The following is a 72,089-nucleotide window of genomic DNA, read 5'->3' as shown; positions in this document are numbered from 1 at the left end:
TCAAAAAATAAAAGGAATTATTTTTATTAAAAGTCTGAAAGAGTAATTTCCAGTATCTAAATAGCGCCACCAATCTTGACATAAATAGATACATTTTATATCCGAAAAAGCTTTTAAAATGCTGTGAAAGTGAATAATGTTGTAAATATTGGGAAATTAAAGTTGAAAATGACTCAAAAGCATCTGTATACATTAGCATTGTACCGCTTTTATCTGTTTAAGCCTAAAAGTTGGGTTGCACATGATGTTTTGTTTGAAAAACTAATAAATGATCCCATCAAACAACCGTGATCCGCGCAATTCACTATGAAATGTGAAAAAATGATCTTTTGTTTGTCCAAGAGCTATAGGCATTCTTGTATTGTTTGTAATATTTGTACAATGTGTGAAATAAAATACGTTTTAAACAAATATTATGTGTGAATCTGTCTGATATTTTTACTCTTTCTGATGTTTTAATAAATTTATAATTAAAAGACACAACAAAATATTGTTAATTCCACCGTAAGTGATCGTTTTAAAATGGTATTCATTTACTTGCCCCTCTCCCCCTAAGAAAAATATCCTTCCGAAACGCCACCACTTTTCTGTTCTGATTTTCGCGACACTATATACACGTAGTAACCGCCCAAAACACGATACGATTCAATCGGATGATTTTAACGTCATGATAACATGCATATTCATGATCGATAAATGATATATTATTCATAGGTAGTGTTTATTTCCGCATTTTAAATAGAGAGGGGGTGTGCAACTCTAGTCTCCTCCGCAGCCAGTTTGGTTACGCTCCCTCCACACAAACAGTCTGCCAATTGCCACTTATAACGCCGTTTCTGATTGGCTACACGAAAGTAGCCGTAGAGCTGTACATACCAGTGGCGGATCCAGAGCAGTCAGAGGGGGGGGGGGCCCCAATTGTTGGGAAAAAAATGTAAGTAATGGCCGCCAAGCGGCCATCCGGAGCGCTTGCGCGACGCAGGGGGGGGTCTGAGGGGGGATGTGCCCCCCTCAGAAGTTAGAAACTTTTGGAAAATGTAGACCCATTTGAAGCCATTTTGTGGACCATTTTGTCACTATTATTGTGTAAAATTTTAGTTTGAAAAAGCCTAAAATTTGAGAAAAACAGCCCGTTTGTGGACAAGTTTTGACTTTTATTGTGTGAATTATTGCTTTATAATTATGTACCAATAAAGTTGCGCAGGTAGGGGGTGTCTGAGGGGGATGTTCCCCCTCAGAAGTGAGAAAATTTAGTAAAATGAAGGCCTAATTGAAGCCATTTGGTGGACTATTTTGCACTATTTATTGTGTAAAATTTTCTGTTTCAAAAGGCCGAAAATTTGCGATATGAAGGCCCAATTGAAGCCATTCGTGGACAAGTTTTAACCTTTATAAATAAATTACCCGATATTGCTTTAGATGTAAACATAAAGTTGCGCACACAGGGGGGTGTCTGAGGGGGGATATGCCCCCCTCAGAAGTGAGAAACTTTTGCAAAATGAAGACCTAATTGAAGCCATTTGGTGGACCATTTTTACTCTATCATTGCTTATTAAAAAAAAAAAAGGGCCCGAACTCGATTTGTAAAATTTTAAATGTAACACTGACACTTTATAGGCCTAAGACTTGAGATTCGCAATTAAAGCATGGTGTTGAATTGAAGTCGGCTCGGAGTCCGTCTTAATAGGCCTACTGACTTTGGTGACAAAATGTGACGGGCCCTACATATCGGTGGGCCCGCCGTAATTTTCACATGCTTTTAGGCAGAGGACCCGCCTTCAAGCAAAATAATCACATAGGCCTACCTATATAGACTGACCCGACTGCGATTTAGGCATGGGCCTACTATACGTGCAATTTAACCTTTCCCTTCTCCTTTTCTCCCTTTTTCTTCTTTTTTCTCCTCTTTCCTCTTTTTTTTCTCTTTCTCTTCTCTTCTCTCCTTTCCTCTTTTTTTTTTTTTTGGGAGGAGGGGGCCAGGCCCGCCGGGCCCCCCTGAATCCGCGCCTGGTACATACGGGAACTTGATTGACCTCACTCAGCTGGCGAGATGGCAGGTCAAAATTGCTCATGAATAATAAAGTACGGTAGCCGTCTAGCCGATCGACCAATTGAAAGCTTTGTTTGACGTCAAGCTGGATGACGTCGGCAGAAAACCGTTAGCGAATAAAGGACCAGTTCGTGATCATTGGCATACTGTTTGTGTGGAGGGAGCGGAACCAAACTGGCTGCTGTGGAGACTAGTGCAACTCTCGCCGATTGACCAATCAGAGACCCGCATTATCACCTTTCAATTCTGGCGACAATGTCACACGTACCGATGACCTCTCAATAATTTGTGTGATTTGCGTGACCTCGAAATTCGAACGCACTTTCACCCGCGATTTTACAATTTCTTGCCGGAAATGGGAGCAGGTGGGAGTTTCACTTTGTTTACAAGTGAGATGCGGTCGTGAACAACCGGAGATTCGGATGATGTTTTCTTAATTTTGTGAGTAATACTCATGTATATTCCAGATTAATTCACTGGGGGATTGATACATGAACATACAAATAATCAACTGAGTAAATTTCACTGAAATGAATAAAATCATGAAATTATTCAGAGACACTGACAAATGTCATACAATACATCACTCACTGCATCCCGATGTAAGCTTACAAATAAATAAGTGATAAATATAACATGATCATGGAAATGCCACCAGCCATGCGCGGCGAAATCGACGGCATTCACTATTCTACAAGTAGTCATGGTAGTGGCTGGCATCTATGCATCACAGATAGGCCTACTGACTGTACTACCATGCATAATGCATGGTATGCCAGGCGGCTTGGGCCCATTCATATAAGCTCATAGGACTATACTATGTGAACTCAGCCTGATCGAATGAGCGTATTTCGTATAGCGAATAGCGAGTATAGGTCAGTTTACCAATTTATGTTCGTCTAATCAAATGCTTGTAACTTTACTTCTTGAGGTCACATTGCATTCAATGAGGTGTCATAATATGCAGATTTAGATAGTGCATCTATTTAAACAAGATATTCCTGAAAAAAAAATGGTGTCAGTTCCAATTTACAATGTTATTATTATTTTAATGTAATGTTAATGTTTTGCACTGCAGCACTGACAAGAACATTTAGTGGTTAAAAAGGCCTAATTATACACTTACATAGTCCTACGTGTTTTGGCGCAACGTCAGCCTTCTATTCTTCAAATTTGTTCACAGGAGTATCAAAGTATCAGGCCCTTGCAACTCCTATACCAGCGCAATACAAAAAGATTTTTGTTTAATTAACACTGGATGTTTTTATTGTATGTGATGAAGAAGGGGGCTGGTGGTTTATTTGTGTAAAGGTCAAAATAGGATTCGGATTGGGTCAGGACTCTTGTTTCGTCATCTTCCTTCATCCAAGACCCACAGTCTTTGAACCTGCTCATTGTCTGGTGCTTTTTTTTTTTTTTTTTTTAATTTTGATTTTGAAATGGAGCCTTGATCTTTGGTTCGAGTTGTATTTTTTCCTGAATGTATTTTAATGCTTTCTCTCCCACACCAGCTCCATGTACAGATTAAATACAAAAAGCTGAAAAGGAAAAAAAAAAAAAAAAAAAAGATGTGGACACCGTCGGCTTCCCCCGTGTATTATCCGCCGGTGCCATTATCACGTGACTGTAGAAAAATGCTGCTGCCACCAGATATAGGCTAAGTAAAACAGCGTATTACTATCAAGACTTATGGTTGAAAGCTGTCCTCAGATCGATGCGTCAAGTTTCCAGTCCATCACATTTCGTGCTCTATATATTAGTCCATGCACAGTGTCAACACCCTGTATTATAAATATTTTTTCCCATACAGCTCAATACTCTGTTGAAATCAATATTCTATTATTGACACATAAAGACAGTTTACATATGCATTGTGTTATAGGACGTGCACCTGGAACTTAACTAAATGGGCTAAACGCGTTCCTTTATACCTATAAAGTATAATTGTCATTCTCAAAATTAAATATATCTCAATTTTTACATTGGATTTCAAATTTATATATTTATAATAGATATCCACAGCAAGCTGCAAGGCCCCGCTAATGAGTGTACTGCTTTTCGAGTGAGTATACTGGAAACAAAACCCTGGTTTTACCTGAAAACAATTTTTTTTTCTTGTAATAGAAACATCATATGGGGTACTAGAGCATGCACAAATCGTAATAATGTGTAGAATATAGAAACGCTGTGGTATCCCATATGATAGTCATGGTATGCTTAGCCTGAGTCGCTCGGCCTATCTCGAACAAAATAGCGATGCGTAACTGTTAAAAAACGAGAGGATTCGCTGTACTATCACGGCAATTTTTAACACGAAGATATAGGGCTGATGACGATGTGCCATGTTGATATTTTCAAGAAAGAGATTGCGTCTGACGTCATCTGTTAAAGTCGTTGATGATGACTTGCTAAACCCGGCGGTAAACCGGGCGCCTTAGTTTAAGCTTATTGTTAATTTTACACCTTCAAACATACAAACCATCTCAAAAGTTAGGTCTTTATAGTAGGAAACTTTCTTTAGCGAAGGCACCATGTCAACAATGCCTAGAAAAGTTGCTTTTTGCCTTGTAAAAGTACGTAATTTTTCGCCATTTCCTGGTATCAGCATGGAAGCAGGTCGATTCGGACCCAAACCAATTCGTCCACAGTTGACTTGGCCATATGCCAATTCATGCATTTGGCCCCAAGCTAAGTCAGCCACAAACCAATTCGATATTGACCAAAAGGGATAAACGATTTAATATGTTAATGAATATATGTTACCGGCCATCACGAAACAGCTGTAAAGTCGGCTCGCGGTCAATTTTGTTTTATTTCGTGTTTAGAAAATATAGCCAAAATGGCGGCAGTAGCGTGCAGGTACTCCCTGACACAAACTGAAAGAAAAAATCAACAGGGCAAAGGAAAAATTCAGCCCGATCATGGGCCAAAACAGTTTAAAATACAAAATGTTTGCCCGCTACGCGCGCACATTGTATAGATATATCCATCCTGATAATGGGCGAAAATAGTGTAAAATACCATTTTTTTGGCACATCGTCCCAAATAAAGCCTCATTTATTTAATTTAACAGCATCTGGTTATAAATCAACTATTATAACTAAGTATCAAGTCCATTCAATCAATATTTGACCACGTATTGATAAATTCAAATGAAATTGAAATATTGTCAGATATAACCAGTTTTCAAATTTATAGGAACCTGGTAAATCAAAATTCATTAAGGGTGTACTACACCACTGCCCAAATTTGTGTAGTACCCCCTTAAAGCAAAACCAACATCGACTAACCTATTCCCTTTAAAACAACATGTAAAACAATACTGTATACCTGTTACAATTTCTTAATGGTCGAGATCTAGTCCGGCGTTGTGCAGACGTTTTGCAGCATATGGAAAGGTTTCTATACAATATTCCACTGACGCTGTTTTACGTATGGGTACTTCCTTACAAATCTACTATTTTCAAGCACTAACCATCGACCGAAACAGATGACCGTTACCATGGAGCTATTAAAGATGGAGAGGCAATAGATTATGTAACGCATTGTTCACTTGTGCCGATTTGAAATCTGACAAGCTATTCATCGAAATGTACCTTTTGTTTAGACTAATTCCAATCAGCCGTCTACACTTCGCATGTACTGTGTATGCTCCAGACGGTTGACGACTGAGGGCAGCAGTCTACCTTTTGTTTGGGACAAAGGGCTTCCGCCATTAAATCGGTAAGCTGACCCGACAGTGTATTAACGCTTTACCTAGCAGGCCACTGTCAAAAAGTGATCAAACGAAAGTCGTGTGAAAGCGCTTACTGGAACGAAAAGTACCCTTTGTTGTCATACCACCCAAGGGTGTGATTGAGTAGCCGTAAGCACAAAAGGCACACATTAGCCGCTGATGCAGTTCGTTGTCACCCCACTGACTGTAGGTGCTTCATTTAAATAAATTGAATGCGCTTGCTGAATGATTACACATCAAGGCTGCCATGTCTGCATGTCTAGTACTGTATAATGGTAATAGCTACGTATACATGTAACATATAATAAGTATACCGGTATAGGCCTATATAAAAGTTGTTTCACAAATTGACATTTTATTTTATTTTAAGAAGGAGAATGTCATAAACAGTGGCGTACTGAAGGGGGCTCTTTTGTGAGAGGTCTTGGGAGGGGATGATGGAGGAAGAGGTGGAGGAGGGACATGAAGAATAAGAGGGGGCTGGAGGAAGAGAGAAAGAGGGACAAAAGTATGAGGGGATGGAGAAGGAAGGAGATAAGAAGAGGGAATGATACTTTAGCAAGTACAGAGAAAGGAAAAGAAAGGAATGACAAAAAAATGTAGGCCGTATAATAATTATTATAGAAACTAAACACAGCCCCCCCACGCACACCCATAGGCCTAACACTAACAGCACTATAGGCAGCCATTCGATGATGTCAATGCCTTTATGCGTTACGTATTTAAAACGCCCAGTCAGATGTATTTTACACCTGCCAAGCACAAGTCACCCAATTTCGAAAATTGGACGTTGAATGTACACTCTCATGAATATTGATTGGCAATATTTTCCAATATGTCAGCGCTCAAATCGGACACAATAGAACAATAGACCATTCAGTGCGCTGGCCGTTACTATTAGTAAGCTGTGTTCACACATGCACTTATTACCGGTAATATTATCTAGAATTATGTCCGATCGAATTAAATATTTCCGCTAATCCCTTAGAGCGTCCACATTAGTCGGCAGTAGCGCTATACCAGAGGCTATAGACCACTTGACATTACTGTTTATCAACAAAGGTGAGGGACTCGTTTATCGATATGCTTGAACGAGCCGCTACACTGTTCAATGGCTTTCTTGTATTATATGAAATGTGGCGGGCGATTTAAAATGCACGTGCCCTTAGCAAACTACGATGCGTACGCACACTGCCGGGCAAAGAACAATGGAAATTGCCATAATGCGCGCGCATACTGCCGGGCAATGACGTCGCATGCCAAGTGGTCTATACGCTGGCGAAGTTACGTAATGATCGGATTAACTACCATAGCAATAGGTGAATCATGCTGATTACTTGCACTTGTAAGATAAGTATCTTTGAAAAGACCAGTATTGTATTGTATTCAATCTATGATTGCAGACATGCACAGGTGATGAATGCAACCTGCTTGTAGTACAGGGCGATATGTTCAAAATTGTTTTCACCTATTGCTATGGTAATTAATCCGATAAATTGCGTAACTTCGCCAGCGTATGTCCGACGTGTTATGTCCGATAAGCCTATTACAGGTCATAAATACCTCCTTTCTACATGAGCATCATCAGAAAATTTAACCCGATTTTAAATTTTTTCACTGAAAATTCACTTTCAATAAACGCCCCTCAATACAGACAATGCGGTAGGATTGTAAGAAAAATGCAAATTCAAAAGTTCCAAAATTCAGACCAATTTTGTATTTATGTAGGTTCTATTATTATTATTATTATTATTATTATTATTATTATTTTTTTATTTTTTTAAATATTTTTTATTATTATTATTATTATTATTATTATTATTATTATTTTAGTTTGACAAAGTAGTCCCATTTTACAGTAGACTTAGCTCTATATCGCATTTTATATATACATGTAGGCCCTACATGGTGGACATCTTTGAAAAAATGACAAAAATAAAAAATAACAATGACTCCCATCATCAAGCTATTTTTTTTTTGGGGTCCCAAATTTACAAAAAGTCGGCTTCAATAAAATTGCGACCTCCCTATTTCGTCAGCAAAGATTTTATGACCCCCCACCGTTTGCACCCCCCAAACAAGCATCAGTCTTTTGAAATAAAATAAACACACTATCTGTAGTCATCTTGTGTTGTAACTCCCTACATTGTGGGCATCAAAAATATTTTATGACACCCCCTATTTTTCTTTCCGTACATTTGGGACCCCCCTAATCATCTTATAAAATCCAATTGCATGCCTTTCTGTTATCATGCTTATGGTGTAATAAATTTCATCTCCATCTACATCCAGGGCCATACTGCCCACCCTGAACCCTCTGGAGGGTTTACATTTACTACCCCCCTAAAAACTCGTGTAGGTCATCCCAATAAGGATGGTCAATAGCTCCTGCGCCTGAACTTTTCACCCGATCATGGAGGGTGCGATGGAGAGTTTCCAGTGCCTTTATCTTGGCATGTATCTGCTCCCCCGACCGTATGGGGACCCCCCCTTGTCATGTAATAGCTTGGCTATCTCCTCCCAAAGCTTTTTATATCCCAGCGCAAAAATTTGCACTTTTGGGGCAAAAAATGGGAAAATATGAGGTTAATTAGGTCAGAAACCCATTATTAATTTGTACTGGTTGCTACGGAAAATAGTGTCTAGTAACGGTAAAACCCTATTACAAGTACTCCAAATGCATGTTAACATGAAGATAGATATGTTAGGCATAACAATACAGGAGCACCCGCCATATAATGTGGCCTCTGAACGCCTTATATGCTGGTTTCTATGCAAAATATGTTGCCTAGCAACCGTTGCTAAGGAACACAGAATTCAAATTGGCACTACCCCTGAAAATGTTCGTAATGTTGTTACGAGTACTTGTGCCAAGTTTCATGCTTTTACCACATTCTGAGCAATTTTTACACCAATTACATATACTATTACATAACTTTCACAGATATACCACAGGTTGAATCATAAAGTGATTAGTGATATAGATGAACCAACATAAAAGACTAATTAACCCTTTGAGCATTTACTTTTGTGTAAAATCACTGAACTTCACCTTGTGAAAGGCCATGTATATACATCAATATTATTATAGTACAGTCTGCCGCCTGGACAACCAATTCTTTAGAAATGCTTAGTCGCGCTAAAAGTCGATCGATACATGTAAAAATCAGCACAATTCAGAGATACACCTTTTGCTATGAAATTAATTTTCTCGGTCAAATATAAAGCAATATTTTTTTTTCTTCAGTAATGTCAGTTAAAAACTTGGTGCTTGAATATACATTTTTTTTTTAATCCTGGTGTTAAAATTAAGCATCAAATTGTGTCCTTTAGTGTGATATTTTTGATTTTTATAGGCCTTGAATTCGCCTGCGAGCTTTTTACGGAATTCATGTTTTAGCGTCTCAAACTAACATAGTTTGCTAAAGAAAGATATTTCCCACCTCTGTAAAGCACATCGTGTGGGTCTATATGTTATAGTTTTGTCAGAATTTCCGTTTTTGTTTTACCCTTTTTCCATTTATGCTCCGAAAATGTCAAACTAAGTAAAAGTAGGCAATGGTGAGTACTTTTATCTCGAGAGCAACCAACAGAAATAGTCGATATTTCCTTTGTTGTTATCCAGGTCAATTTTTCATTGAAAGCAAATTGCCCGACCAGCGATTAAATCCCCAATTGGGTGTTCTGGTTAAACATGATCAGTAGGAGCGCTATAGGTCTGGGAATTTCTTTGCTATTAAACCCAGGGATATCGATCCAAAATGCTAGTACTAGCCTTTAGATTTCACGTGTTGATTTAGAAATTTTTCAGCCGACAGTGAAAGATGGTGAAATCAAAACGGAAATTCTGACAAAACTATGATATATAGCTCACGGTGATGTGCTTTAGAAAGTTGGGGAAAATCCTTCATTAGCGAACTATATTACTTTGAAAAGCTAAAAGGTTGATCAAGAAAAAGCTCGCGGGCCGAGCTGAAGCCTATAAAATCGAATATCTTACACTAAATGACTGAATTTCAGGCCTAAGTTTAACACCAGGATTAAAAAAAAAAATCAGTATCAAGCATTATAGTTTTTCCAGCCATTTACTGAAAAAATGAAAATTATTGCTTTTCATTTGGCTGAGAAAAAAAATTTTACACTGAAAAGGTGTAACTCAAAATTTTGCTCATTTCAACACCAATTTCGATCGTTTGTATTGCCTCATTAAATGACTGAGTGAGCCTTGCAGAACAAAAGAATCGGTTGTGCAGGTAGCTGACTGAGTAGGGATGACCATCACAAGAACCCACTCCTTTGGACACCTTTTATGTTTACCATGCAAGACTGAACACACACACACAATCTAAATGGACCTATGCACACAGAGCGTGTTTATAGTGAGCCAGATTATCCGTTATTTAGCGTATAAGTACATCTTATACGGTATTGGTCGCCACTATAAACAGACCAATAGCGCTATTTGCCGCACATATTATACGGAACTGATATCCTTCGATATCGATGGATATTGCAGTACATTCATTCCGTATACGGCCACTATAAACAGACAGGGATTAACGATACCGTTATTCAAAGCTATTCAAGGAAGTGGAGCAGGGTTATATAACTCTCCGAGCTCAAATTTGTCACTGTAATAACACATCACCTACAAAATGGTACGGTACTGTAGCAATTATGTTTAAAAAATAGGCCGGTATCGTTTCCACGGCAAACTATTTGAAACTGGCATCATATTTGTGTCTCCCACATTGCATTGCGGTGACCTCGAACACGCTGAGTTCAAGCACCTCGGATTCAGAATAGCGCTATTGAGCTCTATTGATTGCCACTATAAACAGCCTATAAACAGTCGAGATAACGGATAAGTCACATTCCATTCTAATCCCGTATGCGTATAAGAATACCGTATAAATACCGTACACCACTATAAACACGCTCACAGAGACTATATCCCTATACACTGACCAATGGATTTTACTTGAGTGCACACACAGTGCATCAGTAGTACGGTACCCCATATTAGCCGTTTGTAATTTTGACAAAAACATGTTTTGATTAAGTCCAAATATGCACCCCTAAATATCAATCAATAAATCTGTAAATTGGCCAATCACCTAACAGGATGTTGCCATTTACTGCAGCTAACTTTATAATTTGAGATACCCATAGTTTTCCCTCTACAGCAAACTAAAGTGAAAAATACAGGTTATTATAAAAGAGTGATTTTAATGTAAATTTTCTCCAAATTCCAAGATATTTTACGTGAGTAAAATTTTTGTATACTATACTATATATATATTTATCTAATTCCATGTGCAATTTCATAAAATTTCATTACTATTTAGGGGTGCATATTTGATGATGAAATCTAGATCCTCTTTAATCGGATTTAGAAGTATGCAGTACCGTAGGCCTACCTGCACAATGTACTCTGCAATGACCATGGTAATATCTTAAAATTGCGCATGAAATTGGTTCAATATTGTTATTATAATATACAAAACTTGACTCATGCAATGTAACTTGGAATTTGATGCAGATGGACTCCATGGGAAACTGAGCACATGGATGCGTCTCATGTGTAAAAAATGTCTCACCAAATTTTGACAACTTGTTATTTAAGTAAAAAAACATGTAATTAAGTTGATTTGTAATGACAAATTTTTATGCAAGGTTTCCGAATTTTACACTTTTTTGGACTTTGATAATTTTTGGGCCTTGGATGCAAAATTTGGAAACCTCGCACAAAAAATCGTCACTACAAATCAACTTTATTACACCTTTTGTGACTTAAGGGGGTACTACACACCTGCCCAATTTTGTGCCTATTTTTGCATTTTTCTCAAAAATTATAGCACACTGGGGAAAGTAAGATATGTATATTATAGGGGCAAGGACCACAACTACTGCACTGGAAGTTTTATTTCAGCACAGACAATAGTTGTGGAGTTACAGTCAAAAATGAGGGAAAACCAATATTTGATCAATAAATCAGTAACTACTTGCCTTGAGTTGCTGAATTTTCAGTACAGTAGTTATAGTCCTTGCCCCTATAATATACATATCTTACTTGTCACCAATGCTCATTAATTTTTGAGAAAAATGCAAAAATAGGCACAAAATTAGGCAGGGGTGTAGTACCCCCTTAAATAACAAGTTGTCAAAATTCGGTTTTTCATTTTTTTTGGTCAAATTTATTCATAATTTTTCTTCCATGACTGCCATCTTGGATTTGTACAAAGAAATATAGAACAAAAAGGCTATTTCACAAGACCAGATCTCCATATCCATTTATGAAAACCCGTATTTATAAATAATTTCTTCTTGTAAGTATTTGTATGAATCATATAATCCATTTTCAAGGTTTACTGAAAAGGAGTTTTTTGAAAATAATGAATTTGAAACTGGAAATTATTAAATTTTGTGTCATTTTTACTTGGTGTTCGTAATCTGTCCAAACTGCCTATTCAAAACACGCATATAAAATTGGCCATAACTTCAGAACCATTTATGCTATTGAGGTCATTTAAAGACCGAAATGCTCCATATAATGAGCTCTGTAATATAAGGTATGATTCTACAAAACAGGATAAACTTCACATTTTCATGGTCATCCCTAATTATAGGCCTACGTCTCTACAGGACGTCTCAATAAAGTATATGGATTTAGGGACATAACTTACAATATCAGCAGTATAATTGACTTTCAAGCCTTCCGAATTCGGCACAGTTGCACTACATGCAATCATAGGAAAATGGTCAACTTTGGGCTTGTCATTTTATATGAAGTCAACCTATACATTACTGGGACTTAGCAAAGTTGTAATTTAAGACTAGTAGTTGTATAAAAGTGATGTTTTAAAAATTTTGAATGTGGACCACATCGACTTTGGGCCCCCTAAAAATGTGGAATTTGCAATAAATTTCATCTTCGTGAGGGCGCTGTTCGAAATGTTAATGAGTTGTGACCTCAGTTTTTTGGATATGCATTGTATTTATCCTATATATAGCATCAGTGATAACAAATTTAGGGGGCTAAACTTGCCAGTTTACAAAACATTACATTTTTCTTGCATATTTAATGACCCCGTGACGCAACGCACAATTACAGATTTTTTGATTTTTTGACAAATTGGGCATGCAGTTAGTGTGTATACAAAGTTTCAGACCTCTCTCTCTCTCTCTTTTTATAAAGAAGGCACAGACTCCCAAAGATGAAATTTATTTAAAGGGCAACTTTTGGGTCCATATTTAGACCCCCCTACTCCAACTTTAAATGGCTGCCACAGAAAATCCGTAAGAGCTACAGACCTCAAATTTGAGGTACAACATATGACTAAAATATAAAGCAAATCTGAGGGGGTCAGGTGGGGCGCCTCCTTGATTTCATATGGAGTGACCCTATAGCACACCTATAGAAAATTATGCTAACCTAGTTTCATTTTCTGAGTTGTACAGCTCAACTTACCGTACTTTTCCTAACCAGACAGTCCATGCCAAAATTGTTACTACACCTTTACATTTCATCGAATCTCTTTTTGATGTCTGTCATTTTGAACATCACACTTGAAAGATGTATGCTATGTAGAAACTTTATTTTGCAATTTCATAATTTGCATATTATTAGCATATTTGCAAGAAAAAACATGAAAATCAATAAATACCTATATTTTTCACAATTTCAATATTTTATTAGAAATTAAGCATGTAGGCCGTTTGTTATGACTTGATGAATGAAGCTGTTAAAACAGATTTTGATATTTTTGCTTATTTTTCCTTTTTTGCCCCAAAATGTGTAAAATCAACATTTTTGGATGACCTATATTTTCTTTGAATATTTATCAAATATCTTAATTTAGGTATAATACAGTGCAGAAAAAGATGTCAAAACAATCTGTTAAAACAGATTTCCAATAAATTGTTCCATTTTCCATTTTGGGTTAAATACTCAATTTTCATGCGCGGTATATTTGAAACATAAAATGAAAACATGTCCATTGCACTTTTTTCCTCGAGATGTACTATAATATCAAGGTTACGGATATATTATAATCCCTTCTTATCTTCACTGATCCATCAGATACCTATTGTTATGAATGATCAATGAAAAGGTTCAGAACTGGGCTACTAATGGTCTGTCAAGTATCTATAGTTATTTTCTTGACTGTAGCTGTGTTCACACATGCACTTATTACTGGTAATATTTTATCTAGGCTTATGTCCGATCGAATTAAATATTTCCGCTAATCCCTTAGTGCGTCCACATTTGTCGGCAATAGCGCTATACGCTGGCGAAGTTACGTAATAATCGGATTAACTACCATAGCAATAGGTGAATCATGCTGATTAGTTGCACCTGTAAGATTAGTATCTTTGAAAAGACCGGTATTGTATTCAATATATGGTTGCAGACATACAGGTGATGAGTGCAACCTGCTTGTAGTACAGCGCGAAATGTTCAAAATTGTTTTCACCTATTGCTATGGTAATTAATCCGATAAATGACGTAACTTCGCCAGCGTATGCCCGACGTCTTATGTCCGTTAAAGCCTATTACCGGTCATAAATCTCTTCTTTCTACATGAGCATCATCAGAAAATTTTAACCCGATTTTAAATGTTTTCACTGAAAATTCACTTTCAATAAACGCCCTCTTTAGAACAAATTACAGACAATGCGGTAGGTATGTCATGTAAGAAAATGCAAATTCAAAAGTTCCAAAATTAAGACCAATTTTGTATTTATGTATGTTCTATTATTATTATTATTATTATTATTATTATTATTATTATTATTATTATTATTATTTTAGTTTGACAAAGTAGTCCCATTTTACAGTAGACTTAGCTCTATATCGCATTTTATACATGTAGGCCCTACTATGGTGGACATCTTTGAAAAAATGACAAAAATAAAAAAAATTACACTGACTCCCATCATCATGCTATTTTTTTCTTGGTGGGGGGGGTCCCAAATTTACAAAAGTCGGCTTCAATAAAATTGTGACCTCCCTATTTCGGCAGCAAATATTTTAGGACCCCACCCCCCCCCACCGTTTACACCTCCCCCCCCAAAAAAAAACCACCAGGCATCAGTCTTTTTGAATAAAATAAACACACTATCTGTAGTCATGCTGTGTTGTGACTCCCTACATTTTGGTCATCAAAAATATTTTATGACACCCCCTATTTTTCTTTCCGTATATATTTGGGACCCCCCTAATCATCTTATAAAATGCAATTGCATGCCTTTCTGTTATCATGCTTATGGCTTAATAAATTTCATCTCCATCTACATCCAGGGCCATACTGCCCCCCCCCACTGAACCCTCTCTGGGGTTAACATTTGCTACCCCCCAAACTCGTGTAGGTTATCCCAATAAGGATGGTCAATTGCTCCTGCGCCTGAATTTTTCACCCGATCATGGAGGGTGCGATGGAGAGTTTTCAGTGCCTTTATCACTACAGGTATCTGCTCCCCGACCGTATCAGGACCCCCCCCCCGCCCCCCTTGTCATGTAATAGCGTGGCTATCTCCTCCCAAAGCTTTTTTTTATCCCAGAAATACTTTCCGTGTCTCTCCAAATTTTGAGTATAGCCAATGTTTCCTTGTCATTCCAATTGACCCCTCTATGGAAACGGGAAATCACAAGCAGCAAATAAAAAAAGAAGCTAAAAGGGAAATGTAAGCAAGAACAGATTTTAATGTTCATTTTCAATGATTCTACCTGTTCAGTAATTCTTCCTGTTATAGTGAACGCTCCCATTTACTCATCTAACGGTGATGTCCGAAAAAATAATCGCATCCCCAGGCCTTGCCGTTTGAGGCGAGCGATCGCTCTCGCTCGCCGCCGCTCGCCCAAACTCGATTTTTAGTGAGCGATTTTCCACTCGCCGTAGACACTAAATATCACTCGCTGCGAATCTCCCAAAATCAGCCACTGAATCAGCCATTTCAGTATTTAATCGATGCTGTACTCCCTCCAAGCGTAGAAAGTGAAAAATGTTAGCGCGCTTAGCGCGCATTTCAACATAAATGTACATAAATACCGTGTCAAGACAGAAACTCTACTTGATTATTTCCTAAATAAGTGATATTTGTGAAAATTCGACCACTCGCCTACAATCATGCTAGCGAGTGATTAACCACTCGCCTTTAAAATCTAAACGGCAAGGCCTGCATCCCGCTAGTTTATATTAATATTTGCAGCTGCAGCCATAAATTACTCTGCTTAAAATTTTCCGCGAGTGATATAGGCCTACTCACAATTATATCCGACAGCCCAATAGTGCTGCGTGTCCACACGTAATTACTATTACCGGACGTAACGTTTCGATCGGTCTTAACAGCTCTTAACTCTGGTCATCTTCAGCCTTAAATTGTCGGATTTAAAGCACATTACGTCGGATATAGTAATTTTTTTTATATCCGACGCTCATTCACACTGCCACTTATATCCGATACTATTACCGACGTAATTTAAGTCCGGTAATAGTCCGACTGTGTGAACACGACGAGTCGGCAATAGCTCTATGTCCGACTTGTTTATATCCGAGCTATTACCGGTCATAACTAACCGGAAATGGTCAGCAGAGCTAATGTCTCCTTCTCTTGCCAGTTCATTCCTCTATTGCGTTTGATATTCGCACCTGCATCCATCAATCCCCGAAAAATGTAGTTGAAACGCTTTAGGCATCTTGAATGAAATCAAAAGTGTATTTTTAATGTGGATAAAAATGTTGAATATTTGGAATTAGAAGAAAGCTGGGCCATCAATTAACACTTTTCCTTCCCCACCCCCATCATTCAATGTTGCGACACTTTGGAGACACGCTGAACACATTTGCGCGTTTTAACATTGCACGGGGGGAGTGGGGGGGGGGGGACTTATTTTTCCCTAAAGACGCTTTAATGTTTCAAGACATATTTCGGGGATTGTATGAGGCAATCGCTAAAATTAACATCTGATTTTAAACTTTTGGCTGTAACTTTAAAACTACTTGATAGAATTACTCCAAATTTTCAATGAATATTAGTTAATGCATAAGCTATGATGTGGATATAAAATAAAACAAATAATTGTATCAATTTTGACTATATCGCCCTGCACTACAAGCAGGTTGCACCCATCACCTGTGTATGCCTACAATCATAGATTGAATACAATAGCGCTCTTTTCAAACATACTAATCTTACAGATGTGAGTGATCAGCATGATATAGTTCAATGCATAGGTATCGCGTGAACGCTGCAGTGCAGGGCAATATAGTCAAAAAAGGACCTTTTTCACCTTTTGCAGATCAACGCCCTCCCCCAAAGCAAAAAAAAAACAAAAAAACAAACGAACCAATAAAAAATCGCATTAGTACGCTCATGAAGTAGGCCTACTTATGCAGAGATATCTTTAAAATTGATCATTTTATTTGCGTGAAATGGTAAAGTGCGATTGAAAATCGTCCCATTGAATCACATAGTGATTTGACGGTTTACCATAGTCTAATACTGAATATTAATACAAGGAGTTTCTTTAATTTAGAAATGGTAAACCGTTGACAAAATTCATAATTTAGGCCGATTTGGTGTCAACTTTTATTTGTAAAGTGTTTTGTTTGAAAGCTTGTTAAAAACTACATCTAATTTTACTATTTTACGTTTTGTTAGCTCTAACATTATTTACATTTTACTGATTTTAGCAAATGTAAATCGTCTGTCGAGATTTACCATTTTCATAATCACGAGAATGCAATGCGCACCCATATATCACGGAATCCCGTCATTATTTCAACATGACAGCGTGGTGTAATGGACAGTGCTTCAGACGGTGAAACGAAAGGCTAGTGGTTCGAGCCCCAACAGTTTCACTTTTTTTTTTTGTGTGTGTGTGTGACTTATTCAAACCAGTAAACTTTTCTTCTATATTCATGACAATTGACATTGTGAAACACGATAATAAGTTTTAAAACCCTAATTTATCTATGGCATGATAATTGATTGTTTTTGTTAATTGTAATAAAGACACACATAGATCCGGATATCTTTAAATGTCATGAATATGGGCAATATAGCAATTGTCAGATAACACTAGTGGAAGTTTTGGATGAGAAAACGGACATTTTGATGAGAAACGGCCAAAATGGTGAGAATTTAATTTTCTCATTCTTTTGGATGAGAAAATAATAATCGGGGATTAGCAATTCTCACCAGTTTTAATAAGATAATAATGATTGACACACACACCAGGAAGTTTCTCATCCAAGAGAATGAGAAAATTAAATTCTCACCATTTTGGCCGATTCTCATCAAAATGTCCGTTTTCTCATCCAAAACTTCCACTAGTGTAGGAGTTCGTGATCACAGTCTTTATTTAACACGCCACGCCAGTAGATGTCGTTGTTAAGCAGTGTTTGAGTTGTTGGTGGTGGTGGGAGGGGGGGGGGGGGGAATAGACAGTCGATAACCGACAATCAATGATCAATTAATTGTCAATATTCAATTAAATTCTAAAACCTAACACGGAAATGATGATCACAGACTGTCATGTTCAATCGCAGTCGCTAAGGATGATTAGTCGCTAAGGATGGTTGAGGGTGGTGGATGAAAATCGATAATCGATTATCGTGTAACCCCCCTCCCCCCACACACACCCCCACGTTCAAGTTTCATACGTTTTCATAAGTATTTACTTATAGAGTGCTTGCATATAAGGTCATAAGTTCAACTCATCTCCTCTATAGGCACGCTCCAGAAGATATGCAAATGGATGCAGTACAAAAGAATTATTTGACCACTATCTAAATAAAAGATTAGTTGTTTTATTTTGTGCCCACATCATAGCCTATCTATTAATAAATAGTCATTGAAACTTTTCACGCGGTACCTATGCATTGAACTATATCATGCTGATCACTCACATCTGTAAGATTAGTATGTTTGAAAAGAGCGCTATTGTATTCAATCTATGATTGTAGACATACACAGGTGATGGGTGCAACCTGCTTGTAGTGCAAGGCGATATAGTCAAAAATGATACAATTAGTTGTTTTATTTTGTACCCACGGCGTAGCTTGTGCACTAACTAATATTCATTGAAAATTTGGCTGTGATTCTATCAAGTAGTTTTAAAGTTATAGCCAAAAGATGTGGGTATAAAATAAAACAACTAATTGTATCAATTTTGACTATATCGCCTGCACTACAAGCAGGTTGCACCCATCACCTGTGTATGCCTACAATCATAGATTGAATACAATAGCGCTCTTTTCAAACATACTAATCTTACAGATGTGAGTGATCAGCATGATATAGTTCAATGCATAGGTATCGCGTGAACGCTGCAGTGCAGGGCAATATAGTCAAAAAGGACCATTTTCACCTTTTGCAGATCAACGCCCTCCCCCAAAGCAAAAAAAAAAACAAAAAAAACAAACGAACCAATAAAAAAATCGCATTAGTACGCTCATGAAGTAGGCCTACTTATGCAGAGATATCTTTAAAATTGATCATTTTATTTGCGTGAAATGGTAAAGTGCGATTGAAAATCGTCCCATTGAATCACATAGTGATTTGACGGTTTACCATAGTCTAATACTGAATATTAATACAAGGAGTTTCTTTAATTTAGAAATGGTAAACCGTTGACAAAATTCATAATTTAGGCCGATTTGGTGTCAACTTTTATTTGTAAAGTGTTTTGTTTGAAAGCTTGTTAAAAACTACATCTAATTTTACTATTTTACGTTTTGTTAGCTCTAACATTATTTACATTTTACTGATTTTAGCAAATGTAAATCGTCTGTCGAGATTTACCATTTTCATAATCACGAGAATGCAATGCGCACCCATATATCACGGAATCCCGTCATTATTTCAACATGACAGCGTGGTGTAATGGACAGTGCTTCAGACGGTGAAACGAAAGGCTAGTGGTTCGAGCCCCAACAGTTTCACTTTTTTTTTTTTGTGTGTGTGTGACTTATTCAAACCAGTAAACTTTTCTTCTATATTCATGACAATTGACATTGTGAAACACGAAAATAAGTTTTAAAACCCTAATTTATCTATGGCATGATAATTGATTGTTTTTGTTAATTGTAATAAAGACACACATAGATCCGGATATCTTTAAATGTCATGAATATGGGCAATATAGCAATTGTCAGATAACACTAGTGGAAGTTTTGGATGAGAAAACGGACATTTTGATGAGAAACGGCCAAAATGGTGAGAATTTAATTTTCTCATTCTTTTGGATGAGAAAATAATAATCGGGGATTAGCAATTCTCACCAGTTTTAATAAGATAATAATGATTGACACACACACCAGGAAGTTTCTCATCCAAGAGAATGAGAAAATTAAATTCTCACCATTTTGGCCGATTCTCATCAAAATGTCCGTTTTCTCATCCAAAACTTCCACTAGTGTAGGAGTTCGTGATCACAGTCTTTATTTAACACGCCACGCCAGTAGATGTCGTTGTTAAGCAGTGTTTGAGTTGTTGGTGGTGGTGGGAGGGGGGGGGGGGGGAATAGACAGTCGATAACCGACAATCAATGATCAATTAATTGTCAATATTCAATTAAATTCTAAAACCTAACACGGAAATGATGATCACAGACTGTCATGTTCAATCGCAGTCGCTAAGGATGATTAGTCGCTAAGGATGGTTGAGGGTGGTGGATGAAAATCGATAATCGATTATCGTGTAACCCCCCCCCCACACACACCCCCACGTTCAAGTTTCATACGTTTTCATAAGTATTTACTTATAGAGTGCTTGCATATAAGGTCATAAGTTCAACTCATCTCCTCTATAGGCACGCTCCAGAAGATATGCAAATGGATGCAGTACAAAAGAATTATTTGACCACTATCTAAATAAAAGATTAGTTGTTTTATTTTGTGCCCACATCATAGCCTATCTATTAATAAATAGTCATGGACATTTTTTCACGCGGTACCTATGCATTGAACTATATCATGCTGATCACTCACATCTGTAAGATTAGTATGTTTGAAAAGAGCGCTATTGTATTCAATCTATGATTGTAGACATACACAGGTGATGGGTGCAACCTGCTTGTAGTGCAAGGCGATATAGTCAAAATTGATACAATTAGTTGTTTTATTTTATACCCACATCATAGCTTATGCACTAACTAATATTCATTGAAAATTTGGAGTGATTCTATCAAGTAGTTTTAAAGTTATAGCCAAAAGATTAAAATCAGATGTTAATTTTTGCGATTGCCTCAGACAATCCCCGAAAAATGTAGTTGAAACGCTTTAGGCATCTTGAATGAAATCAAAAGTGTATTTTTAATGTGGATAAAAATGTTGAATATTTGGAATTAGAAGAAAGCTGGGCCATCAATTAACACTTTTCCTTCCCCACCCCCATCATTCAATGTTGCGACACTTTGGAGACACGCTGAACACATTTGCACGTTTCAACATTGCACGGGGGAGTGGGGGGACTTATTTTCCCCTAAAGACGCTTTAATGTTTCAAGACATATTTCGGGGATTGATGATGATTTTGTTTTATCTCTCACTGGTCACACTATTTATACTCTGCTTCAAATCAGTTGCGCGAGTGATTTAATTTAACCCGGAAGTGTTCTTCACGCTGAATCACGCAGAAAGGTGAAAGGTCACAGTTATATCCGACAGCCCAGGGCAAAAGCGCTGTTCAGTGTTCACACGTAATTACTATTACCGATCGTAACGTTTCGATCGGTCTTAACAGCTCTTAACCCTGGTCATCTTCGGATTTAAATTGTCGGATTTAAACCACATTACGTCGGATATAGTTATATCCGACGCTCATTCACACTGCCACTTATACCCGATACTATTACCGACGTAATTTAAGTCCGGTATTAAGTGGTTTAAGTCCGACTGTGTGAACAAGGCTTGTGTCAACTCAAAAATCATGCAAGGTCGAACGTAGGAAAAGTATAATCAGTTGAGCTGTAACAACTCAATAAAGTAAGTGCAAATGAGTGCGACCAACATAATGATATCGAGTCAGCGTTACTCAAAATTGTACGCGTTGGCATTACTCGGAAAGTTGACGCAACCAAGGAGGTTAGATATAGAAAGGAGAGAAATAGATTACACAACGCATATTGTTCCTTTGTGCCTATTAGAGTTTCCGCCACGCTATTCATCGAGAGGTACCTTTTGTTTGGAACAAAGGGCTTCCGCCATTAAATCGGTAACTGACTTGACAGCGTATTAACGCTATATAGGCAGGCCACTGTCATTAAGTGATCAAATGAAAGTCACGTAAAAGCGTCTACATGGACGAGAGGTACCTTTTGTTATAATACCACACAAGGGTGTGCTCGAGTTGTCGCATACACACAAAAACACACTTTACCGTCGACATAGAACTATTGACCGCCCATCTTAATTTAGGCGCCTCATTTAAATAAATTCAATGGAGTTGCTGATCGATTACCCGTAACAACGTGTCATTGCTGCCAGGTATAGGTCTATCTGTGTCACTTTCTATAATTAACTACTTCGCAGCTATTATGTTGTTATCATGGTTATATAGGCATGTTCAATAAAATCAAATGGATTTCTTAATATCACGAATATCCGTTTAAAAAGCCAAGTCCAATTGTGAAGTGAAGGAGGGTCGAGAGATGAAAAGAGAAGCGGATGGGTGATCGAGATTGTAGGGGAGGGGCAAAAAAAAAAAAAAAAGAAAGGAAGAAGGGGAGAAGGAGAGCGATGCAGTCACAGAGCTCTAAATTACATAGACTTAGATGGGTTGAGGGTGAGGGGTGAGGGGGAGTGGGTTGGTGGGTAAATCCATTTTAGCGCAAAAAAGAAAGGAAGAGGGGAGAAGGAGAGAGAGGTAGAAGGAGAGCGATGCAGTCACAGGGCTCTAAATTACATAGGCGTAGATCGGGGGAGGGGGGAGTTGGGGGGATAAATCCCCCAATATTTTGCCAGGGGGGGTGGTCGATATAATCACCCCCCCCCCAATATTGACGCCTGTGTATTGGTTTCTGTCAAAATTAACCTCATATTAAGTCATTTTAGCCTACGCGCGAATTAATTCCACGTTTGTCCCATATTTCACCAGTTTAGTTTCAATAGGCCTATGGTAACATTTTCACGCGCATTTGTACCATAAGGTTCACTGTACTGGGTACTTAACCCCCCACCCCCATGTCAAAAATAAATCTACGCCACTGTTTAAGTGTGTGCATAAAAAAAAAAATAAGTGCAGAGAAAGGAAAAGAAAGGAATGAATAAAGAAAATAATAATTATTATTATAGAATCTAAGCATATAACAGCACTAGGCAGCCATTTAATGATGCAAAAACCTTAATACGTTACGTAATTAAAACACCCAGTCAGATATATTGCACACCTGCCAAACACATGTCACCCAATTTCGATAACTGGACGTTGAATGTACACTCTCAAGAATATTGAATGGCAACATTTTCCAATATGTCAGCGCTCAAATCGGACACAATAGAACAATATACCCTTCAGTGCGTTGGACGCAACGACTTACATCAACTTACTGAGTAAATGCCAACGAACAATTTCTATGAGTGTATGCACTCACCGTGTAGCGTAATCAAAGACTGTGGTGGAGAAAATTCACTGCTTGCTGTTCTCTGCGTGGAAGCTCTTAGCCGAAAATGTGTGCTCAGGTGTATCGAGGTGGAATATTGTATAGAAACCTTTCCATATGCTGCAAAACGTCTGCACAACGCCGGACTAGATCTCGACCATTAAGAAATTGTAACAGGTATATAAACTGAGCTCAAAAAGAAACTTATAATTTTTCACAAGGTCATATCTTGAAATCCTGTCCATCAAATTGAACCAAAATTACACACAGATTTACTTCAATACTCTACTCTTAACACATGTCAGTAACCAAGCAGTTATCCAACTGACACAACAGCAAAATGCACTGACATGGGACAGCTTCCTGGACCACATTCTCAGCCCAGCCCTGTTTCATGAAAAAAGTGTATGAAAAGCAGAAAGCAGCACCGTTTTATCATCTGTGCAAGGATCTTGTGTGCATTCTCACAGATTGTTTTTTTTTATCTTTCCACAGAGCACACAAGGTGCCCTGTGTATTTATTTATCAAACATGATCTCAGTTATACATGTACATAGTTATAAAAGCCACAGTTATACAGAATAATTACAATAATATTACATTGATGAAAGTAACTGTTATTACATATTTATAGAGTTCCATCTTTTATTCCATTCATACATTTTACCTTTATTGTTTGCAATGTGTTTTTCAGTCTCGGCGACATTTTTAAGCATACCTTTAAAACCTTGTATGTCCGGCTTATTTTTATTACATCTTGCATTATAAATAAACTTTTTCCCCTGAAGAACAACAAAATTATAATGACAATAATCAACATCTAATATGCCCATCAGAACATCCTTCATGGTAAGAGCAACTCTTTTTTTAAAGATATTATCTTGAACCTTCTTCCAAAATTGAGCAGAAGTACCACATTGCCAAAATAAATGTGGGATATTTTCTAACTCCTGATTACAAAAAGTACAAAGATTTGAATCAACATAACCATATTTAAATAGATTTTCATTTATACCTATAATTCTATGCAGAATTTTGAATTGAAAATACCTAAGTTTGGTTGATAGGGAGGAAGACAAGGGAATCCTGTAAATATCGTTCCAATTTAAATTCATATCATCAAAAAAGACAGCCCATTTGGCCTCGGCTTTGGGCGTCTTAAACAACTTGTCAACGCAAATTTTGTGAACCAATTTGCAGACCTTCTTAGAGGAACAGATAAGAGCAAGCATATCATCATGATCATTCTGAACAGTTCCCAAGTCTTCCCCCCTCTCGACACTTCTGATCCATACATTTGGAATGGCATAGATTAGAGCAAAATATTCCAAAAAGTTGCATTGTAAATTATACTTGGTCTTCAAGATATCAAGGGGAAGAAAACTATCATCTTCATTTAAAATATCAGAAATAAATTTAATACCTTTCTCATGCCAGACTTTTTGTAGACAGTGTTTTGGGCGATAACAATAGATGAATTATTCCATAATATTTGATGTCTAAAATGACTTGAAGGAGAATCATAAGTAATTGTACACCAAGCGTTGAGAATTTCACCAATAAACACATTCTTAATAAGCTTAATACATTTCTCCTCTGGTTTAGTGTTACATTCCCAAAAAGATTACCACCAATCTGTTTCATATAAAACATATAAAAACATTTCCATTTACCATTGTTGTTCACATCCAAGAGACGTTTAACCCAAGCCACTTTAAGCCCATTAATAACTGATGGAATATGAACCATCTTGAGGCCCCCTTTCTCATAGTCACCAATGATGGACTTTCTGCTGAGCTTATCTGGTTTTCCTGACCAAATAAATTTAAATATTATCGAGTCAACTTCCTTCAAAAAATTATCAGGTGGTTTAGGTAAAACAGAAAACAGAAAAATTAATTGAGAAAGACCCAAGGATTTAACAATTGTAATTTTACCAATTGGGACTTAAATCTCTCATCGACCAAATTCGCAAGATTTCCTTGAGTTTTTTAAGTTTTGGAACGAAATTTAATTCAAAAATATTGCTCAGATCAGAACTAAAAACTACACCCAAAAGACGAACAGGATTGGCAGTAAAATGTAAATCATCATTGTTTAAATCAGGAGGATTATCCTTAAACAAACCTAAAGGGAGTAACTCAGATTTATCCAAGTTAATTTTCAAGCCAGAGTAAATTTGGAAAGTCTCAAGAATGTGAACAACTCTGTGAAGGGAGCCAACATCCTTTAAGTAAATAGTGGTATCATCCGCATAAGCACTAGTCCATACAGGACCAACGCAATATTTAGCACTATAATCAACGCCGTCAGGCGTTGGTCCTTATAGATTGGATCTCTACCCCCAGCAGCGCACTCGAATTACCATGAGCAGTGACCTGAACCAACCCAGTTAATGACAACGTAATAACTCCAAATATGGTTGGTAACCCCACCCATCATTTAACCGTATCTGTTATGTAACTTGGACGAGTACGCTAGTCATCTCAATCGATTGATTTTGAGATTGCATGGATCAAAAGCTATCGAAGCACTTCACACTTTTGAAGTAGCTGGCTTTCGATAGACCAGTGATATTATATATTGATTTATTTTGTAAAATCAGTAAAAAAAGCGGCAAGTCTGGTTCTATTTTGGAAATATGCTTTTCAAGCGGCAAGTTCGCGTAAAAGCTGGCAAACCAAATTATTTTATTTAATTCGTCGGAGTAAGCTGAATTCAAAACTTTGTCTATTGGAACTCCGTGACTCTCTCTCAAAAAAAAAGACCCTCAAACACCCTACATCAGGGGTGCAAATTGTGATTTCTTCCTCAGGAGCAAGGTTTTTAGGCTCAAGATTTCCTTAATCATAGCATGCATAAAATAGCTTTATTCTGCACTTCAAAAATTGAAAATGTTAACATAGCATGTATTTTTAGAGTTTCCAAAAAAGGACAATGTGCGCGAGTAGCGCGCAAAAATTTGGTATTTTACACTAGTTTGGGTCAATTTTGGTGGAACAGAGGCTCCTTTCCCCCTTTTATTTTCCTTTACCCCCATTTCCTCTTTCATTTTTGTCAGAGGGAGCACAACCTGTTCAGTGCTTTATTTTTATTTTTTTATTTCCTCAATATTTTCCGCTTTGTCCTCTTCTCAGTGGCATTACAGTATTATTGATACACTGGAATTCCTTCATGACTTTTGTTCCCATAAAATCCTCATTGCTGCCTCTCTGTAAATTTCCTCGGATATGATTGCCGCCTCTCTGTAAATTTCCTCAGATATGTGCCCTGTTTACACCTGCCTTCATCCAACTTCTTTATTTCCTGTTAAATTCCATTGCATACCCTATATGGTGATGAATGGTAAATTTCCCCATTTCCATATTCTAACACCAACACCTTTCTCTTTTTTGCTCTTATTTCTTGATCAATAATGTGAGTTCCTCCAAATTTTGCACAACCAGTGTCTTTAAAGATTTCCTCTCTTCCATTCAGTAGCTTCACTACCTCACAGCCTCCCCTATTATCTTGTACCTAACTCCGAGTCCTCTTCTTTTCTTTCCTCTTTCCCCTTTCCTCGCCCTTTTATTTTCTTCTCTGTCCCTCCTTTTCCTCTCTTTCTTTTTCATTCCCATGGCATTATTTCCTCAATTTTGACTCTCATTTCCTATGAGCGGTGCTTCCCGCTCCCGCACAATTTGCATCCCTGCCCTACATGCTCACATATAGGGGGCAAAAATTAAACATGCTTCAAATTCACTAAAAACATATCAAATTATTTGTCTGAGTCTAAGGATGACAAAAGTCTAACATATTTGCACGTAGGGCATATAGTTACCAAGTTTTGAGGCTCAACAGGTCCAAGGTCAATTTGGATGCTATACAGGGGGAACAATTAAAAGTTACTCCGAGTTTTCGAAAAATGGATGCAAACTGTTCTTTAAGTTCAAGGGATTCTTTGATTAATCACTCAATCGTTGGTTCATGCAACCAACCATCCGTCCAAAAAGTATTCAGCAAATAATCAAGAAAACAATCGGAATCATTTAATGAATTGATTGATTAATCAATTAATTGATATATAGTCATCCAATCAATCAATATAATATAATAATATAATATAATAGAATCACATTAACTTATTAAATTGATATATCGATGAATTGATAGTCAGTCAATCATTGAACTACTCATCAAGCATCAATCAATAATCATTCGTTTGATCAATCGATCAATAATTAACAAATTAGGCCTACATTGTAGTCGCGTAATTAGTGTACCGTATCTTGATGTTAAAATATCAATCAATCAAGTAAATATCGAGTCAAGCAACCACTCAATTTATAATCAGTACAATTGGTAGGTCTTCGTGGTCTTACACTAGGATCCACAACATGCTCATCCAATAAGGGCACAATTCTTTAACCCCAATACATTTGTATATTCATTGAATGAACTTTGCAAATTTGGGTACAAAAACTCATACTCTGCAACTTGAGGTCAAATTTGCACTATTGAGTATTTAATTGAGGTTATTGAACTATGTCGTTGGGATGAGCAATCTCAATCAGTTAGCCAAATAGTTATTGACCGCTCATAACTTCATCAATCTCAAATGAATCAGTGTCTCAATCAACCAATCATTCATTCGATAATTCAATTACAAATTGCATTCGTTTATAATTCATATGCATGATATTCATTGATTAGTGACTGATTAATCATCAATGGAATGACAACTCGAGCAATTTTAATACACTGGTTCTGATATGATTAGTCTTTGATCTAAAAATCTCTAAACAAAAAAGTAAGCAAGCAAAAATGAAAGAAATCATAATTTCTCAATATAAGCTATATTATTTAGGAACAAACCAAAAGTTCAATGACGTCATATAATCGATTTTTCTTTTTGTTTGGGGGAAGGGTCAAAAAGTCTACGTTTATAAAACCATATATTTTGGGGTCAAATATCGGTCAAAATTTATCATTTGGTCTGGAATGCTCAACATTTCACATTTACGGACGGAGGGGCCAGCCTCCAAACGAAAGCAAATTCGTTTATAATACGTCGTCGACCTTTGACTTGTTCCTTTATTTATCTAATATAACTCCTTCAGACAGAGAATCAACTTGTGAACAAAATGCAAACAGTTTGGCCCTTTGGTCAAACCAAATACATTTTAACATTTGGGGCTCTGGGGCACAGGGTCCCAGATGTTAGAACAAAGAGCTGTTTGGTCCATAATATATGATCTTTGGAGCTTGTACCATGTAAAGAAAATGCTTGGTGATATCAGTGTAGCTATGCAGAGCCCTGAAACTAATATAGTTAGACCCTACAGAGAGGCTGGCCTATTGTTTTGACACATGAGTCCTTGACTTTGTATATCTGGGCCAAAATTGGAGGGGGGGAGGTTGGTACCAGTCCATATAATGTGCCATTGGGTCCTTGACCGGCGGGTTTCTATTGTTCTATACGGTCAACCGTCGGGCGAGTTTTTATTTCATCTCTAGGTAGTTTTAGCCTTGCCAATATGATGCCAATTATTCTTAATATGTAGATGACCTACATGTATATAGGCCTATTTGTGATTGAATTATGCCATTATGTTTATATATTTGATTACATTTGAGTCACCTGGGTCCCTTGACCTTTTGTAGTTGTAGAGCTACCCACTGCACCTTCGAACACGGCTTAAACTTATTTTCAAGAAGTAAAAAGCCAAAAACGTGACAAAAATAAGATTGAAGATGATCAATTGATCAATCGAAAGATTAATTGATGATTTATAAATATAAATTCAATGTAAAGAACTAATAAATAAATATTTTATTTATATAAATAAATGGATAAATAAATCAACAAATAATTCGAATAAAATGAATAAAACACATAAGCCTGATAAATGGAAATATATAAATCAATCAACGAATAGAAAATGAATAAATGAATAATAAAACAAATACTGTGGAATAGAAATAAATATATAAACGAATAATTAATGAATAGGGGCCTACACGTTAATAATAAAACATAAATGATGATAAACGAAATAAATATAAGTATAGGCCTAGGCTCGTATTCAATAATGAAAGAAAGAAAGAAAGAAAGAACTTGCTGAACTTATTATTTTCAAGAAAAGGAATTAAAGTTTATAAATAAGTGAAACCCAATGTTTTTATGAAGCGTGTGTCCCCAATGCTATATTTTCTTAAACATGTTAAACGAATAGGCCAACTATCACAATTAATAGAGGTTGTGCATGACGTACCATACCGTAAATATGGCCGCGGACTAGTCAAATCCATTCAACAAAAGCATGATTGCAATCTACCGAGACAGTTCGTCTCACACACATAACAAATGCACTACGATCAAAGAGGTTGATGACAACATTTGATTGAATGGACTGCACTGCCCCATGATTACGGTTCAAAAGTCACCGGTTCAAATCCTTTGTTTGTAGCCAATCAATAATTTCAAGCACAACCTCTATACAGAAATAGATTAAAACGAATCGTGATTAACCAGGACAATATTAAATGTAGTGATGACAAAAGGAACTGATTGTGTGCAACCAACAGGTCAGTGAACTGAGGGTAAGAAGTAAACCGAGTATTATAATCATTAACACATAATTATGCAACTGAAGAGGATTAATAATCAATTTTGTTACGCAATACTGGTGTCAATCCCAAGCTAGAACTAGTGTTCTGGTAGCAGGTAGGCAAGCCACACCTACTGACAGCTATTGATGATATTCAGTCAATCGGATTGGCTGAATATCATTAGTAGCTAATCAGTAGGCGTGGTTAGTCAGTTTGACATTTCCCCCGACTTTCCGGGAAGGATATGTCGAATGTAGAAGGACCCACGCCTGACGGCGTGGACTATCGTACTAAATGGAGCGTGGTCCTCCTTGAAGGACTACATAAGCACTAATAATAATTTCAGTATTCTCAACCATGATACCTTTAACACTATTATCATTTCTGATGGCCAAATTCAAAATCTCACTACTAATTATATAAAGCAGTGGACTAAGTGGACAACCTTGACGAAGTCCACAGAACAATTTAAAAAAATCAGAAGCATGTCCATTGTTCATAACACACGAGGTAATATCTGTACAGAAAACTTTCACCCAATTAATCAAATCATCACCAAAATTAAACAATTTTAATGCCTTAAACACAAAGGACCATTCAAGTTTGTCGAATGCCTTTTCAAAATCAATTAAAAACATAATACCAACAAGATTATTTTCATTTACATAATTGATAACATCAAGGGCAAGCCTGATGTTTTCACCAATGTAACGTCCTTTCAGGAAACCTGTCTGGTCATTATGAATAATATTAGGCAATACCTTTTTTAAACGGAGGGCAATACATTTTGTAATAATTTTATAATCAGTATTGAGTAATGAAATAGGCCTCCAATTTTTCAGGTAGATCGGATCTTTATCTTTTTTCGGGATCAGGTTAATTATTCCCCTACGTTGATCAATTGAAAGGTTTCCATTGTCAAAAGAATAATTATAACTGTTGATAAGAAAGTGAACAATATCGTTGAAAAAAAACTTATAAAATTCAGTAGGGAAACCGTCTGTGCCAGGAGTCTTATTATTAGGCATTAACACTAAAGCTTCCTTACATTCATTTACAGTGACCAGTCCCTCACACACTTTTTGGGAATCCTCATCTAATTTTGGAAAATTAGTATCCGTTGCCAAAATATCATTGAGTTCAAAATTCGGAGCATTACAAGAGGTATACAAATTTTGATAAAACTGTTTTTCCTCATTAAGAATATCGGCACCTTTAGTGTGGATTTGGCCGTTATCTGATTCCAATTTAGTGATGACCTTCTGCTTTTGATTTCTTTTTTCCAAATTGATAAAATATTTGGAGTTTCGTTCACCATGCTCAACCCAATTGGCTCTGGACCTCCAACAATACAGCCTTCTGTTTTGATCTTATAAAAAGAATCAAGTTGGGATTTACATTCTTTAATCTCATTCAAAATACCATCAGAAGGCTCATCACTATATTTTTTTTCCAAGATTATTTAGATTTGTAACTAAATTGCCCTCCTGAATCTTGCGTTTCCTGGAAATTTTGGCTGAATATTCTATTGTCTTCGATCTTATTTGACATTTCACAAAATCCCATAAAATATTAGGATTCAACTCCTTATTACTATCATCATTAACAATATCATTAATACATTGTTTCACAACATTAACAAATTCATTATCATGCAACAAGGATGTGTTAAATTTCCAAAATCCGCGCCCTCTAGCCTCGCTTGTTGTTACAACATTAAGGCTGATGGAGGAGTGATCTGTTTTAAACCCAGGGTTAATTTGACAGTCTTCAATCTGAGAAAATAAATTGAAGGAAACAAGAAAAAGTCCAAACGACATTGAACAGGAGGCTTTGAGTTGGAGTGCCAAGTATATCTGAAAACATTAGGATTCCTCTTTCTCCAGATATCAATTAGATCGTAATCTTTCATAACATCCTGAATTCTGTTTTGAGAATTGAAATGGGTATGAGCACGACCACCTCTTTTGTCCCACACAACATCCAGGACACAATTGAAATCTCCTCCCCAGATAATTGATTCACAGTCAAAATCAGACAATTTTCTATGAATATTCTCAAAAAAACTTGGGTCATCCTTATTTGGCCCATAGACATTAATAAGAGTAACTTTATTATCATTTAAAATAAGATCCAAAATAATGACACGGCCCTCATCGTCAATAAAAATTTTATCAATTTGGAAATTGCACGAATTTTTAAATAAAATGCAAACACCTCTACTGTTGGATGTCCCATGCGAAAAATAAACATTATTGTTACCCCAATCATCAATCCATTTTTGTTCAATGTCTGATGTTGAATGAGTTTCCTGAATAAGAAAAATATCAGCATCCCTGTTTCTGAGCCAGGCAAACACCTGGTTGCGCTTATTTTGATCCCCCAAGCCGCGTGCGTTCATTGAATAAATGCTAACGCCCGACTTATCCATTCAAATGCAAATAATTAAGACATAGGGCCTACATGTTCTCTGAAGCCAAGACTAAAATTCACGAAGTATGCATTATCTGAAGATACATAAACAAACCGGTGTATTTTATATGACAATGATGACATCAACTCTACAAGGATTATGCAAATGTAGGTACTTGGAACACAATACACAACCCCTAGGCACCGAGGGTGCGCTATCAACTCTTCTCTATAAACATGCAAATATTTGATAGAAATAGCATGATCTTGCGGATCATTGCTAATTAACCAGTTGTAACATTTCATAATAATATTATTAGCTTTTGTGGCGAAGTATTTAACATAGTATAACACAAGATCATTTTTATAGTACATCTGATTGACTTTAAAGCCAAAAGTAAAATCAACTGTAGCCAAACAGGTTCTTAATTGAAGTCTGGCATTCCCCTAAAAAGCGGGTATTTAACGTTTCTTCATGACACATACACGTAACAAAATTACAAAATAAAAACATATGCATTTTGAGTTCATGATAAATACAAGATGAATGACAATTAAAAAAAGCCACATTTGTATTCGGATAGGAAATACCCATTGAGATTCTACCACCAGAATTATTTTTAGCACCCGTAAGAAAGTTAGTAACACCTGTTTGTGTTAGCCCTACTACTTCCATGGTTAGCCTAAACCATGAATATCTCATAATAAAATGATGTACACTTAGGTGAATGACCCAATTGTTCGTGTCAACCACACACCTACAAAACACGCACGACTTATTAACCCACATGTGGGTTGGGCTACCAAGGATATTGTCATTCATATGCAAAGTGAAAATACCTGAAGTAGTGACCACAAAGACCTTTTTACACGCGTCAATCTTATACCCAAAGCAATTATGATGTGGTTGGCACGGGCTACAATTGATGCATGCACCGGTTTCCCAATAAGTATGCAAATGATGGAGATATACACGTGGACAATTCTGAATTGGAAAAGCGAGCCCAAGATTTTGAAAGGCAAAATTACTATCCAACATTACACAGGCATTCAGATTCAAGCAAAGTACAATATTTCTCAGGGTACATAATCTTAAGATGGTATCTTGAAATGCATTCAAAAAAAAAGTTTGGCACATAACATAAAATATTAATATAAAATAATATAATTTCATCACTCAAATACAGTAAACAAAAGCTACAAAGACACAGACCAGCAAAGGCACTTGTGCTAATTAGCTACGTGTATAAAATAAAAAAGGACAAACGTGGGGTTTTGGAGCTCTCAACCTCTAACATTAATAAAAAGTGACAACCATTGCATTGAAAACCAACGAATGACATGAAAACATTTTTTGAGTAAACATCACAGTACGTCAATGGTACGACAATCGTCCTGACCCGAGCGAGCTCCCGCAACATGCACTACTCCGCAAAAGGCGGGCGGTACATGCGTCGAGAGCCCACCAGGAGCAAGACGAATCTCGTTAGTATACCAGTAATCAAAACAATATATATAGTATCAAAGAAAACAGCAAAATAATTAATAGTACAACATGATATTATGACAAGCGAAAAACACACTTCTAAATGACAATAAGCATTGAAGGAGAGTTATTTCCAACGATAATAAAACACACAAGAGTTCAATTTTTTGTAGACCACTGAGTTGACTCGTCTATAGTTCAAAAAAGTTTCCCGGAAAGCTACAATGACTATCTTGATGATCTTCGGACCACGATACGTCGATAGACATCTTCAAAAACAAAGAATATTTCTTGCCGACATTAAACTGCCATTAAATGAGATTAATTACGTTTAATATGACTTGCCAAAAAGTTGTAAATAATGAGTCAATCGCGGCTCGCGGTTGAGATTCATAACGTCAAAAAAAAAGACGAGATTTTCTTACCATGCCGATTTTTGGTACGCAAAAGTCCGCTCAAAAACACATTTCCGGTAGAAATTTAAATTAAATCCATATCAATCCAGGGCATAAAGTTTCATGTCTTGACCGTTCACTGTAAAACCATCATGTCCATGAATAAAGAATTCCACTCGACAGGTAGTTCAAATATTTTCCACGGCATAAAATCCACGTATTATACGACGCCATTTTGAAAGTTGACCATCTAGTCCTGGAATTTAATCAAAGCTCCGTCTTTACTTCTCCATTTACCACCAGTAAACTTCAGCTTTATTCCATTCTTATACATAGTCTGGACTTGTTCCTTCCATTTCTTCTTCTCCTTCAAGTCTGCCAATGTGAGATCATCCAGTACATAAAAAGTTTCCTCCTTTAGATTCTCTCTTGCATTGGCCATTATGTATACTTTATCTTGAAAAGATAACATCTTAACTAAAATGTGCGGTGCACGACCATCTCTACTTGGTCCATCTCTGTGAGCCCGTTCAATATTTGGTGGTTCTTTCCATTCGAAATGTTCCATCAAAATCTTGCTAGTGATGTCCACACATTTTTCATCTTGTGTTTTGGGGACACCAATAATTCGGAAGTTATTTCTCCGTGCGAAGCGCTCATTTTTGTTTATATCCTCAGCCTGTCTTCTTAGTTGTCCTTTCAGATTCTCAACTTCATCTTCAAGTTCTTTCAGCTGTTTTGTTTGCGTTTCAGAAGATATTTCCAAAACAGAAATGCGCTCACTGTTGAAGTTAATAGATTTTTCAAGGTTCTCCTCCAATTTGGCTTGTCCCTTTATAATTTCTTTAAGTGTTTTCCTCACGAAAAGTTCAAAGTTACTGTCATCGTCCGACTCACTAGAACTCGCATTAGAACGGGAATTTGAAGAGCCCGCCTGAGCCGCTGCTGGCCCGGTAGGCTTTTTGTTCGTGTTCCGCCTTGGCCCCATTGAGATGCATGCATTGGTTAACACGCGAGGCGAGAGCTCACCCAAGCACGTCCTCACCCTACGGTGTCATGTTACAGATTGTTTGTCCTGGGTGCTAAATGTTGGGCTGTGAAAGTGAAGGAAGTCCAGGAAGTTGTCCCATGACAGTGCATTTTGCTGTTGTGTCAGTTGGACAACTGCTTGGTTACCGACATGTGTTTTGAGTAGAGTATTAAGGTAATCCTGTGTGTAATTTTAGTTCATTTTGATTGACAGTGTTTTAAGATATGACCTTGTTTTACATGTTGTTTTAAAGGGAATGATAGGTAAGTCGATGTTAGTTTTGCTTTAAGGGGGTACTACACCCCTGGCTAATTGTATGCCTATTTTTGCATTTTTCTCAAAAATTATAGCACATTGGTGACAAGTAAGATATGTATATTATAGGGGCAAGGACTACAACTACTGTACTAAAAATTCAGCAACTCAAAGAAAGTACTTATTGATTTATTGATCAAATATTGGTCTTCCCTCATTTGTAACCCCACAACTGTTGTCTGTGCTAAAATAAAATTTACAGTGGAGTAGTTGTAGTCCTTGCCCTATAATATACATATCTTACTTGCCCCAACGCGCTATAATTTTAAAGAAAAATGCAAAAATAGGCACACATTTGGGCAGGGGGTGTAGTACTCCCTTAATGAATTTTGATTTACCAGGTTCCTATAAATTTGAAAACTGGTTATATCTGACAATATTTCAATTTCATTTCAATTTATCAATACGTGGTCAAATATTGATTGAACGGACTTGATACTTAGTTATAATAGTTGATTTATAACCAGATGCTGTTAAATAAAATAAATGAGTTCTGGTACAGATCCAATAAAAATGGAAGTACTCACTAGATATATTTCAGTTCCTATCAGGAACCTTGTTCACTCTGCAATGACTGTAGTGTTTCTAGATGTCGGCAGTCCTTGGTGGCTGTGATGGTGTTGCCACATTTGTAGGTTGCCGTTTTGAGATGATCTGGTCATAGATTTTGTCCAATTTTTATGCCCCTCGTCCTGGTTCATAGTGTTTTTGCCCCTGCTGCCGAAGCCATTTTTATTGGATCTGTACCAGAACTCATTCATTTAATTTGACTTTGAACGATCCTGATGAATCTCATCAATAATGTTCAGATGCTGTTATCTCACCACTAGCTATGGATTGAGGTGCTTGGAGTAACATATAGACGTCTGCTCCGCAATCGAAAGAAACGATGAATGATGATCCTATAACCAAGCCACTAGTACCTCCAACCACATGACATAAACAGCCATTCTCCTAGGACCCAAATCACAATTCTTACAAATGCTAGAAAACCGTTGTATTTAAGTTAATAATTAAACAAAATAAAAACAAAAGATAAAGTAAGTCCCAGTTTTTAAATATTAACTGCTTTCTTTCCAGTAATTTTAATCCAAATGTCTTCCAATCCAAGAGATATGAATGTTCCAAACGAAACCGCCGATAAAATTATGAACGAAAAGGTGAAACTCTGCGTTGCATCAAATATCACACCTGTATGAAAACAAAAGTGAAAGTATTTAAACATCATGAAATATGGAGTGTAAGGGAGAAAACAACCCGACAAATACTAAACGTTTTTAAATCGTTAAACGGGTTGTATGTTGGGTTTTTGGTTTTGGTAAAAAATGTTTTAATTACATTAAATGTCAGGTTATAAGAAGGTCATGAAAACGTTTTTAAAACGTTTTGTATGGAAATACATTACAGCAACATTTGCCACAATGTTATTATAATTGTTTTTGCAAACATATTGTTGCCAACTATTTCGCCAACGTTTAAATAACATACATTATCAAAGAATATTTTGCAGTACGTTTTCAAAAAATGTTTTTTATGTTATGAAAACGTTTTATACCCTTTACATAACATGATACCTAAACGTTAATGAATAATGTCAAAAACGATTTGTGCTTGCTGAGAATGATATGTATCGAACAAAATTATGCTATCGTGATCATGGTGATACCTTACATGAAAAAGAGATTTTTTTCTCTTGTCAAGTTATATAGAACAGTACTTTTAAAATTTTAAAAGTGGTTTTGTTCAGCAGATCATATAATAGCCAACCATTTTTGTCAACACATGGCCAATCTAGGGACTTATACAATCAAAATAATTGCGACAAATATTAATTTGTCTTCAGATACAACGAATTAATAGTCCTAAGATAGAACTGCATATTTTTTAATTTTCATTTATGCAGTTCTGATGCCTCCTGTTAGTAATGCGACGAACATCATTCGAACCTAACACCTAAAAATTTAAATCTTCAGCTAATCTCTAGTGTGCCTCTGGATCAATTGGCTAGAGCGTCGTGCTAGTATAAATAAAACGGTCGCCGGTTCGAATCCGGCCAGATACACTGTTTTTATGTGCGCTGGCTACTCTGGGTAAAGATTAAAATTTGTTCATCCTATCAACCCAGAGAACTAAATACATAATTTTCAAATAATTATGCATCTTGCTCCAAAAGTCAAATATCAACATTTATCAGATTTTGCTATAGACCACACCAAAGTATTTATCTGGTCAAAACTATTCAGGAAAAAGTATAGTTATATCTATATATCTGTGACGTATGTTTCTCGAGCTATGAGCAAATAGCTCTTATTTTAACCCAATGATCTCCAATTGTTTGACGCTGAACAAGTGCGGGATTGCGTATCAAGTTCCACGTAAGGATTAGCTCAGTTCCTATATAGCCAAAGTTCAACCGTGCCGGTGTCTATTCGACGTCGCAATTTGGAGATTTTCAGTTAGAGCAAGCTTGGCGAACTTACAAGACCCTCCTCCCCAGTCGGCGAACTAATTCTGCCACCTATCAGCACGACAGTGAATTTTGGGCAGAGATGATAATTGGTCCAAGCGCGGCCTCAATGGGGCCATTAACATGTAAGGAGGACCAACAGGAGGGCCATCACCTTCTAAGATCATAGCATATAACAGGCGCTATGGTCAGGTGATGCCGTGCTAGCTCACGTGACATGACCCCGCCAACATCCCAATAACCTCATCAGCAAATGTCGTTGGATGTCGGGCGCAGTCCACTACAACTAATAATAATAAGTCGTGAGAAATTGGTTTAAAGCTTTTTTCATTCATTTCACTTACCTGATATCGTAGCACCAATCATCGTAGCAAATCCGATTATCAAATGATACCATGACACTGCGTTAACATACTGGTCTTCATCAGCAACATCTCTTGCGGCAACATAAGCTTCTGTTCCAAGCATTCCAATACTGATGCCATATATCATGGAAGACAGACACATGCCTAAAACACTTGATATTACGGTGTTTAGAACCATGGATAATGTCATTGTTATAGATGAAATTTGCATAAGTTGTCGGTATGACATGAGCGTGTTTAAAAAAGGAATTGCTATCCGTATAATAGCAATACCAATGCCTCCACTAGTCGCTACAACCGAGGCTTCTTTCATCGAGGCACCATTTGATAAAGCAAAGGATACAATGTAAATCACCCATGCTGCAAATGTATAGCCAAAGACTATGCCTGGTATACATATTCGAGCAACAAATGGAAGGGTTCTGACCATGTCGAAATCAAATACCTCCAACAATGCCATAAATCTTCGCAACACACCGACCCGTGATTGATCCGTTCCAAGAGGTATTAGTTTGTAATCCTTGCTCCGTTTTGTATCTTCACGAGTATCAAAAAGTGCGCCAAATGGTATAGAGTGCATATTGATTACAGATAATAATAACATGGTACCACGGGGGTACCACGCCATCCATATATGTCGAGAAAAAATTGAGTTAGCAATGGGCTGATCATAATAGCAATAGCGGTTGCAAAGCAGTAAACGCTTACAGCTATATTGTAATACTTGTCAAAATATTCAGGTATTGTTCCGATGGCTACATTTTCTTGTAATAGCATAAAACCTGTGGAAATAAAAGTGGAAACTATAATTTTGATGGTGACAGTACTTTGACAGACCGCAAAGGAATTTTAAAAGGTGCCAGTTATTTTCATCCTTATACAGGGTGTCCCAGAAAAAAATTACCGGGTGAATGAATTTGAGCATCAGTCGAGAAATAGACATTGGAATTCAAAAATTAAAAAGACTGCGAGTAGCTCATTATATTGTGCATAATTTTTTTTATTCGATTGAATGGCTACGAAGAAATGAGCGATTACATAATACTCGCACCAATGCAATTCATTCCAAGTTTGATCAACAGGAATTTTATTTTTCATATTCGCTTATTCGCTATGTAAATTATTTTAAAATCCGTGTTGTGTTTTTCATGCTTTCGCTGAAGGTGGACAACCTGAATATAACTTTTGATTTGCCTTCACATTGATACACAGTGGTTAAAGTATAAGAAACTTTCTAGATTCCTGAAATTGGATAGCAATAACAGCTTTAATTCTTGATGCAATTATGTTAAACTTGTCAAAAAACCAAGAAAGACAATAAATAAAAAAACATTTCCTGATATTTCAATTGAAATTCATGACAAATATTTCCACTTTACCAGCACGCAAAAAATTGGACATAACCGTTTGGAGGGTATAGTCATCCAGCAAACAAACTTCTTTTTTGAAAACCTACATTTCATCTACCAATAAAGGCTGTCGACTACCCCGTAGTCCACTTGCCCATTGTGCATACTCTGGATATTGAATTTAAGCTTAAAACTCCGATTTAATTAATTTGTGCACAATTGATAGATTTTCACAACTGATCATCTTTTCAGTCACCGTACTCCCTCTGTTTGTTAGCTTCCCAAGTGGACTACTGACTTTGGATTGTGGTTTACATGCTTAACACGGCTGTCTATGAGCTTCTATGGATGAGATTGTCGGATTCCTGGCCTACTAAAATTGGCCATGATGTAATGCATCTTTAAATGGATCTGGCTTGTGATTGGTCGCACAGATCTCGTTATGGTTTAAATACTCTGGGCACCTGCCATTACCATAAATAACTACATGGTACATAACCATGCGGCCTTTGTGTTGGCGGGAACATGAGCGCGTCTTGGGAAGTTGTACCATGGTTGTATTTCCCAGCTGTGTGCGTGCGGTTAAATTGGATGATAAACAAGTATGATTGACAGTGTTTGTGTTAGGGATCGAAGTCCCATTTAAAATTGAAAGTCCATAGTCTATTTTTAACTGGGACTTATGCGATTAATAAACTGGTAGATTCTAAAATCAGAATTGTTCAGTATTGAAGTGCTTATATAATGACATTCTGATGTTGCATTCAATAATATAAGCCTACGTATACTTTACTTTTACTGTCACTAATATAATTATATAAACTTTTTCATAAAAATTTTATACTAGTATTTTGATGTAATAAATATCAGTATAATTTCGATTTCAACTGAATGCTTTCATCATGATTAATAACATGTTTTATTTATCAAAAATCGACTATGGCATAGTCTATAAAGGCTGTGGCACTAATAATGGCATAGGCCTATGTATGGTGATCAGTTTTGCATGATTGTGAGAAAATAATCTTAAACATTAAAAATTTTAACTAATATTATTAACAATTAAACATTGTAGCATTGTCCATAATGAAAGGTTTTGGTGGATCCATTTTGCATTAATCATGATTGTTATTTAAATCTTTAAAAGTTTGTCACTCTGTGTGCATGATTAAAATCGCATGATCTGCATGGTCTTTGACAAAATTACATGCAATGTAAGTACTTAAGGTATTTTCGTATGTTTATTTTAATTCTTCATACACTCAGTTTTGCACGGCTGATGTATTCTACACTACTTCTTCTTGATGAGTCGAGCTTGTTGGACGTCTGTTCCTGCAGCACTTTGGTACACATTTCAGCAGCAACTGAAAGAAAAATTGTACATAAAGTTAAACATCCATTAATGAATCCATACACATCTAGTGAATTACCGTCTTTAAATCAGAACTCAATATATTGGGTGCTTTTTTGACATATTTATATTTTTAGATGTCATTTTGATATTATGTGAACTTAATTACTTCTGAATACATTATTACATTGTATTAATTCCTACGTTACCATTGTCATCACTTGCCAAAACACAAAAATGCTATAGATATCATGCATTATGTATAAACATGTGTTCTAAAACAACCACGACAACCTAAAAATAATTCAACTTCCACTCTTTGTGTCAGTGAAAAATTCAGGAAGATCTCAGCAAAATAATTTCACTTTATTTTATAAATTATAGTACTGTTCAATATAGCCCACCACCCGTCCAACCATGGAAATAGTAGATTTCCATGGTCCAACCAACACAATTTTGAGTTTGACTGTCAGGGAACTTTACATCAGGGCTGTCAACTCTCACTCACGCATTGGCCGTGAGTCTCACGCATTGGGTCACTTTCTCACGGCCTCACGCCAAGGTAGTATAATCTCACGCCTAGGTAGTAAATCTCACGCAAAAAGCTGGAAAATCAGTAAAATCTCACGCGAAACTTCACATTTACTTATGGCAATACTGATCTTAAAATAACTAATGAATACTGCTACTTGGGTGTTATTTTCACGCCATCAGGTTCATTTCAAAATGCTATGGTTTAGTACATTAGGTGATGACTTATCAAGAACTCTGGCAACACTAATTTTGAATTTTCAGTTTTAGATATTTACAAAGATGAAAAAGTGTTGTTTGGATTCACCTTGAAGGAAAATATTTGTCAAAATGCACATAATTGTGACAAAAGGCGTAATTTGACAAAATGTCAATTTGCAAAAATACCGATTTTTCTGGCAACACTGTATTTAGAACTAACATTTGCCCAAGCTGATTTTTACTAAAATGTAAAGTACCTAGCTTGTACTACCCACACTAGAATGGACAAAATCCTGGCAACACCGGGTTGTTGATTTTCATGATGATATTTTAGGTGCTAAAATGACATTTTATGAAAAAGTGAAAATACACCTGGCAGATGGGCTCTGCACGTACCCTTAAGAATAACTTATTGACCTCTAAATATGCTGATCATCAGATGAATAGATGTCCTTTCAAAAGAACTTAATGTAATGTACCAGCATTATATGGCTTAGTTGCAGCGAACACTTGAAATAACATGTTTTTTAACTAATTTCACTGCCAATTTGGCCCAAAATGACAGAATCTGGGTTATGGCCGTTTCCATGGCAACGAGCCGATTTTTGATTTTTTTTAGTCACACAAGTAGTCAACACCCTAACATGCATCATTGCACAAAATATCAGAAAAATCTATTTTTTGAGGTATAGAGCCACTTCTAAAAAAATATGTTCAAGAGCTCTTAAGTCAAAATAAGATATTTTACATGAATCTGTAAAATTTCACCCACCTTTGCGCAGTATTTTTCATGGAACCTGAGAGCACATCAGACGTATTGAATTGCATTTCCAATACGAAGAATGTCCTGATGATATCATATAATTTTGATTTTTTGAAATTCGCGATAAATACAAATTTTATGGCAAATGATTAAAAATTGGTATTTTTGAAATTTAAGAGTCCTTGTAGTAAATTGTATAAATATAATGATATGTACTTAAAGTGTATGTAGCTGGGATGAAAAGCCGTCCATCATATGTGATTGGACACTACGAATGAGCCGTAAACTCGGCAAATTGTATTCTGAGTTACGGTGTAGAATATGCGTGTAGGTCGTATTCATAGGTATCTTAATTCGGCGCGACAAGTATCGAGGGGATAATAAGCTTCTACCTATTTCTATAGAAATAGATCTTGTCTTTGTTTGCTTTGGCTAAATCCAGTTTCAGTTTCAGTTTCAGTTTATTTATTTACCATATCAACGCAATGAAAATATATATAATACATAATGGTAGGATGCCCAAAAAAAGAGCAAAGCTCGAGAAGACTTTGGCCACCCTGAAAGGTAATAACAAAATACAGAACAGTGCAAAGACAAAGACACCATTTATGTGTAGACAAAGACATTACCTACAAGTGGGACAGACATTCGCTACATGTTGGCAACAAAGGCAGATCCATGAGTAAACCACACTCCCAGACAGTTGGTTAGGTCCATAAGGATGAACGAAACAAGCGTGCAAAATGGAAAAGCAAAAGCAACATAACAAGAGAGCATATGACACGAAAAGGACAGAAATGTCTGGAAGTGCGGACTACAAATAGATAACACTATTAAATAACATGAATAATATTCAGAGCATAAAATAATCACCACTTAATGATAATTAGACAGTAAATTCACTTTATACATTAGTTTAAATTTTTAACTGATAAGGAATTACGAGTACATGTCTCAATAGCATTCCATAGAATGGGACCCTGTCTTCTGATCGTATTTCTGGCAAGATCAGAGACAAAATTATGAGGGCGAAACAATTCAGAAGACCTGGTACCATAATTATGAATTCTATTGACAGTAACAAAATAATCAGAAAAATTTACAGTCAGTAAATCATTCGTAAATTTATACATAAACACAGCTTTAGATAATTTATGAATATCATATACAGTAAGAGTATTAAGTCTGGCAAATAAAGGTGTCGAATGTTCAAGAAAATGAGAATTCGTACAGAGACGCATAATACGCTTTTGTTTGCGATGAACTAAATCTAAATTGCAATTATTACGGTCGGCCCAAATTAAACTACAATACTGAATATGTGGGAGAACTAAGGTATTATATAATGAAAACAAAATGTTCACGTGTAAAACGTGCTTTAGTCTGAAGAGTATGCCAGAATACTTTGAAACAATATTTGCAACTTGGACATTGTGATCTTTCCAAGTTAAACATTCATCCAAAATTAAACCAAGGAATTTTGTACTTGAAACGCGAGAAATAATGTGATTATCAATGGTGATATGAATATCTGGATAATTGCGGTTACTAAACCTATTTTTAAAAATCATATAATTACTTTTGTTAACATTAAGAGATAACTTATTCGCCTTGAACCAAGTAGAAATATTCGCAAGATCGAAATTAACATTATTAATTAATTGAGTCAAATCATTGTGAGATACCAAAATATTAGTATCATCGGCATATAAAATAAAACGAGAATGTGTACCAGCAGACATTAAATCATTTATATAAATAATGAACAGTAAAGGCCCTAAAATTGAGCCTTGAGGAACCCCGCAACATATATTTAATAAAGACGAATTATTATGATTATAAGTAACAAATTGAGATCTATTTGTGAGATAACTCCTGAACCACTCGAAGGCTATACCACGAATACCGTAATTAGAAAGCTTGGAAAGAAGAATATCATGGTTTATGGTGTCAAAAGCCTTCGAGAGGTCCAGGAATAACCCAATAGTATGCTTTCTCTTATCTAGATCGGAAATAATATTATCATATGCTTGAAGAATGGCCATTTCTGATGAAAAATTAGGACGGAAACCAAATTGATTTTTATGAAGTAAATCAAAGCGATGAATGAAGCTATAAAGTCTTTTATGAATTATACGTTCCAATATTTTAGAAAAAACAGGTAGGACTGAAATAGGCCTGTAATTGCCAAAGATATCATTCTCGCCACTTTTAAAGATAGGGACTACTTTAGCAATCTTGAGCTTATCGGGCACTACACCAGAACTTAACGATAAATTAAATATATGAACAAGAGGAGGTGCAATTAAATCACTAACTGATTTAACAACGTCCGGCTTTATGTCATCAAATCCACTACTAGCACCAGACTTTAAAGTTTTGCAGATGGAGAGGACTTCAGTCACATCAGTTGGTAAAAAAAAGAGAGAACTAGAGGGAGAACTGATTTCTCTCATAAAATGTTGAAAATTAATGTCTGTATGAGAAATGTTACGTGCCAAATCAGGACCAATATTAACAAAATAAGAATTAAAATTGTCAGCAACAATTTGAGGATCAGAAATATGAGAATCATTAACTTTGAAAAAGGAAGGAATATTTTTAGGTCCTCTATGTCGTCCCAAGATGTTATTAAGAACATTCCAAGTTTGCTTTGAATTAAACTTAGATTCTTCAAGTTTCTCAGCATAATAGCGACGCTTAGAAATTCTGATTAAAGCAGTAAGTTTATTACGATAAGTCACATAGGCAAGTTTATTAGAATCGGTAGGACGACTTACATACTTCTTATGCAGCTTTTCTTTGCGGAGGATAGATTTTAAAATCGCTGAGGTAATCCAAGGTTTACGAGGAATGCGACGACGGCTAGATTTAGTGAGGCGTTTAGACCTAATTGGAAAATGGAAATTATAAACATCAGCAAATTTATGACAAAAAGCATTATACGCATCATCAGCAGACTCAAAATCAGTGACGAAGTTCCAATCGACAAGACTTAAATTATTATGAAAGTTGTTAACTCTGGTTTGGTTGAATAGCCGAGTTGGAATTTGAATTGAATTAATGTTAGAAACAGAAGCAGACTTGGTAATTTGATAAATAGGAAAATGATCACTAACATCAGCAATGACAACACCAGATTTAATATTATGCGTAAAGACATTACTAAAAATATTATCAATTAAAGACGCTGTGGTGGGCGTGATTCTTGTAGGCCTGTCAATAAGAGGGAACATATTATGATTATAAAAAATAGAAAGGAACTCGTTAATGGTATAATTATCATTACAATGTAACAAATCAAAATTATAATCACCAGATATGTAAACATGTTTATCTTCAAAATCCTGTTCAAGTGGTGGATAACAAAGCATTGTATTTTGTCTAGGTATGTATAACCCCGTGTATAACCAACAATTAACAATGAGAGGACATTCCTGAACCTCGTTGACTTGGGGATGATTTGAAATGACCGCCAATTATGACTGTTTGATATTTATACCAGAAAGGTGGAAAAAGAGACACACGTAGAACCGAAAAAAAATATACAACTTTGTTGAAGGAACAGAGTTCAACAAACCATAACCCCGCTTCTGGATATCGTTTGAAGTCAAATGATATACCATTTGAAAGCTTATGATTTATATTTTCTAAACACGAAATAAAAAAAAAATTACCGGGGCCGAGTTTACGGCTGATTCGTGGTGTCCAATCACATATGAAAATTTTGACCTTTCGTATTGAAGATATAGATTTTTCCCCAAAACACTTAAAAATTGAGGCCTTTTTGGGAAAAAATGTATATCTTCAATATGAAAGATTAACATTTTTAATTGATGGTAGACTTTTCATCCCAGCTACATACATTTTAAGTACATATCATTATATTTATTAAGTTTACTTTGAGGACTGTTAAATGTCAAAAATTTCAAAAATATCAATTGTTGATAATTTGCCCTAAAATTTTTATTGCATTGCGAATTTCAGACAATCAAAATTATTTGATATCAGAAGGACATTCATCATATTCAAAATGCAATTCGATATTTCTGATGTGCTCTCAGGTACAATGTACCACACAAAAAACGTGAAAACGTCGCTATCCGAGCACTTAAGTAGAGACATAGGCTACATGTATTTCAATGGGGCTTCAACTTTGCCACGGATTTTTCACGGGAAATTGTCTCCTAGTGAATACTTTTTTTTTTATCTTTCAATATTTATTGATTTTTATTCAGAGACAAGACGGAATTAAGACAATTAACAACAAATCACACACACAAAAAAACAATAGAAAAAAAGTAGCAAAAATGGTTAGTAATTGGTTACACAAATTATGCAGTCACTTCTACCCAGTCACAATAATTATAACATGCACCATGCATGTACATATGCACAAGGTCACAAAGTAATCTAGAAACCTAGTCTACAAACTTTTATAAATAAAACAAAAAAAACACACAAATCTAGATGTCAAATTTCCATTTACGAAAATGGCAAGAGAGTTTGTTTTTCTTTTTGGCAATGAAGTACTCAGAATCTCTGTTTATTTTAATAAAAGCCTTAAGACCAATTGTGTTGGGAGTTTTATTTTGAAATTTACACACATAGATATAGTATTTGACACTCAAGAACAAGTATGTCAAAAACATATCATCGGGCACCCCAAAAAATGTTATCAAAGGTTGAAATATCAAAATCAATATCATCTTTATTTTTAATAGTTTTAACAATATCTTCCCAAAGGGGTTTGATTTTCTCACACTCACAAAAAACATGGGAAATTGTTTCAGGCATTTTATTGCAAAATGCACAATCTGGAGAATCCCTCCTTTTAATTGTGAACAAAAAATCATTAAATGCAATGGCTTTGTGGAAGATTTTGAAATAAAATGAGCGAAATCGAGAGTCAATTGAACATTTAAAATTACGAAGATGAATGTGATCCCATTCCAAGTCCTCAGGGTCATCCGCAAACTCATTCCAAAAACAAATACGTTTTTCAGGAACACATTTCTCAATCATAATAGAATAAGCATGTCGAGGAATCTTTGGAGCTTGGATAAGGTTATCAACAAGTTTATCAAAAATCTCCGCACTAGAAATTTCAATGTTTGGATTATCGATCCATGAAGCAGGAACATCTTTCATTAAAAAATTAAATTTCCTCCTGTCATGATTCGAAATATCAAAATCAAGAATTAATTCTTCAAATAATTTACTACCTGGGAGGGGAGGGTTGAGTAAATCATCAACATACACAATACCTTTATCACACCAGTCTTCATAGTAAAAGTACTGTTTAGATTTTGAACGAATATTTCTATTAAACCAAAGAGATTGGCAGGCACCAAGCTCAGAGAAGGGAGTGCCAAAGTTGAAATTAACCGCACTTTCACGGTAAATATACCAAGTTCTAAGGGAATCAGCTAATTGGGTATAATTAATCTTATTTAAAACACTTTCAGGAGCATATGATTTCCATAAAATATCACCATACATGCGATCTAATGCAAATAACTCAATTGTTTTCCACAGACTGTTAAAATTATTATCAAGCAGTAATTTAACCCAATACATTTTCTTCTGACTCTATCATTTCCACCATTCCAAATGAATTTAAAAAACAATTTGTTAAGGTCTTTAAAAAAAGAATTGGGAATTTTAATACTCAGAACTGAAAAAAGATAGAGCAGCTGAGGCAAAAGAAGTGTTTTAATAACGCAAACTTTTCCTATAAAAGAAAGGTTTCTAGCGCGCCAGCAATTTAAGGTTCCCTCGATCTGTTTAAGCTTAACCTTATAGTTGAGATCAAACATTGCCTTAAAATTCAAGGAAAAATTAATACCCAAAGTTTTAAAATCTCTAGTTTTCCAAAGAAGACCTTGCCCAGAAAAGGGACGATTTAAAGAGCCTTTCATTGAGCCAATCCAAATAGCTTCAGATTTAGTGAGATTGATCTTGCAGCCAGAACAAGTCGCGAATCTTTGTAAAGTAAAAAAAAGGTTGTTAAAGGAACCAGGCGAGCCATCCAGAACAAGTTGAGTCATCTGCTAACAAAGAAAATTTTAACTCTCTCTCTTTAACAGGAATACCTTTAATATTAACATTAAATAAGGAGAAATAGGACAGCCCTGTCTCCTAGTGAATACTGCTGTTTCCTTGTTTGTTTGTTTGATTTTTTCTTTTCTACTTAATGATAATTTGTGGCCGTACACTACGAATGAGCCGTAAAGTCGGCAAATTGTAGTCTGAGTTACAGTGTAAAATGTGCGTGAAGGTCGTATTCATAAGTACCTCAATTTGGTGCGACATGTATCTCATTTGATAGCGCCAGTCAAACACCGTATAAACCAACCAATACTCCTATTGCTGAAGAGGATACACAAGCTTCTAACTATTTCTATAGAATCCTTAAATAGCTCTAGACTTTGGCTAAATCCTGTTCAAGTGGTGGGTTACAAAGCATTTTGTCTAGGTATGTTTAACCTACAATTAACAATAAGAGGACATTCGTGAACCTCGTTGACTTGGGGATGATTTGAAATAACCGCCAATTATGACTGTTTGATATTTATTACCAGCAATGTGGAAAAGGAGACACATGTAGAACCAAAACAGGTACATTTTGATGAAGAAACAGAGTTCAACAAACCGTAACCACGCTTCTGGATATCGTTTGAAGTCAAATAATATGCAATTTTTAAAGCCTGTGATTTATATTTTCTAAACACGAAATAAAACAAAATTGACCGGGGCCGACATTACGGCTGATTCGTGGTGTACGGTCACATTTGTTAAAACTCTCACTGAGATCACTGAATTGGACTTTAACCCTGCCTTTGTGAACCAGGTGTGTACTTTCATCAAGCTGTGGCTAATAAAAATAATGACATGTAAATTTAATTGATTTACATTTTAAAGAAAACCCAAATAATAGCACATGTGTGCATTTCGTGTAACTTTGCAGAGTTTGTATCCGTTTTAACATTCTGATTAACATTTTTAATCGTTAAATTCGCATTTAGCGAACCAGGTGTGTACTTTCATCGTGTTCTATCGATAAGTTTCGAAAAAAATGACAACAAGAATCGGGTGATAAGTATGCACTTTCAAAGAGTATACGTTTTATGTAGCTATTTAGAGCTATTTAGTTATGGCAGAAAAAAAGTCACATCACAAAATAGTGAGAATGTTGGTCAAACGACGAACAGTTGGTTAACATGTTTATCATTTGAAATAATCTTAATCGTGCAACCAATCGTGAAAAATATTCTTAGAAACAACAACAAGTTGTCCTTACGACGATATTACGTAATTGGTAAAATCGTAAATTTAATTTTTAAGCTTTACTTTTAGAATATAAATTGTGGTGTACCCCAACGGTAAATTCTTGGATCTCTCTTTTTGTATATGAACTATAATAAATGCATGAAGGATGTTCCAATGTATTCTCTTTGCTGATTACATAACAATATTATACTCAAATAAGAATATCATTAGAAAAGTATTTTTAAAATAAGAAATGTAACGTGAACCAGATACAAACACAACGGGGATCAATTTTTTATACCTAAGGATACGGCATATAAACATTAACAAGATAAAAGTACAGTATGGCAGGCAAGGATTTGGACAGATTGATAAATACGGTATGAGCCTCCCCACCATGCACTTGGTTAAAGCCTTAATGTACGATCTTTTTCAATTTTTAGATTTTTCTTTTTTTCTTCCAAAATGATAATATGCAATCATTATGAAAGTTCCCAATACATTTGGACGCGAAAAACATTGGGAATTTGCAAAGAAACAACATCATAAACTTCACCTCTATGCACTCGAAACATCTCGCACTATTTGGATTAGGACAGCGAGTGCGGCCTCAGAGTTAGTCTCCTACGCGGCCAGTTTGGTTACGCTCCTCCACATGTGGAGGGAGCGTAACCAAGCTAGTTTTGTACGAGACTACGGTTTGCGATCGTGGCCGACATAAAGTCATAATCTAAAAAATTATGACTTTATGTCGGACCAACAGAATCGTCCGTTTTACTACAAATAGGACGAATTTGACAGTTTGCTCATAGATTTAAGTTAGAACATGTGTAAGTATTACAAATATGCCAAAAAAATGATATTAAAAAAAATAAAGGTAAATTCTGAAAAAAGATCGTACATTATGACTTTAATGGATTGTTAAACGACCTCGAGGCGACGGCCATCCCCCCACAACATGTCATGAGGTGAAATACACCCCCCTCCCTCTTGCACATGCACAACCTGCTTGGGCATCGAGGCAAAAGTAACCAACAAGTCAACGTGCAGTGTCTTTTCCCCCTAAAATAGCCCTTGTCACACATGCACTTATTATCGGTAATATTTTATCTATACTGCTCCAAGAAAGTATCCCTACACTTGGAAAAATAATCACAATTTCAAAACTGAGCCATATTGGGGTAAATTTGTTTTTTTAATAGATACACTATCTAATCCGGCACATTTTGACACCCTATTGAATCCAATGTGACCTCAAGAAGCAAAGTTACAAGCATTTGATTAGACGAAGGTCCCGTTTTAAAAGTGACACACTGGCCTATTCATAACTCCACGGACTATACATTTGGTTTGAGAGTGGTAAATGGCTAATTTGTGTGTGCCTTTAATTTAAAACAAAAGGAACAAAAGAACAATGAAACAAAAGAGCTGACAAATAAAATGGAAGTTATGAAAAGTACAGAGAAGTAAAAACTGAAATTGAAGAAACTGTGTTGTCTCTTTGTTGCGCTTGTTGGAATCTTTTTGCGCCAGTGTGTCACTTTTAAAACTGCTTCTTGAAGTCCCATTGGATTCAATGGGGTGTCAAAATGTGCCGGATTAGATAGTGCATCTATTACAAAAACAAATGTACCCCAATATGGTTCAGTTTTGAAATTTTGATTATTTTTCCAAGTGTAAGGATACTTTCTTGGCGCAGTATACCAAAAAAACGTTGACAACGTAAAGAAAGCAGCAAGTTTCAAAAAAACCCACCTCGGCTCACTTCTTGAAACTTGGTCCAATTTGTAAAAGGCATTGATTTAAACTTTATCATATTTATATAAATTTCGAGAAGTGTTTTAAGTATCTTTAATGTGTACACCAGAAAGGTTATTATCTTGTTCTTGCACGGTAATCCAATATCCTTTATATTATATGTTTTGTTTTATCTTAATATTAATTTCATGATTAATGATTGAATTAAACGAATAACAAGTAGGCTTGTAATCTTGTTGGAAACGCTGTATTCTGTTGAAATAAAATTAAAACACCGATTTGCTGTTGATGTTCAAAATGGGACCAAGTTTCAAAAAGTGAGCCGAGGTGGGCTTTTTTAAACTTGCTGCTTTCTTTACGTTGTCAACGGTTTTTTTATGAATGTAGCCAAGCAGCTCCAAGCTTGGAAAGTCATCAGGTAAGTTACGAAGTAACACAAAAAAGACACATTTTTTTGGTGTTTTGGGAAAAAAATCCATTTTCAATTGATCGTCGGCTTCTCATCCCACCTACATACATCATCAGATTTATAAAGTTTACTTCGAGTACTGTTAAATATCAAAAATATCCATTTTTAGCATTTGCCATAAAATGTGTATTACATTGCGAATTAAAAAAAGAAAGAAAATTATTTGATATCAGAATGCAATTCGATAATGTCTGATGTGCTCTAATGTCCCACAATAAATACTGTCCAAACGCTCATACCCCATCCCTTAACAGCACACATCTTAAATACAAATGACATATTAAGACCACAGAACCAGAACTGTTGATACCCAATGTGAATGTTTCAGAGTGAATCTTTCAAAACAAAAGAGATCTATAACCATTAATATTCTAATATCCTAACCCTCATTCTAACCTTAAGATTAAGGCATGGGGTATGGGCGAACTTGAAGTACAGGTATCTGGAGAGGGGAAGCAACGAGTTACCCCAAATCACAGCGGCAGGTAGTCAGTGGGCCGCCGAGTCCTAATATATATTTATTTTCGAAGGTTCGTGTTTGTTTTAAATTTTGGGGCGTTTTCCCAAAATTTGATATTTTTGGTGATATTTCAAAAAAGCGACATGCCAAAGACAACTCTTTGGGCACATAGTTTGTTATTGTTATTGCAGTTCTTTTCTACATACCTACGTTACCATCTGCTTGGGTGATTTAGTAATATTATATATTTTATGTCTGCAATTTGGCGTTTTCAATGCAATTTAAGCTTATCATGAAATTAAGAAAAATATCTGCTCACGCTGCTTTTAGAATTTTTACCTGATCGTCGGCTTTTGCAGGCAGCAGAATGCAGATTGGCACACGATAGATGTCGTATTCCTCTATGTGGATCTATTGATGATAAAATTACTTTGAATTCCTTGTAACAAGATGATAACTTACCTCTGTTTATAGGGTTCGTCGCTGTGGCATGGAAAAGCCGTGGCCTTTAGCGCCGTATCAATATCTCGAAAAAGGGTACGACTAGCGAGAATGTGTTCATATTTCCCGCATGAAAGCTTGCGTCAGCGCCTAAACTATACTATTATGGATACATTGGTTGCCCATTATCAAACATGTGCTGTGATTGGTGCTGCTCTTTGTATAATGCCAGAACCGATTAGCAAGCCGCCTTGTTACAGACTCTTAATCTGTTATCATGGTTATAAAGCATACATATAAAAGACTTATTGGTTTAGAAGCTGGTCAATGGATAATCCGTCAGGGCACACACCAGTTTGACTATCCCTCGTTTCATCTTTTCTGTTTCGGGAGCTCTATTGTTCAGAAACGAAAACGGAAGGGATTAAGTAGGATGGTGTGTAAGTTGACTTCATTGTTACGTTTGGGGCATCATGCTTCTCATTTGAGGTAATAATAGGTGCTGTCAATCACACTTATGTCTGTCAATAAAGGTTGGATAAGTCGATTATATGCAACACTGGCGTCTCAAGTGGGCAATCTTACTCATGTCAGTCATTTGATAGGCTTATATCAGGTCCGAACGCAAATTTGGTGTCATTATGGTCCATATTACCAGTGATTACTATGACATTTAAAAAAGGACCCCTGCCCTGCCTCTTCTCCTCTCGCTTTCTTCTCTTTCAAGTATGTCTGTCTCTCCCCCTCCCCAACTCTCACCTGTGCCATCTTTTGAATTATGTGGATATCTGAATTATATTGGATGTTGTATTTCCTTTATCCTTCTCCCCCTCTCACTGTTTTAGCAGTAGGCCTATGATCAACGTGGAAAAATCAAAATAAACGGAATAAACTCCTCCGCTCTGCTCGCCCCCTCTGTTCTCTCGATCTCCTCTCCTCTCCCCCCTCTCTTCTCTCGATCTCCTCTCCTCTCCTCTCCTCTCCCCTCTCTCCTCTCCTCTCCTCTCCTCTCCTCTCCTCTCCTCTCCTCTCCTCTCCTCTCCTCTCCTCTCCTCTCCCCCCTCTCTTCTCTCGATCTCCTCTCCTCTCCTCTCCCCCCTCTCTTCTCTCGATTTCATCTCCTCTCCTCTCCTCTCCTCTCCTCTCCTCTCCTCTCCTATCCTCTCCTCTCCCTCCTCTCTTCTCTCGATCTCCTCTTCTCCTCTCCTCTCCTCTCCTCTCCTCTCCTCCACCAGATCATCTCCTCGTCTCATCATCCCCACTCTCAAATAATATACATTTAAAATAGATTTGAGTCTAGCAATATTGCCTGAAGCAATTACCAATTCCAATGAAAGAAATCCTATTAGTTTCACTTCAACGCACTTCTCTGGTGTTGCATATTACAAAGTTTTAAGGTGTATTTGGGACGAAAATAATTCCCCATTTAATCGCTACATAATCATAATATGACCGATTTTTGCGCGATTGCACGAACAAGTATACGTAATTCTTGGCAACACTGATTACTATTGATTAATTTATATTAATCATGTTAATGTATATTTCTACGCTGGGCTATATTCACGAGATACTCCCGTTTAGGCTGGAGTACCTATACACCCAACGCAAGTCAGTTGAAGCCGTACAATTTATCGCGAATTTACGACCGTAAAGTTTAGACACTTCTTTTGTCTAGATGAGCATCAACCCTCTCATCTCACGTTTTTCATGTCAGAAATTAACATAACTCCCGAAACCGAAACAGAAGTTATCTTTGTTCAACTTTTCTGTAGTCAACAAAAGACTAGAATAAAAGGATTGTTCACACGTACCATGCTAACACTTCAAAATAACAATGAGATCCGAACCCGAAACCGGAAACCAAAACCGAAACAAAAAAGATGAAAGGACGGTATGTAGTGAAATACCCATTATTGATTAGGCGCGGATATTAAATGCACACCTCCTTTGCGTGTATAGCAGAAAATTATAAATAATAGAATGTTTGGAATTTAGTAACTAAAATACTAACTGCATTCTGCATTATATATTTATTTATTTATTTACGGGTCCTATGTCTATTTATTTATTTGTTTATTTACTGACATTTGAATAACATCGTACATTAGATAAATATCAGTATTAATTTATTCTATTCAGCAATATCAAGGACTACTATCAAACCTCTCACAGCAAATAGCTAGTTGGCTTAGTGGTAATGCATTGAGTTTCAGAACCGCGAGGTCCCGGGTTCGATTCCCAGCTCTGCCTAATTTTTTGTCAAGGCTGGGAAAATATCAATTTCTGAACTGCTAACTTATTTGGCGCGCGATCTGAGCTATTCCTTTCTGATGGCTGTGTCTCTTGCAGGCACAATCCCTCTGGAATCCAAACCAGGTTCCTGCCCATTACCCCTCCCTTAAAGAACGGAGAACACATATACTCCTATGATATCATCTCAGATCTCGATACAAACTACGGTATACGGTGCACAAGTCAAACAAGACTTGAACCATTAAGAACTTGAACCATTGTTTCTTTTCTAGCATCCAGGCACAGTGTCGACTTCCTATTTGATAAATATAAATTTAATACTCCGTTGGTGAGCGACGGGCGACTGGTATTTCACCGAACGCAAGAAAAGGAGTTCTATCTGATTGGCTAGCAATCGATCGCTTAGGTCGCTTAGTAGTCAACTATAAACTCAAAACTGAGCATCGTATTCAATTCGATTGAAATCGATATTCTATTATTGCCGTAGATAAAGAGAGTGATAGTGTGTCAATAATGTACATTGTATTGCAGCTGGATTTTACATGCATTCTTTTATATAAATTTTTTCTCAAAGACTTGAATATGATCAAAATTTTTACTCAGGATTTCAAATTTTTTACCCGCAAATTGCAGTTAAACATATCCACAGCAAAATACCGGTCCTCACTAATTAGTGTATTTAATTTCCAGTTAGTGTATTTAAGATAAAACCTGACAACAAATAAAATTTTCTTGCAATAGAAATATCATATGGGATACTGATATGGTAGGCCGCAACCGCCACAACGTGGGGCTGGATATACGCGTAGCTGACTTTTTGCTCCGTGGAGCCAAATTGACCAATCATGCTCATGTTAGAGTTTGTCATTACTCGGAGGTAAAACTGACTAATTAAGTACGACTTACTCATTACGTGAAGCGAATTTATTCATTAAGAATTTGCCAGACGAGCGTCACGTAGTTGCAAGATATCCTCGGTCACGAAAGTTATGATTCAAAAAGTAGTTTATGAAAAGTACGAACTGACTTATTATTAAGATGGACATGCACTCATAAGAAACTCATACAGTATTGTACATAACTATATAGCTAGGCAGAGTGGTGGTAAACTATGCACACAGTTCTGCGATCTGCAGTGTATCGCCGGGAGCTAATTTGTATAACTTGCGCGGTGTCCCTGCGGAATTCGACCTTCAGCAAACTGCAAACCAGTTCGGATTTACTTTATATACTAGTAGTAGGCCATACATACTGTAGTTACTGTCCGTTTTCCTATACACAATACTCACCATTGACGCGTGACCTCTACAAATAGTGTATGTTAGAAGTATAGGCCATTGCCTAGTTGACGTCACTACTGTGTAAAAAATAACCGGCCAATATTTAAAGTATTCTCTGAAATTCTAGAAAATATAGTTTTGTAACATGTCCTACATTTTTAGCTAATTTAGGTGTTTGGAAATATTGGTACTTTTGTACCAAAAAATATGAAGAAATTATTTCTAAACCGTGTTAAGTCATTAAGCTTCTCAGACTATTGTCTCATTTCGTAAACAAAAGCCCACAGTATTGTTACCTTGCGTTCGCTTTATAATCGTTCACCCAACTGAAACTATAATACCAGCTTATTGCTCATTGCACAGGTAAAACAGACACAAGTGCAGTATGTATTTAACCAGAGAAGATCTGATGTAACATAGTTGAGCCGTTTTCATTTAGTGTTATCTTGGTTTAATAGCTTTTAATAGGGTTTAAGTCCTTCAAAGGTCGTGGTGAGTTCTACTGTAGACATGACTGCATCATGATTATTTTTAAGTCAACAACATTCAACAATATGATCACCGTGATAGTATGAGAGTATCAGTACCGTGGGTGTCAGTGATCCTGGCCTGACACAGTAGACAAACAAACAAACAAACACGCCACACACATGACACATGCATGCAAGGTAACATTGACTATACACTAATCAAACAATTGTATTGATCCTGTACAACTGGTCGTGGTTTATTTACAATCGATTCATTTAAAATCCCCATAGTAAACATTAATTTTGGCAAGAGTTTTCTCTCTGGAACGAGGATGCATCCACTGGCTCCGCGTAATGAAAAGATCTAACATGATTGGTCAATTTAGCTCCGCGAAGCGAAAAGTAAGCTACGCGTAGCAGCTCCACGTTGTGGCGGTTACGGCCAGCCATATATTGATCATGCGAAAATCGTAAAACATAGAATAGAAACAGTGTGGCAGGCGCTCAAAATCTTAATTGTATGCTTAGCCTGAGTTGCACGGCCTATCTCGAATAAAATCACCATGCGTAGTTGTTGAAAAACGTGAGGATTCATCGTACTATCACGGCAATTTTAACACGAAGATATAGGGATGATGACGGTGTGCCAGGCATATTGTTTCATACAAATATCACCAAGAAAAAAAACCAAACAAAAAACAAAAGAAAAGTGTACCGTTTTTCTTTAGTTCATACTTTTTTCACGATTCTTTATTGTCGTATCGTATTTTTATTTTACTACTCTGATATCATAATTTCGTAATTTCCTTCCAGCTTTTTCGTCCAATTCATATTATTATCATAACATTTTGATGTTACAAGTAAGAGAGAACGATAGGAGAAATAGAAAAAAACAAAGAAGCTAAGTCATGTGCTTTAGCCAAAATGGCGGCAGTAGCGTGCAGGTACTCCCTGACAAAAAATGAAAGAAAAAGTGCCCCACTGACATAAACTGAAAGAGAAAATCAGCAGGGTAAAGGAAAAATTCAGCCCGATCATGGGCCAAAACAGTTTAAAATACAAAATTTTTGCCCGCCACGCGCGCACATTGTATAGATATATCCATCCTGATAATGGGCGAAAATAGTGTAAAATAACATTTTTTTGGCACATCGTCCCAAATAAAGCCTTTTTTGGCAGCTCGAAGACACACAGACTCTATGTATTGTATGATACAACTGTAATTGTTTTCGTCTGTGCCCCCGAAATTTTATCCCCCCCCCAAATAAGCTGGCTACGCCCCTAAATGGATAAATTTTGCATGACTACTTACCTGTCAATGTAATGTTGAACATAAAAAGTCCAACTCAATGCATCCTACCAACACTCAGATGGCTTCATATTGGCCACGGCCCGCATGTGGCATGTGAAGAAAATAATATTCAGTGAATGTCTGGCACTAAGTTTCGAACAAATTTGTGAACATCAGTTCAAATGGAACCACTACTCGAACTATCAACCTGATGTTAGTTTTCATCAATACGCACATTATACCTCTGTGGAAGGCATTTTTTGGATTTACTGACGCTGTTTTACGCATGGGTACTTCCTTACAAATCTACTATTTTCAAGCACTAACCATCGACCGAAACAGCTATATGGCCGTTACTATTAGTACTTACATAACTTTCACAGATATACCACAGGTTGAATCATAAAGTGATATAGATGAACCAACATAAAAGACTACTTAACCCTTTGCGCATTAGGGCACGGTGGCTCAGTGGTTACGGCCTTGGACTCATAATCTGAGAGCTTGCTCGACGTGCGTGGGTTCGATTCCCCATCCCACCACCGTGTTGCGCCCTTGGGCAAGGCGCTTTGCCTCGCTTGCCTCACCCCACCCAGGTGCAATGGGAAGCTGTCAGGGGTAGTCACAGTCGTTGTACTGATGGACCCTGCGCCACTTGTAGGCTGCAAACGTGGTTCCGACATATTCTAATGACGGCGGAATAAATGTAAAGCGCTTTGAGGCTGTTTACGGCATAAAGCGCTATATAAATATCTACATTTATTTATTTATTTATTTACTTTTGTGTAAAATCACTGAACTTCACCTTGTGAAAGGCCATGTATATCCATCAATATATTATAGGCCTACGTCTCTACAGGACGTCTCAATAAAGTATGTGGATTTGGGGACATAACTTACAATATCAGCAGTATAATTGAAACTTTCTTGACGATATAAAAAAAATGGCGCAAAAATAATCACAATCCGTTCACGCGTCACTGAGATCATTAGAAAAATAAAAATAAAATAGACTCCTTTTTCGACCATTCCAACGGGGCATTATACATTAACAAAGATGTGCTATATTGTATTTTATATAATCATTTTTATTAACCAAAAGAAGAAGAACAACTGAGATCCATACCGATCGCAGGCAAGGGTAAACACAATTACAATACACATAAACAATGAGGAAATACATCATGGCGGTGAGAAAAGTTATATGACTTCTTGGACATTCCACTTTGGCTCATGTCTCGAGTTGAAGATTGAGTAAGATGACATGAGAACAGACTTGGTAATTTGGTCTTTCAATACCTTGTATTTTTTTGGAGTGTTAAGTTGTTTTGACAAACGAGTCAGCCTATCTTTGTTGTCGGTGGCAATCAAGCCTCTAGAGCCGACTTCGATGGTAATTAACGAGCAATCATACCCGGCGTCGGTAATGTAGGAAACAAGGGAAGAATGGAAGAAAGAAATGAAGTAAACTTCCACATCTATGGGGTGGCACTTAATACAAATGACCATACGGGTATGCTTCCACGGAAAGACACCTGAATTTTACCGAAACAGAGCCGCACTGAAAGAGCCTTGATTTTAATTATTTGTGCTCTATGACCCCATATTCCTCACATTTTTTTCAACCAGAAAGCAAATAAAGACTCTTGATTTTGAACGTTCGTAGCTCTTAAAGACCTCCTTTTTTGGGTACGCTGTCCCCACCTCAAAATTATGGGAAGCATACCCACCACAATTTTGATGTTGACATATTTTACAATGACGTCGTAAATGACCCAGTGTTTTTATTTTATTATTAGAAAATTGATTGTCGTTTATTACGAGTCCTAAGACTCGATATTAACCAGTTCAATTCATCAAAATTAATTTATATTAAATGAAAAAAAACCAGACTAGTAGAGTCCTATGTCTTACCATGACTGTTTTCCTACCAAAATCTGCTTTTCAATACACTAGAAACGTTGATATGTATATCTTTGAAAATCGCCAGGCATTACCCACAGGCACCGTGGCACAGTGACATCGTCGCCTGTCACTCTTTAAAATTCATTGTGCCTTTAGTATTTGTTATCCTTTTAACTAATGCGCTGTGCTTTTTGTCATACACGCCCCTGAATGAAATTGATGGCCAAGTACCGTTAATATCTGTTCTATCATGTTGTAATATACCTGAAATTGTTCCTCTCATTGCTACGAGTCGTACTTGACTCAAGGTCAAAATCACCTTTTACCCGAACTCACACGAATGCACAACACAAATACACTGTTTGATTAAGCTAACAAAATCTAAGTCCGTTAAGCACGTTATGATTGGTATAATATATGACAACAAATGCACATACACAATAATCAATTATAATCACTCTTTATATATTTAGTACTTAGCCAGCATTCTTCTTCTTGGTGATCATAAAGTTCTTGCAATGTTCTGGATGACTGATGTAATATATCCTTATTCACTTGTCCTGCGAAAATCAGCGAAGTCCAGTGTACACTTGCGTTTATAAATATCCTTGTGTATGAAATCCTCACACGAAAATGATGCTGCATGCTCCTATTACTTATCTTCTTGCGCTGCTTTCTCCACAATATGTCTCCTTGCGCTGCTTTCTCCAATAATGGTGTTTCTTTCACCAATTACTCTTTTTCCAGGGAACAGGTTTCTTTAACACAGCTCCGCTGTTTTTTGACATGTGCGTGGCCTTCACAAACCTAGCAAACTCCAGCAATTCGACAGTAGAACTTTAATCCTTTGATGAGGAAGAACACATTTGTGTGCTCGCTATCTCCTTCGTTGCTGTATTAAAATAGCTCAATTATTGGCTACATAAACTGGTTAAAATGTACTACTTTTTTGAAGCACGAAGACCATCACACACGTCACATGTGGAGTTTACAATCTCCCATGACATTCTGTAAAGTCCAAATTCAAGCCTCCAGTTTTTATACCAGTACTCATGCAAAACCCATCATCTATTAATAAACCATCACTTCATTCACATCTTCACAGATATGATGCAAGCTTGGGATTTCCCAAGATTATTTATACACATTAACCTTTCTCATTACATCACTTCCTGGGGGGGTTTCTGATGGTGCAATAATGAACTGGGGATTTCAAGTTCCAAACATAGCTCTGACTTTGTTTACAATAATTTTGGGGCAATTCCAAAATGACTTTCCACACCATTATCTTGCACGTACAAGGGAGTTTCCCATCTCATGAAATACTTTCAGCTTGTAAACAAAGTTAAATAATTAAATTAAATTAGAAAGGAAAACGAGCAAGGTACACCAACTGAATACAGACTAGACAATATGCAGGGGGGGGGGCAAAACCAGCAAATGTAGGCATAGGAAGTAAGCAAAGTTCGATAGCCAAAAATTACCAGTTCCAAGGCTCACAAAAGTGCTAAACCTGCAAAAACAACAAGGATCAATGGTAATACAAAACTGCACTAGAACAAGTGATGAAAATCACTGTGCATATAAACAGACACGCTAAACCAAACATCCAGAGTAGGCACAAAACAAGCAAAGTTCGATGGCCAAAAATTGCCAATTCCAGAGCCCACAAAAGTGTCAGGAAAACAGTACACTGGAAGTGATGAAAATCACTGTGTACATAGCAGTCAAAAACAGACAAAAAACAACCGACGTTTCGAGCAGATAAACTGCTCTTCTTCAGGGACAGACAACAAAATTTAAAGCAAACAACGAAAACTACATGCTGTAATTTAAAAACAAATTCAAGTCAAAAACTGAAGGCAAGTTCAAATAGAACTCAGTAGCAAACAAGATAAGCTCAAAATAAGCATGTCTTACTTCAATGAAGCACAGTTTACTTAAATTACTCAGGGCACATCACACTAGTAATAAAAAAAACCATTTGTAATATTGAACTAGGGTGCTAAATAAGGTCAAATATCTCATGCACAGAAGTCAAATTTTCAAAACTCACCAATTCAATCGAAATTTGTCTTAAATTACTCCTCTCGGCAAACCAAATAGGAAAATAATTTATTTGAGAAATTTATAACCTCAGAATCGGATGAAATTATGGATCAAATGTTATGCTTGTACATATTTCTATTGGACTTTGGATGCATGAACTCCAAAGGTGGAAATGGCAATACAAAAATGCACTTTAATTGTGAATTAAGTATATGTTTGAGATTCCTTATGTTAAGGGGAGTAATATGAGACCAGTTTCGAAGAAATCAGACCATTTTGTAAGTTTGATTTCTGTGTGTGAAATTGTTGACATTCGGACTTATAATTCCTAAACTATTGAGCAAATTACTAAAAGCAAAAACTAAATATTATCTAGTCCAACCAGACCCGACCACATTGAGAAAAGCCCATAGGCTGTCATGCCCACAGTAAGTTGTTGTTGTGCAATCTAGTGGGTGTGTATGGTGGTTTTATATGCTATTGATATTCATCAAATGCCTAGATATGGACCTGGCTAGAAAACCACGAATATGTCTTCTTTTATTTGTTATCTCTATAAAAACCCGTTGTCAGGCTTGCACTATGCGTTGGATAAATATGGTAAGCTTCAGTCGGGGCCTGAAACCAAAACTGCCCAAAAACCGATGAACTGATGAGTGACAACGGCGCGAGTGTAGTAGGAAAATCTATCTATTATATCGTTTTATATTTGACCTGAGTCCGTCGACCACTGTCTTGAAACTATTAAACACGGCGGAACAAAATCGTCATGCGTGGCTGTTGAAGACCTAGTGGATTCGGCATACTACTATCATAATGGCAATTTCTGACACGGAGATATCGGGATTATGACGCTGGGTTCCGTAGCGGGTGCAATTTTCAACAGCGCCTTTCACTGTAAAAAACGTCAATAAGACGTATAAAGTCCCCCAAAAAGCTATTCGTTTGAGCAAAAACAACCGAAAGTCGCAGCGAACAATGAATACTAATCGAGGTGGGCAGCTAAAAATCGTGACGGACAGCCAAAAACGCAATATCTGACGCAGCGGGAAAACGGCCGGCAATAACCATGATAACGTCGGACTCTATTTTGTCTTTAACGCCACATATCAATTTATAAGCGCTCTTTAGCATAGTTATAGTTCATTGAATTTACAACCGTATGACATGTACATAGATGAAAATAGGAACTTTTTGCACAAGATTTGCAATTTAAAGAGAATTGGCCATTGCTCATTCTAGTGACGCTAGTGTATGGATAATATAAGTGTGCTTTTTCATTTAATGACATAAAATTTAACAAATGTTGTACGGAACACTTGAAGTTTTGACTTTTAAAACCTACATTTTGGTCAAAAAATGTGCTTGGATAGGTAGTTTTCAACAGATTCACCACATTCGCCTTGCTAAAACATTAAATTGCGTTATCTGTTGACCTAGTGATGAAAAGTGTTTTTAGGGGGAAGTGTGAGCTTTTGTTTGATATAAAAAAATATTCTGATTGGACTAAGGGAACACTTGAGGTTTCGACAAAATCTAATTACAGATGCCCATTTTTCAGCTAGAAGCTCCACAGGTCATACGATGCTATGCACTCACCGTGTAGCGTAATCAAATACTGTGGTGGAGAAAATTCACTGCTTGCTGTTCTCTGCTTCGAAGCTCTTAGACGAAAATGTGTGCTCAGGTGTATCGAGGTGGAATATTGTATAGAAACCTTTCCATATGCTGCAAAACGTCTGCACAACGCCGGACTAGATCGCGACCATTAAGAAATTGTAACAGGTATACAGTATTGTTTTATATGTTGTTTTAAAGGGAATGGTAGGTATAAAGTCGATGTTAGTTTTGCTTTAATGAATTTTAATTTACCAGGTTCCTATAAATTTGAAAACTGGTTATATCTGACAATATTTCAATTTCATTTCAATTTATCAATACGTGGTCAAATATTGATTGAATGGACTTGATAATTAGTTATAAAAGTTGATTTATAACCACATGCTTTTATCTCACCACTAGCTATGGATTGAGGTGCTTGGAGTAACATTGTTGTCGTCTGCTCCGCAGTCGAAAGAAACGATGAATGATGATCCTATAACCAAGCCACTAGTACCTCCAGCCACATGACATAAACAGCCATTCTCCTAGGACCCAAATCACAATTCTTACAAATGCTATATAACTGTTGTATTTAAGTTAATAATTAAACAAAATAAAAACAAAAGATAAAGTAAGTCCCAGTTTTTAAATATTAACTGCTTTCTTTCCGCTCATTTTAATCCAAATGTCTTCCAATCCAAGAGATATGAATGTTCCAAACGACACCACCGACAGAATTATGAATGAAATGGTGAAACTTTTCGTTGCATCAAATATCACACCTGTATGAAAACAAAAGTGAAAGTACTTAAACATCATGAAATATGGAGTGTAAGGGAGATAAACAACCCGGCAAATACAAAAAGTTTTCAAAATGTTTTAAACGGTTTATATTTTGGGTTTTGGTTTTGGTAAAAATGTTTTAATAAATTAAATGTCGGGTTATAAAATGATCATAAAATTTGTATGAAAATACACTTCAACAGCATTTTTTAAATGTTGTCACAATGGTATTGTAATTTTTTTTTTTTGGCAAAAATTTGTTACCAAATATTTTGCCAACGATTAAATAACATGAAAAAAAAAGTTTTTAATGTTATGAAAATGTTAAAAAATTTCTTGGCAACTTTTTTAACCTTTTGTTAATAATCTCCAAAACGTTTAGTGTTTGCTGGGAATGATCTGTATCGAACTAAACTATGCTATTCTGATACCGTTCATAAAAAGAGATTGTTCTTTCGCATGCCAAAATTATATAAAACAACAATTTTAGAATTTTAAAAATAGTTTTGTTCAGGGAATTATATAATGGCTAACCTTTTTTCAGTGGCGTACCGTGGTCGCCACAACCCGGGGGCTGAAGAAGAAACAATTTTGCCGCCCCTTCCTTAACAGCCCGAAAAGGTTGACCCAATTGTTTTTCACGGTCGTTTGAAAAAGTGAAGAGCAAAAAAACCAAACCGATTTTAGGCGCTAGCGCCCTAAAAGCAACCATTTTTTCATGCTTTTTCAATTTTTTGCCCTTTTTTCTTTGCCAATTCGTTTTGACACCCCCTTCGTTTTTGCCGCCCCTGTTTTTGCCGCCCCTTCTTCTTCAGCCGCCCCTTCGTTTTTGCCGCCCCCTACTTTGACCCCGGGGGCTGGCGCCCCCAAAGCCCCCCCCCAAATACGCGCATGTTATTTGGTCAACACATGGTCAATCCAAGGACTTATACAACCAAAGCTGCGAAAAAATTAATTTGTCTGCAGATTCAACTACAAAATCCTTATAATGGCCCTAAAGACATCAAGCAAAAATCAAACTGAACAAGTGCGGGATTGCGTATTACGCGGCGTGTCAAGTGCCATGTAATTAGAAATATAATAGATCCGTTCCTGTAGCCAAAGTACAACCATACCTACTCAAAGTCCCAATTTGGAGACAAACCAGGACTAGGAATGTGTATTTATTTGGTGGATAGGTGTCAGAACCCTAAATTTGGAACCCCTAAGGGTTCTTGCCGTTGTCCAGTATATGGCACCCTCAAGGGTTTTTCCAAGAAACCTTTACATTGGGGTTCTTTGAAGAACCCTGTCAAAAAGGTACTTCAAGGGACCTCTAAAGGGTCTCCAAAGAACCTTTGTGATATGGTTCTTTGAAGAACTCTATCGCAAAGGTTCTTTATTGAACCGCTTAAGGTTCTCCAATTTTGTCCCGTATATGGAACCCTACAGTTCTTTAAAGAACCTTCATGATAAGGGTTCTTTGAAGAACCCTATCAAAAAGGTTCTTTGTTGAACCTTTAAAGGTTTTTCGAGCGTGTCCCCTTTTTTTACAATAAGGTTCTTTGAAGCATGGTGACACGTAAAGGTGAACAGGCCGAAAATTCTATGTATTTGCTTGAAAATATAAAATTCGTGGTGTCAAATAGCAATTGTCCCTGATTTCTGTAGTATGTAATACGTGCACCAGGTCACCAGGAACCCTTTTCATTCAAGTAAAATAGGGGTTCCTAGTGGCACCCTAAAGCTGTGAAGAACATTATTTTCACTGCGAGAACCCAGTGCGACTTCTAACGAACCCTTGAAGGTTCTTCAAGCACATATGGTGAACGAACCCTATATCATTTTGAAGAACCCCTTTTTTCTAAGAGTGTTGAATGGGACATGTGAGAGGAGTCCGCCTTTTGGGAAGAGAAGGTAATAGTTCAAGCGCAGCGTCAAGGAAGCCATTCACATGTAAGGGGCACCAATAGCGAGCTAAAATAATAAGGACGCCATCACCTTCTAAAATCATACAACAGGCTCATGGTCACGTGACCCCGTACTAGTTCGCATGACATGAACCCTCCAACATCCCAGCATCCCAGTAACTGCATCAGTTAGCACCGAGGGTCGATGGATGTCGACCGTAGGTCACCACGGCTAACTACTAAGTCGTGAGAAATTGGTTTAGCGGGATGTCATTTTCTTCGGCATTTTTATGACCCACCCCCCTTCCGCTTACACAGACTCTAGACGAAAATTTTCATTGCCAGCGCCAAAACTTATGAGTGAAGAAAGTGTTCAGAGTGCGTAAAAATTTCGATCGTAAGTGCAAAGAAGGCGCTCGGAGCGCGCAAAAATTTTGTATTTCATAATTGAAGATTGTGTGCACATTTTGATTGTTAAGGTAAAGAATGCGCGGGTAGCGCGCGAAAATTTTTAGCCACCAACCCTTAATAATTCTATAACCCCCCCTCCTATTTTGGGTGTTAAACATTATAACCCCACCCTATTTTTTGACCCCTCCAGTGTATTCATGACCCACCCCCTTCCGAAGAAAATGACAGCCCCCTTAAAGCTTCTTCATTCAAATCCTGTACCTGATATCGTAGCACCAGAAATCATAGCAAAGCCATCAACTAAATGAAACCATGCTACTGCGTTAACATACTGATCTTCATTAGAAATATCTCTTGCGGCAACATAAATTTCAGATCCAAGCATTCCAATACTGATGCCATATATCATGGAAGACAGACACATGCCTAAAACACTTGATATTACGGTATGTAGAACCATGGATAATGTCATTGATACAGATGAAATGTACATAAGTTGTCGGTATGGCAGAAGCGTGTTTAAATAAGGTAGTGCTATCCGTATGATAGCGAGACCAATGCCTCCGGTAGTCGCTACAACCGAGGCTTCTTTCATCGAGGAACCATTTGACAAAGCGAATGATACAATGTAAATCAGCCATGCTGCAAAAGTATAGCCATAGACTATGCCTGGTATAATAATTCGAGCAACAAAGGGAAGGGTTCTAATCATGTCGAAATCAAATGCCTCCAACAAATTCATAAATCTTCGCAAAACTCCGGCCTGTGATTGATTCGTTCCAAGAGGTACGATTTTATAATCATTGGTTCTTTTTGTATCTTCCCGACTATCAAAAAGAGCTCCAAGTGGAATAGAGTGCATATTGATTCCACATAATAATAACATGGTACCACGCCATCCATATATGTCGAGTAAAAATTGAGTTATCGATGGACTGATCATAATAGCAATAGCGGTTCCAAAGCAGTAAACGTTGACAGCAGTATTGTAATACTTGTCAAAATATTCAGGTATTGTTCCGATGGCTATATTTTCTTGTAATAGCATAAAACCTGTAGAAATAAAAGTGGAAACTATAATTTAGATGGTGACAGTACTTTGACAGACCGTAAAAGAATTAAGGTGCCAGTTATTTTCACCCTGTATATCCTAAACCATAGACCATTTATGGTCTATGCCTAAACAAAGACAAATGTGCCATAATTAGAACTAGCAGTCACGAGCTGTATCTTTTAGCTCGGAATTATAATTTTATTTTGTTGAAACCGGTCAATAAATAAAAACACTGAAGGTTGAATGGATAAAATGATATACCATGTATACTGAATAAACTACTTTGATATTCGGTGAAAAATATCTTGAAATAATTCCTTAATACAGGGTGTCTCTGAAACCGTCGGAAACTTAATTGTTTGGGTATTTTAACGCCCCAACTAAACATTACTAAACACTTGGTGTGGTTGAGTAATAAATCAGCTATTACATACCTTTTGAATTTTGACAATTGACAATACCGTTCTTGAAATATAAGAATTTTACGAAACTCGGATTTTCCACGGATTCAAATATCAATCGATGATCTATATTCAGTGCTAAGGCCATCTTGATTTAATAATTCGGCTCAAAGCCCCCGCGGGCATTAGTAAAATCGTCCATTTTTTCGCGTTATTCCCACTGGATTGAGTAAATTTCATTTTTCCAATGGTTTTTTTTTTCAATCCACCGCACAAAATCTCACATCTGACATCAGACGTCAAAATAGCCTTAAGCGTAAATCTCAATAAATATTCTTAATCTTGACCACAGTGCAACCTCGTTGAGAAATAAAAAAAGTGGTCTATTCTTCCCACAGATACAAAAATGAAAGTAAAAAAAAAATTAAAACAATAATTAAAACCGCATTCCGTATTAGGTTTTTAACTTGAGAAGGGCTTTGAGACGAACTATTAAATTAAGATGGCCTAATCACTGCGCATCATAAGCGCATGATGCGTCTGTTGTCATTGATAGATATTGACTCCGTGGAACGGATTGAAAATTAGGTAGTTTCGTAAAATTCTTTTATTTCAAAAACGGAGCGGTCAATTGTTAAAATTCAAAAGTATGTGATAGCTGATATGTTTCCTAACATCATCAGTTATTTAGTTATGTTTGCTTTATGCGTTAAAGTCCCAAAAAAATCAGTTTCCGATGATACAGTTCTTTCAGGGACACCCTGTATATGTATAGGCTAATGTGTGATGGTGCAACACCCGTGATGGATAAAGGGGATGAATAAAGATTATTTGAATATCTTACCTAAGAGAAGAAGTCCAAGGAGTAAGACAGTCACATCATTTGCAAAAGCACAAACGATGAGTCCAACACTAGAGACCATACCAGATGCCATGATACAAAATCGAGCACCGAACCGCTTTTGCAGAGCACTGGCACTCAGACCTAACAAGTCATCAATGAGGTATGATTTTAATTTAATTTGATTGAAAATAATTTTTAATTTACGACACTTATTATTAAAACTTAATTGCAAAGAAAATTTTGAAAAATTTAAATGAGACTTCCCAGCAAACACAAAAATGTTTGTAACACGTTATCAACAGGTTTTAGTCTTAGTTTTGGTAAAAATATTTTTAAAACATTTAAATGTCGGGTTAAATAAAGGTCATAAAAACATTTAAAAATATTTTTTTATGAAAAAACACTGCAACAACATTTTAAAAATGTTATTGTAAAATATGTTTTGATTGTTAGATTATTTTGTATTAAGTTTTCAAAATTGTTTTCTACCCGTTAACATGTTTAAATATTATTATAAACGTTTTCTGTAAAACGTTTTGTGCTTGCAATGTCCGTTTACTATTTGAACTTTATGTCATGACAATTTTGTGTCCCCTTTGTTCCGAAAACCCTACTACGACACTGATTTGGGGTGAGCGGAACATTAAATTATAAGTGCATACAATTATTGTCACCCCATATTTTGACCACATCAGCTGAGAGGGATCTCGATTGTGAATTTATCTCTCACGAGATTTCGAAACAAGATAACTACAATATCAACTTACCAAGAGAGTACCCCCATCCGTAGATTATTGATATACTTGATCCAATAATCCATGTTTGACTCGAAAGTTGCTCCTTCAAAGTAGGCAGAAGCACGCTGAAACCTTTGATGACCCCAATCTCTAAGCTCACAATGAAACTAACAACCGCAAGTATTACGACTGACTTCTTGGTATCTTTCTTAATGGCCATTGTGAAGATCTGTTCTTAAATCTAGAGCACTGACAAGACAAAGAAAAACAAAACAAAATCAAAACTCATCGTAACTCTTATCTTTATGATCAGGCATCGACTCTTTAATATTTTTAGCATGATGTAGCATCAAACTATTTTTTTAAATATTTTGTTCGACTGTGCATATGGAGCAGGCGACCAGCGCTGACCACAAATTTCCTTAAAGCCATATTATAACATTTGCTGAGGAAGACGCCCTCACTGAATTTTTAAAATTCCTTTTTTTATACGATTAAATTGTACTTTATTAAACCAATATACCCTGCAAAAATCAAGACTCTAGGTGCTGTAGTTTTGTCAAAATCCGAGATTTTGAATAAAACGCCGGAACCGGCGCTTTATTATTACGATGGAATTATTAGTCGAATGCATACACGATGTTCATAACACACAGTACGTACACGGCGTGCGGGACGGTGATATACACAACATAGGGTCGTACCACAACATGACCGAAGGAGTGGTACGTATTGGCGACATGTGCGCTGGTAGTAAATTCCAATTTTCTTTGCTTTGCCGTTCGGCTCCAAATTAAAATGGGATATATCTGACAGTAAAAGCTAACATTTTATGGCAAATAAATGCTTATCTATTTTGTTTGAAAATGTTATAATATGGCTTTAAACTGCTGGGATACTCTGTTAGACCACTGATACCACTTTGTCAGACAGCAAAATTAATCAAGGTCATCACCCAACATGCGCTGGACACACTGCTATTCTTAGTGTGCGTCCGGATTGTCGTCGTAAACCGCACAGGTTAAATATTTATTGTGGGGTGTCGGGAGATGGTATCAAATAATGTTTGATAGAAAGTGTGCTTTCCATGCCTTTACAGTGCCCATAATGTAGTGAATTAGCCTAAAGTGGTGGATTTTGAGTTTTTTGGGGTGGGGGTTATAAACTATCTAAACTTCTGAACATTGTTCTGAATGAAATGATTTACGTATGACTGGTTCAGCAACGTGCTCAATGGAAAAGATAGCCTTCAAGGTCAAAGATGTTAGGAAGCTTCTCAAGAATCTACAACCAGATAAAGCTACTGGTCTTGATGAAATCAATGCAAGAGTCCTGAATGAGTGAAGCGCAGAACTTCCAAGACCGCTAAGCCTGCTGTTTGAGCTTTGCTTCTCCAAGGGGATTTTCCCAAGCCAATGGAAGACTGCATTCTGTAATCCCTATTCAGAAGAGAGATTCGAAGTCTAAAACATCTATATGCCGCCCCATCTCTCTGCTCTGCATCATCAGCAAGGTAACGGAGGCCGTTGTACAGAACCAACTTCAGAAGTACCTCATTGGAAACCAACTGATATCAGACATCTGGCATTTTGGATTTAGTCCACACCACAGCACAACTGTCATCCTTACCATTCTGACCCAAGAGTGGTCTAACTCCCTGGACAGAAGCAATGCAGTCCATCTGATTGCCCTGGATATCAAAGGAGCATTTGTCTGGCACAGTGGTGTAGTCGAGTCCACAATATCCGAGTCCGAGTCCTTGCCAATTTCTGATGTCCGAGTCCCTGGCCCTGCCAATTTCTGATGTCCGAGTCAGAGTCCTCAATGTCCGAGTCCGAGCCCAAGTCCTTAAATATAAAATTCAAGCCCTATGCTTTTTATCAATATATCAACGCATTGTCTCACCTAGCGATGTTAAGGTAGCATCTGGGGGTACTCAAATATGAAAGTGTGGTACCTGTGCCTACCGGAGTACGACACTCAAGTTTGTTCGGCTTTTACAATTCAAGAGACCCGACGTTTCGGGTGTAAAACCCTTTAACAAGTGTGATTAAACCAAGCAAAATGC

General features: G+C 36.6%; 1 protein-coding gene across 1 annotated transcript; it reads right to left on the bottom strand.

Moving 5' to 3' along the window:
• Positions 1 to 41,057: 41,057 nt before the first annotated feature.
• Positions 41,058 to 70,241, bottom strand: LOC140170726 (monocarboxylate transporter 6-like). The gene is made up of 4 exons (XM_072193959.1): positions 70,052 to 70,241; positions 69,285 to 69,425; positions 67,247 to 68,038; positions 41,058 to 41,167 (listed from the first exon to the last, which is right to left on the bottom strand). Exons 1-4 carry the CDS (start codon positions 70,239 to 70,241, stop codon positions 41,058 to 41,060), a joined length of 1,233 nt encoding a protein of 410 aa, XP_072050060.1.
• Positions 70,242 to 72,089: the final 1,848 nt, after the last annotated feature.

This window comes from Amphiura filiformis, chromosome 15 (assembly GCF_039555335.1).
Source record: "Amphiura filiformis chromosome 15, Afil_fr2py, whole genome shotgun sequence".
NCBI classification, from domain to species: domain Eukaryota; kingdom Metazoa; phylum Echinodermata; class Ophiuroidea; order Amphilepidida; family Amphiuridae; genus Amphiura; species Amphiura filiformis.
This window is presented reverse-complemented; position numbering and strand designations above follow the sequence as displayed.

Bases quoted from the DNA above. Each gene is read 5' to 3' on its own strand.
- LOC140170726 (XM_072193959.1), bottom strand. From the start codon at position 70,241: ATGGCCATTAAGAAAGATACCAAGAAGTCAGTCGTAATACTTGCGGTT. The intron at 69,426-70,051 runs GTAAGTTGATAT...ATGACTTGTTAG, and splicing joins CGGATGGGGGTACTCTCTTG to GTCTGAGTGCCAGTGCTCTG. The intron at 41,168-67,246 runs GTACAGGATTTG...TTTTTCTTTCAG, and splicing joins TTCTGGTGCTACGATATCAG to TTGCTGCTGAAATGTGTACC.